We start from the raw sequence: 72089 nt of genomic DNA on the forward strand, positions 1-72089 counted from the left end.
ACTGCCACTATTATGATGCTTCACAATGACTACTGCAACTATTATTATGCTTCACAATGACTACTGCAACTATTATGATGCTTCACAATGACTACTGCCACTATTATTATGCTTCACAATGACTACTGCCACTATTATGATGCTTCACAATGACTACTGCAACTATTATGATGCTTCACAATGACTACTGCCACTATTATTATGCTTCACAATGACTACTGCCACTATTATGATGCTTCACAATGACTACTGCAACTATTATGATGCTTCACAATGACTACTGCAACTATTATTATGCTTCACAATGACTACTGCAACTATTATGATGCTTCACAATGACTACTGCCACTATTATGATGCTTCACAATGACTACTGCAACTATTATGATGCTTCACAATGACTACTGCCACTATTATGATGCTTCACAATGACTACTGCCACTATTATTATGCTTCACAATGACTACTGCCACTATTATGATGCTTCACAATGACTACTGCTGTTTCACTATTTACACAACAATTTTCTGGTCATAAAAAAACCCGTCTCACTCCCGTGGTATACGGCAGCACTAGTCACTGGGTACCTGGTATACCATCTGTTTCTCCAAAGTTACTTCACTTCTGGTAAATTTGATGTATTTTCTGGGCAGGCTACATGGTATACAAGTTTACTTAAAGTGGAGGTGACCAAGTGTCCAAACTGGAGACATCTGTCAACTCCAGTTGTTTACGTGACTCGGTGGCATAGTGGGTAGTGATGAGGTTAGGCCTATAATAATAATAATAATAATAATAATAATAATAATAATAATAATAATAATAATAATAATAATAATAATAATTATCATTATTACTATTATTATTATTATTATTATTATTATTATTATTATATCTTTATATTCTACAAGTACATGTTATACAGGCTTAGCTGACATCAATGACATACTACTATATTGAAAGCTGCTTGTTATGCAGAGCATTTCGGGCAAAGTAGGTCAACTGTGTCCCAGGATGCGACCCACACAAGTCGACTAACAACCCATTAACATGATCCCAGATCACTGCCACTCACTCTACACTAACTTCCTTTGTTTGTTTAATAGGGTACGAGTAACAGTGTCTTACAGTGACTAGTGGTACTACCTGGAGGCTGGTAACAGTATCTTACAGTGACTACTGGTACTACCTGGAGGCTCGTAACAGTGTCTTCCAGTGACTACTGGTACTACCTGGAGGCTGGTAACAGTGTCTTACAGTGACTACTGGTACTACCTAGAGGCTGGTAACAGTGTCTTACAGTGACTACTGGTACTACCTAGAGGCTGGTAACAGTGTCTTACAGTGACTACTGGTACTTCCTAGAGGCTGGTAACAGTGTCTTACAGTGACTACTGGTACTACCTGGAGGCTCGTAACAGTGTCTTACAGTGACTACTGGTACTACCTGGAGGCTGGTAACAGTGTCTTACAGTGACTACTGGTACTACCTAGAGGCTGGTAACAGTGTCTTACAGTGACTACTGGTACTACCTAGAGGCTGGTAACAGTGTCTTACAGTGACTACTGGTACTACCTAGAGGCTGGTAACAATGTCTTACAGTGACTACTGGTACTACATGGAGACTGGTAACAGTGTCTTACAGTGACTTCTGGTACTACCTTGAGGCTGGCAATAGTGTCTTACAGTGACTACTAGTACTACCTGGAGGCTGTTAACTGTCTTACAGTGATTACTGATACTACCTATAGGCTGGTAACTGTCTTACAGTGACTACTGGTACTACCTGGAGGCTGGTAACAGTGTCTTACAGTGACTACTGGTATTACCTGGAGGCTGGTAACAGTGTCTTACAGTGATTACTGATACTACCTATAGGCTGGTAACAGTGTCTTACAGTGACTACTGGTACTACCTAGAGGCTGGTAACAGTGTCTTACAGTGACTACTGGTACTACCTAGAGGCTGGTAACAGTGTCTTACAGTGACTACTGGTACTACCTAGAGGCTGGTAACAGTGTCTTACAGTGACTACTGGTACTACCTGGAGGCTGGTAACAGTGTCTTACAGAGACTACTGGTACTACCTAGAGACTGGTAACAGTGTCTTACAGTGACTACTGGTACTACCTGGAGGCTCGTAACAGTGTCTTCCAGTGACTACTGGTACTACCTGGAGGCTGGTAACAGTGTCTTACAGTGACTACTGGTACTACCTAGAGGCTGGTAACAGTGTCTTACAGTGACTACTGGTACTACCTAGAGGCTGGTAACAGTGTCTTACAGTGACTACTGGTTCTACCTGGAGGCTGGTAACAGTGTCTTACAGTGACTACTGGTACTACCTGGAGGCTCGTAACAGTGTCTTCCAGTAACTACTGGTACTACCTGGAGGCTGGTAACAGTGTCTTACAGTGACTACTGGTACTACCTAGAGGCTGGTAACAGTGTCTTACAGTGACTACTGGTACTACCTAGAGCAGTGGTTCCCAAACTGGGGGTAAATTACCCCCTGGGGGTAATTTAACCATTTTTGGGGGGTAATGGAGGGGTGACAGAAAAAAAGTTATGAATTCTGAAAATCAAGAAAACAATGCGGTACCCGGTATGAGGATTATTGTTAACTTTGTCTTAGTATATAAAGTTGTAAAGTAAACCTATTATAAGTAAGTAATAAAGTTAAACCAAATAACAATAAACATCAAAAACTAATATACAGTATTAGAAAAGAAGAAATATATAGCTAAGTGTGTGGAAACCCAAAAGTATTTTGACAAGTATGCTTCAGGACAAAAGTCACTCAGTAGCCCAGATCGACCTGTCCAGTATGCGTCACTCACTTCCTGAGGCTGCCTCTATTTCACACTGTCAGTTTATCTGTGAGCATCAGCCGAGGTAGACATAAGCTGGTATGTATGTGTACTGCCCTGTGCAGTATATAGTTAGTATTTACCCACTGTTACTGTGAATTTGTAGCTATTATTAATTTTATATATAATGTATGTGTGGTTCTTACGTTTTCAATGGTTTTGCTAGGATTAGCAGAGTATGAGAGGCTGTATACGTTCACGTTTAGCCATATATATCAATAATAACAACATTTTGTGAAAGGGGTAACATGCTTTATGTGGCATGTTAAATTGGGTAACAAGCTGAAAAAGTTTGGGAACCACTGACCTAGAGGCTGGTAACAGTGTCTTACAGTGACTACTGGTACTACCTGGAGGCTGGTAACAGTGTCTTACAGTGACTACTGGTACTACCTAGAGGCTGGTAACAGTGTCTTACAGTGACTACTGGTACTACCTAGAGGCTGGTAACAGTGTCTTACAGTGACTACTGGTACTACCCAGAGGCTGGTAACAGTGTCTTACAGTGACTACTGGTACTACATGGAGGCTGGTAACAGTGTCTTACAGTGACTTCTGGTACTACCTTGAGGCTGGCAATAGTGTCTTACAGTGACTACTGGTACTACCTGGAGGCTGTTAACTGTCTTACAGTGATTACTGATACTACCTATAGGCTGGCAACTGACTTACAGTGACTACTGGTACTACCTGGAGGCTGGTAACAGTGTCTTACAGTGACTACTGGTACTACCTGGAGGCTGGTAACAGTGTCTTACAGTGATTACCGATACTACCTATAGGCTGGTAACAGTGTCTTACAGTGACTACTGGTATTACCTGGAGGCTGGTAACAGTGTCTTACAGTGATTACTGATACTACCTATAGGCTGGTAACAGTGTCTTACAGTGACTACTGGTACTACCTGGAGGCTGGTAACAGTGTCTTACAGTGACTACTGATACTACCTAGAGGCTGTTAACAGTGTCTTGCAGTGACTACTGATACTAACTGGAGGCTGGTAACAGTGTCTTACAGTGACTACTGGTACTACCTAGAGGCTGGTAACAGTGTCTTACAGTGACTACTGATACTACCTAGAGGCTGGTAACAGTGTCTTACAGTGACTACTGGTACTACCTAGAGGCTGGTAACAGTGTCTTACAGCGATTACTGATACTACCTATAGGCTGGTAACAGTGTCTTACAGTGACTACTGGTACTACCTGGAGGCTGGTAACTGTCTTACAGTGACTACTGGTACTACCTGGAGGCTGGTAACAGTGTCTTACAGTGACTACTGGTACTACCTAGAGGCTGGTAACAGTGTCTTACAGTGACTACTGGTACTACCTAGAGGCTGGTAACAGTGTCTTACAGTGACTACTGGTACTACCTGGAGGCTGGTAACAGTGTCTTACAGTGACTACTGGTACTACCTGGAGGCTGGTAACAGTGTCTTACAGTGACTACTGATACTACCTAGAGGCTGGTAACAGTGTCTTACAGTGACTACTGGTACTACCTGGAGGCTGGTAACAGTGTCTTACAGTGACTACTGGTACTACCTGGAGGTTGGTAACAGTGTCTTACAGTGACTACTGATACTACCTAGAGGCTGGTAACAGTGTCTTACAGTGACTACTGATACCACTTTCCTCCTCATCTAGTACTCCTTTCTTCCTACTCCTCCTACTAGTCCTCGTCCTCCTCACCAAGTGCACCTCTCTTTGACTTCCTCATTTTTCTCTATCCTCATTTTGTCCTTCGTTTCTCCTTTTCCTGTTCCAAACTTAGACAGCACCTTCCCTCGTAGTCGTGCGGGACAGGGAGTGAAAGAGGGATACCCAGGATGAGTCCAGATAGCAGGAAGGAGACTGTGATCAACCCTTCCTTGCTGGTAGTGTGTGTGTGTGTGTGTGTGTGTGTGTGTGTGTGTGTGTGTGTGTGTGTGTGTGTGTGTGTGTGTGTGTGTGTGTGTGTGTGTGTGTGTGTACTTACCTATCTATGGTTGCAGAGGTCGATTCACTGTTCCTGGCCCCGCCTCTTCAGCTACAATCGGTTTTTGGCATCATGGACCAAAACTGTGTATGGAGTTTACCTCTGTCATTTCATCTCCTGCAGCTCATTCCATTTATTTACCACCCTGAAACTGAGAAAGTATATCCTAACATCCCTGTGACTCATGTTTCTTTAGTTTTCATCTATAACCTTCTGTTCTTATGCCTCTCATTTCAAACGTTTATCTCTATTTACTATGTCAAGGCTTCTGAGTATCTTGTACGTCATAATCATTTTTTTTATTATCACACTGGCCGATTCCCACCAAGGTAGGGTGGCCCGAAAAAGAAAAACTTTCATCATTCACTCCATCACTGTGTTGCCAGAGGGGTGCTTTACACTACAATTTATAAAACTGCAACATTAACACCCCTTCTTTAGTGCGCAGATACTATACTTCCCATCTCCAGGATTCAAGTCCGGCCTGCCGGTTTCCCTGAATCCCCTCATAAATGTTACTTTGCTCACACTCCAACAGCACGTCAAGTATTAAAAACCATTTGTCTCCATTCACTCCTATCAAATACGCTCAGGCATGCTTGCTGGAAGTCCAAGCCCCTCACACACAAAATCTCCTTTACCCCCTCCCTCCAACCTTTCCTAGGCCGACCCCTACAACGCCTTCCTTCCACTACAGATTTATACGCTCTCGAAGTCATTCTGTTTCGTTCCATTCTCTCTACATGTCCGAACCACCTCAACAACCCTTCCTCAGCCCTCTGGACAACAGTTTTGGCAATCCCGCACCTCCTCCTAACTTCCAAACTACGAATTTTCTGCATTATATTCACACCACACATTGCCCTCAGACATGATAGCTCCACTGCCTCCAGCCTTCTCCTTGTTGCAACATTCATCACCCATGCTTCACACCCATATAAGAGCGTTGGTAAAACTATACTCTTATACATTCCCCTCTTTGCCTCCAAGGAGAAAGTTCTTTGTCTCCACAGACTTCTAAGTGCACTGCTCACCCTTTTCCCCTCATCAATTCTATGATTCACCTCATCTTTCATAGACCCATCTGCTGACACGTCCACTCCCAAATATCATGTCTCCTGTAATCCTTCTGAAGTCATAAGGTTCAGTTCCTTTAGTCTCTCTTCATAATTCAATCTCTTCAGCTCTGGGAACAGTCTTATTATAGACCTTTGGGCTTTTTCTAGTTTCCATCTGTGCTTGATCAGGTGAGGGCTCCATGCTGGTGTTGCATACTCCATGATGGGTCTAACATATGTCGTACAGAGTTATAAAAGAGCCTTCACTAAGGTTTCTGAAGGCAATTCTTAGATTAGCTATCTTGTCATATGGAGTGATGTTCACTCCAAGACCTTTCTCCTGGAGCAATATCTGTAATTTCTCGCATCTGAAGCCGAATTCTGTCTTTGGTCGCCTCCCTCCATCCCCAAAATTCATAAACTTGCACCTGCTAGGGTTAAATTCCAGTAACCACTTGTTTGACCATTCTTGCAGTTTGTCCTGGTCAACCTGTAGTCTGTGTCTATCTTCTTCAGTTTGTATTCTTGTAATTAGTTTAACGTCATTAGCAAACAATGAGATATATGACTCAATCCCTTCTGGGATTGAGTCATACATCTCCCCAAGGGTCAGTTCTAGAACTGACCTTTGGGGAGCCCCATATTTTACATTTTACCATCCTGACACATCCGCCCTTACCACTACTCTTTGTTTTCTGTTCGTTAGGTATTCCTTCGTCCACAGGGGGAGCGAGGGGGTCGTGACCCCCTTTCCACAGTGTTTGCCGAAGAAAATTCCTATTTTAAGATATTCTACATAAGATAATAATATGCTCTTCCTAACGATATAACCAGTAGGATAAATTAAGAGTAAGCAAGAATAAGAAGGGAAGCTGAAAGACAAGTTTGTACACAGCGTCAAAGTCCGAAAAAGAACCAAAGTTACTCCACAGCCACATAAGAAAAAATGACTGTGAAGGAACAAGTGGAAGGAGGAAAGGGCGCTAACAGAGAATGATAAAGTCTGTGAAGTGCTTAGGAAAAGATTCAAAGAAATCTTAACAGAGGAAAGTGGAGAACTGCCAGAAGGTAATGTAGACAAAACAGACCAACGGGTACTGGAGAGTATCAGCACAGCAAAGTAGTGATGAGACTACTACAAGAGCTGAATGTAAGAAAAGCAGTTGGATCAGATAACTTATCTCCACGAGTGTTGGGAGTGGGTAATGCAATTATGTAACCCAATAGTAAAGGTATTCAACTTGTCGCTCCAGTCAGGACAGCTGCCAGAAAATTAGAAAGTGACAAATGTGGTTCATATATATATATATATATATATATATATATATATATATATATATATATATATATATATATATATATATATATATATATATATATATATATATATATATGTCGTGCCGAATATGTAAAACTGTCCAATTAGCAAGAACCCATTTAAAATTAAGTCCATTCTAAAATTTTCTCTTATACGTTTAAAGATATATTTTTTCATTAATGTTAATGTTAATATTTTTAATTTTGCTCCAAAAGAATCTTAGAAAACTTACCTAACCTTATTATAACAAGAACTATTTATTTTAGCCTAACCCAACTAAATGTATTTTAGATTTGTTTACAATAATTTAATACTAAACAAACACAATGAAATATATTTTTTTCGTTAGGTTCAGAATGATTTTTGCGAAATTATTGCATACACAAATTTTCACTTGTCCTATATAGCAAGATGAGCGTTGCTGTTTAAGCCAAGATCGCAAGTTCTGCCTATTCGGCACGACATATATATATATATATATATATATATATATATATATATATATATATATATATATATATATATATATATATATATATATATATCAGATCACTTTCTAGTTGTAGCTACACTGAGAGTAAAAGGTAGATGGGATACAAGGAGCATAGAAGCATCAGGGAAGAGAGAGGTGAAGGTTTATAAACTAAAAGAGGAGGCAGTTAGGGTAAGATATAAACAGTTATTGGAGAATAGATGGGCTAATGAGAGCATAGGCAATGGGGTCGAAGAGGTATGGGGTAGGTTTAAAAATGTAGTGTTAGAGTGTTCAGCAGAAGTTTGTGGTTACAGGAAAGTGGGTGCGGGAGGGAAGAGGAGCGATTGGTGGAATGATGATGTAAAGAGAGTAGTAAGGGAGAAAAAGTTAGCATATGAGAAGTTTTTACAAAGTAGAAGTGATGCAAGGAGGGAAGAGTATATGGAGAAAAAGAGAGAGGTTAAGAGAGTGGTGAAGCAATGTAAAAAGAGAGCAAATGAGAGAGTGGGTGAGATGTTATCAACAAATTTTGTTGAAAATAAGAAAAAGTTTTGGAGTGAGATTAACAAGTTAAGAAAGCCTAGAGAACAAATGGATTTGTCAGTTAAAAATAGGAGAGGAGAGTTATTAAATGGAGAGTTAGAGGTATTGGGAAGATGGAGGGAATATTTTGAGGAATTGTTAAATGTTGATGAAGATAGGGAAGCTGTGATTTCGTGTATAGGACAAGGAGGAATAACATCTTGTAGGAGTGAGGAAGAGCCAGTTGTGAGTGTGGGGGAAGTTCGTGAGGCAGTAGGTAAAATGAAAGGGGGTAAGGCAGCCGGGATTAATGGGATAAAGATAGAAATGTTAAAAGCAGGTGGGGATATAGTTTTGGAGTGGTTGGTGCAATTATTTAATAAATGTATGGAAGAGGGTAAGGTACCTAGGGATTGGCAGAGAGCATGCATAGTTCCTTTGTATAAAGGCAAAGGGGATAAAAGAGAGTGCAAAAATTATAGGGGGATAAGTCTGCTGAGTATACCTGGTAAAGTGTATGGTAGAGTTATTATTGAAAGAATTAAGAGTAAGACGGAGAATAGGATAGCAGATGAACAAGGAGGCTTTAGTAAAGGTAGGGGGTGTGTGGACCAGGTGTTTACAGTGAAACATATAAGTGAACAGTATTTAGATAAGGTTAAAGAGGTCTTTGTGGCATTTATGGATTTGGAAAAGGCGTATGACAGGGTGGATAGGGGGGCAATGTGGCAGATGTTGCAAGTGTATGGTGTAGGAGGTAGGTTACTGAAAGCAGTGAAGAGTTTTTACGAGGATAGTGAGGCTCAAGTTAGAGTATGTAGGAAAGAGGGAAATTATTTCCCAGTAAAAGTAGGCCTTAGACAAGGATGTGTGATGTCACCGTGGTTGTTTAATATATTTATAGATGGGGTTGTAAGAGAAGTAAATGCGAGGGTGTTGACAAGAGGCGTGGAGTTAAAAGATAAAGAATCACACACAAAGTGGGAGTTGTCACAGCTGCTCTTTGCTGATGACACTGTGCTCTTGGGAGATTCTGAAGAGAAGTTGCAGAGATTGGTGGATGAATTTGGTAGGGTGTGCAAAAGAAGAAAATTAAAGGTGAATACAGGAAAGAGTAAGGTTATGAGGATAACAAAAAGATTAGGTGATGAAAGATTGAATATCAGATTGGAGGGAGAGAGTATGGAGGAGGTGAATGTATTCAGATATTTGGGAGTGGACGTGTCAGCGGATGGGTCTATGAAAGATGAGGTGAATCATAGAATTGATGAGGGAAAAAGAGTGAGTGGTGCACTTAGGAGTCTGTGGAGACAAAGAACTTTGTCCTTGGAGGCAAAGAGGGGAATGTATGAGAGTGTAGTTTTACCAACGCTCTTATATGGGTGTGAAGCATGGGTGATGAATGTTGCAGCGAGGAGAAGGCTGGAGGCAGTGGAGATGTCATGTCTGAGGGCAATGTGTGGTGTGAATATAATGCAGAGAATTCGTAGTTTGGAAGTTAAGAGGAGGTGCGGGATTACCAAAACTGTTGTCCAGAGGGCTGAGGAAGGGTTGTTGAGGTGGTTCGGACATGTAGAGAGAATGGAGCGAAACAGAATGACTTCAAGAGTGTATCAGTCTGTAGTGGAAGGAAGGCGGGGTAGGGGTCGGCCTAGGAAAGGTTGGAGAGAGGGGGTAAAGGAGGTTTTGTGTGCGAGGGGCTTGGACTTCCAGCAGGTATGCGTGAGCGTGTTTGATAGGAGTGAATGGAGACAAATAGTTTTTAATACTTGACGTGCTGTTGGAGTGTGAGCAAAGTAACATTTATGAAGGGGTTCAGGGAAACCGGCAGGCCGGACTTGAGTCCTGGAGATGGGAAGTACAGTGCCTGCACTCTGAAGGAGGGGTGTTAATGTTGCAGTTTAAAAACTGTAGTGTAAAGCACCCTTCTGGCAAGACAGTGATGGAGTGAATGATGGTGAAAGTTTTTCTTTTTCGGGCCACCCTGCCTTGGTGGGAATCGGCCAGTGTGATAATAATATATATATATAGATATATATATATATATATATATATATATATATATATATATATATATATGCAAAACAATCACTCTGAAAGAATAGAGAAATTCCAAGCGCTGTTGAGTTTGAAGAAAATAACTCATTGCCTTTTCTAGATGTTTTAATTATTAAGGGTAATAATGAATTCAAATTTAAAATTTACAGAAAACCTACAAATAACTGTTCCTATGTCCACTATTATTCCTCGCATCAAGATAGAGTCAAACTGTCTGTTTTCTCATCAATGTTTTTGAGAGCTTTACGAATTTGTAGTCCTGAGTTCATAGATGAGGAAATATCCAAAATTTATGAAATAGGTAATGATTTAAAATACCCAAGAAATGTAATTGATAAATCTTTTAAAGTTGCTAGAAACACTTTTTATAATCCAAAAAGGGGCAACCAGCCTTATTCAACTAAAAATATGTTGGTTCTCCCTTACCATGAAAACTTGGTTGATATGCCTTCTCTTCTTAAGACTTTTAATATTAAAGTTGTATTCAAAAATCTTGATACAGTAAAAAAAACTTTTGATAAAGAATTCCCCCCAAAATGCTGATGGATGTGTCTATAAGATTCCTTGTAAAATTTGCGATAAAGTTTATTACGGTCAAACTGGTAAAAATCTCGAACTAAGATTAAAACAACATAAATATAGCATTAGAACTGGACAAGATTCCAATGCTCTATTTATTCATGTAAGAGATTTTAACCATCCAATTGATTTTCAAAAAGTTGAGAAAGTAGTATCAAGCAAGTCCATGGTCGACAGGAATATAATTGAATCTTGTTTCATAAAAAGCAGTTTTGACAATAATATGAATATTTCCTTTGGTTTATATAAATTAGATCCATTTATAATTAATAGAATTTGGGAAGAATTTAATAATACACTGGACAAATAATTTTTAAATTTTCTTGGGTAGAATAGCTTGGGGGTGAGTTGTGCAAGGGACCTATCCAAGTTGGCTCGCCGCGCGTCACGTGTTTAACCGTTGTGGGATCTGATAGTGAGGTGCTGGCCGGACCCCTTATATAGCTTCCTTGGATGCTTCACTTTCTTAGTTCCTTGATAATGTGAGTAGTCACGAAAGCGCTTGGAATTTCTCTATTCTTTCAGAGTGGTTGTTTTGCATATTTTGAAATCACCTGTTTACTGTGATCTTATTGCATATATATATATATATATATATATATATATATATATATATATATATATATATATATATATATATATATATATATATATATATATAAGAAAAAATAAAAAAGAGGTCCTGAATGACAGGCCAGTGTTTCTAATATGCATACTGTCAAAAGTTCTCGAGAAGATAAGGAAAGGGATATTAGGACACTTGGAGAAAAGATTTTTTACGGAATAACAGCATGGATTTAGGGATGGAAAATCCTGTCTTACGAATTTACTGGAATTCTACGACAGAGTCACAGTCATAAAACGAGAAAGACAAGGTTGGGCAGACTGCATTTTCTCGGACTGTAGTAAAGCATCTGATACAGTACCACACCAGATTAGTTCAGAAATTAGAATAAGCTGGCCTAAAAAGTACAGCACTCCAGTGTGTCAAGGATTACCTAAATGACAGAAAGCAAGAGAGTAATAATAAGGGATGGGGCATCCGAATGGGAGAGAATAACAAGTGGGGTTCCATAAAGATCAATGTTAGTATCAGCACTGTTCCTAATATACGTGAATGATCCACCAAAGGGAATGGAGTACTGTCACTGTTTGCTGACGATGTAAAAACTAATGAAAAGATGAACAAGAGAGGGCAGTGAAAAAATCCATAAAGACCTAAACAGACTGAAGATATGGTCAAACAAGTGTCTTCTCGAGTTCGACTCAAGTCAATGCAAGGTCATGGAGTTCTGGATAAGCTGAGAGAAGACCAGACACAGCATAGGGTGGGCGGAGAGAAGCTGCAAATATCAGGTAGTGCAAAGGACTTGGGGTGAATATAACACTTAGAATATGGCCAGAATGGCGCATAAACCAGGTAAAGGCAGCAGCATACACAAGATTAGTAAATCTCAGAATAGCATTCAGGAACTTGAATACAAAATCTTTCAGAACCTTGTAAACTACATATGTTATGCCAATCACTGAGTATGAGGCCTCAACATGGAGCCCACAGTTGGTCAAGGACGTCAAGAAGCTGGGAAAAGGCCAAAGGATTGCGACCAGGCTAGTACCACAACTGAGAGGAATGCACTATGAAAAGAGGTCGAAAAAAACTGAACTTGACGACCTTAGAGGAGAGGACTAGGAAGGAAATGACGACTACGTACTTGATCTTAAAAAGAACTGATAGGCTGATAGTGACAGTTTGAATTAGAAGAACCAGGATCAAGGGAAAACAGGTGGACGCTGAAGACGCAGATGAGCCACAGAGATGTAAGGAAGTATTTCTTTTTTTAACTTGAAAAGTGGAATGACTTGAATGAGGCAGTGGTGGATGTAAACTCAGTATACAGCTTCAAAAGCAGATGTAATAAGGGCCAAGATGCCAGAAGTCAGTGATGCCAATCAAGGTGGTCCAGGAAGCAGGACTAAGAGCTAAGTATCGACCCCCTTTCCCCAAAAAAACATAAAACTGGTGAGTACACACACACACTGTGGATGGATGGGTTGACGTTTACTGGACAGGGTAAAGACGTCATAAAAGTAGAGGTGGTTAAGTCGTAATGGGCACAAAAAGCCATGCCCGCAGAATTTGTGATACTCTATGATAGGCTGCCTCGGACAGCTTGCTCTTATTGTGGCAATATTTTGAAGATGGGTGGATAAGGAAGAAATCTGTAAGGAACAATTGAAGAAGCAAGAAAGGCCAGAGGAAGAACTGAGAGATAACAGCCAATCTAACAGAGAAAATCAAGATGAGGGAAGAAATCATGGAACAAGATTTCAGTGATCTGAGACAAGAACATGAGAATGTGGGAGAAAGAAAAAAAATATAATAAAAAATAGGAAATGATAATAGGAAGACAAAAGCAAGAAATAAAGTTATATTGGCGTAAGAGGTTACAACAGAAGAAACAGCTGAGAGGAATACAGAGTTAGAAGCAGGAGTTTGGGGAGAACAAAGTGAACTCACGGAGTGTCCTGGAGAACATGATACCCAGGGTATGTGACGAATCCCTTAAGAGAACTTGTCAATGAAACTGGACGAAACGAAAATTGAATGAGGATGAAGTTGTAAAGGAACTACTACACGTGAACGGGGCAGACATCGACAGTTTGGCGTCCAGCTTGCAACAAAAGAAGCAGAGTTGGTGATGGAGGCGAGATCGGCTATGAGACTCCCGATCAAATTCAACAACGTCTAAATAAAGATGAACCTTCTATTACAGGTCAGAAATAGAAAGAAATAACAGAGATGATGGAAAGCCTGGAAAAGAGGGAAGGGTGGGTCTGCAAATAGAAGGAAACCAGATCGATAAAGACACATCAGATGTCACGTTTCCACATCAAATACTCCTTGCCTGCCTCAAACACACGAGGACCCCTCCCCTCCGATCCCTCACCAACACACAAATATCCAATATTGCCGCACCATAACGCTCACTTCTCACACTCATTTCTTTCCTCCACAAAGTCCTCTTCACCCAGCCACCCTGTTATAAACCCGTCAAGCCACTGCCAAATACCCATGTTCGGCCCCCATCAAAAGCCTCAGATTCCTCATGAAATATCCGTTCCAGTTTCTCCGATGAAACAATACACTATATCTCTCAAACCTAAAGAATGGCACAAATCATTAATGATACAAAAATTAAAGTCTACAGTAGTACTCAAAGTCAGACGGTATCTCAAATAACAGTAGTGAGCTGGAAAAAAAAAAGATAATTCTGACATTTTTGTAATAGAGATAAAACTCACAATTATAAGAATATATGCGATTTTCCATTATAGTTTCCAAGTCATGAGGAATGAAAGTTAACAGGGGAGGTGGAGTGGCACTACTCATAAATAAAAAAAAATGGAGCTTTGAGGAATTATCACACCCGGAAACAAGACACGTCAGATACTATATACCGGTGACAGTAACGACTGGAAGGATTAAGGGTTATAGTGACTGTAATATTTAAAGCTCCACTGAACAACAGACGATCAAGGAAAGAAAGGTACAACAGAGCCACAATAAACATAACAAATAATAAGAAATTGGAAAAAATGCGAGTTCGCAAAGAAGGAAAGTTCTGGAGCTAAAGGGTATCAGCTATAAGGAGAAACTAAAGGAACTAAATCTGACAACATTAGAGGAGAGAAGATGATAATGATGTACAAAATGCTCAAGCTAAATTTATTGGATGGACAAGGACAGAAGCGAGAAACAAGTACATGAAGATACAGTTGGAAGTTAAAACCCACAAGAGTCACAAGCATGTTAGGAAGTATTTCTTCAGTCTCAGAGCGATCAGGAAGTAGAAAGATCTAGAGGTATGATAGGGCTCACGAAAACAGGAGAGAGTGACCCTAGCAGCACCCAGGACTGAAGACTTCACATATACAAAGATAAATACTATAGGCGATTATACGAACTCGAAGAGCAGGCAGGAATGACAAGGACTACAGTGGATCAAAAGGTACCTTGTGGAAAGGAGTGGAGTAGTGATTGTCCGAAAAGATGTGTTAAGAATGAGCCAAGTTATCAAACTGGGGAAGATAAAAAAAAAAAAAAAGGCAAATTGAGTAGATACTCGAGGAACAGAGACTACAAAACTCACTCAGGAAGAAAGTCTTAAATGTGAGCATAATGCTGAGCATTTCGCCAGAGGCACACTTCAACGAATGCTTTCAGGATTATCGATACTATGTCAGGCTCATCCTGCAGTATGCAGCACCAGCATGGAACCCACACCTGATAAAGCAAGCCAAAAACCTGTAGAAGTTTGCTGTAGGACTAGTCCCGGAGACTGAAAGAATCGAATCTGACAATATTACAGAATATAAGAAACGGACGAGATATGATAACGATATATAAAAATACTGAAAATGACTTGATAGGCTATATAGGGACAGACTATTCGATAGATGGAAGACAGGTATACGAAGGTTCAGTTGAAAGGTAAACACAACAGTCATATTAATGTCATAAACTATTTCTTCAGCCTCAGGGTGGTCAGAAAGTGGAATGACCTGCACGAAGAAGTAATAGAGGAAGGTGACATGCATAGTTTTAAAAACAAGCATGAAAGGGCACATGAGAGACAGTATATCCGCCAAAGTGGTAAATTAAGAGACAAGACCACAAACAGATGAGAACACTGACACACACACAGACACACAGACAGACACACAGACACACACAGACAGACACACACAGAAAGACAGACACACACACACACACACACACACACACACACACACACACACACACACACACTCGACCCCTGCAACCACAAATAGGTGAGTACAAACAAATAGGTGAGTACACACAGAAACAAGAGGCCACAATTGGAAGTTGAAGACACAAATGAGTCAGAGAGATATTAGGAAGTATTTCTTCAGTCATAGAGTTGTAAGGCAGTGGAATAGCCTAGAAAATGACGTAGTGGAGGCAGGAACCACACACAGTTTTAAGAGGAGGTTTGATAAAGCTCATGGAGCAGGGAGAGAGAGGGCCCAGTAGCAACAGGTGAAGAGGCGGGGCCAGGAGCTAAGACTCGACCCCTGCAACCACAAATAGGTGAGTACACACACCTTCCACTAAAAACAACATATCGTGGGCCACGTTGGTAAAGGTGGTTATCCGTCACGTAGTGGGACTGGTGTGACTTGCATAAGACGCCACATACTGAAGGTTCTTCACGTTCACGTTCACTGTGTCTTACTGGCAATTTAGCATTAAAGTTTTATTATTACAATTAGTAACAGCATTAGTAATAGTGATAGTAGTGGGTGGAAGTAATTAAAAATATTTTAAAATTATTTCTCTATTTTGATATTATATTTCTCCTATTATATTTTTTGTTAAAATGCATGTCATTTCTAGTAGTTTTTTTTTTGTCAATAACTGATTTTCTCTTAACAATGACAATTCAGCGACAACATCGTTCAGGTATTTATCTTGGATGAATTTTACTTAAGAGTACTGTGTGCATTATATATATATATATATATATATATATATATATATATATATATATATATATATATATATATATATGTCGTGCCGATTATGTAAAACTGGTCAATTAGCAAGAACTCATTTAAAATTAAGTTCTTTCTAAAATTTTCTCTTATACGTTTAAAGATATATTTTTTTCATTAATGTTGATGTAAAAATTTAGAATTTTGCACCAAAAGGAACTTAGAAAACTTACCTAACCTTATTATAACAAACGCAATTTATTTTAGCCTAACCCAACTAAATATATTTTAGATTTGTTTACAATAATTTAATACTAAACAAACACAGTGAAATATATTTTTTTCGTTAGGTTCAGAATGATTTTGGTGAAATTATTGCATACACAAATTTTCACTTGTCCTATATGGCAAGATGAGCGTTGCTATTTAAGCCAAGATCTCAAGTTCTGCCTATTCGGCACGACATATATATATATATATTATAAATATATATATTATATATATATATATATATATATATATATATATATATATATATATATATATATATATATATATATATATATATATAATATATATATATATATATATATATATATATATATATATATATATATATATATATATATATATTATATATATATTATATATATATATATTATATATATTATATATATATATATATATATATATATATATATATATATATATATATATATATTATATATATATATTATATATATATATATATTATATATATATATTTTTATTTTATTATCACACCGGCCGATTCCCACCAAGGCAGGGTGGCCCGAAAAAGAAAAACTTTCACCATCATTCACTCCATCACTGTCTTGCCAGAAGGGTGCTTTACACTACAGTTTTTAAACTGCAACATTAACACCCCTCCTTCAGAGTGCAGGCACTGTACTTCCCATCTCCAGGACTCAAGTCCGGCCTGCCGGTTTCCCTGACTCCCTTCATAAATGTTACTTTGCTCACACTCCAACAGCACGTCAAGTATTAAAAACCATTTGTCTCCATTCACTCCTATCAAACACGCTCAAGCATGCCTGCTGGAAGTCCAAGCCCCTCGCACACAAAACCTCCTTTACCCCCTCCCTCCAACCCTTCCTAGGCCGACCCCTACCCCGCCTTCCTTCCACTACAGACTGATACACTCTTGAAGTCATTCTGTTTCGCTCCATTCTCTCTACATGTCCGAACCACCTCAACAACCCTTCCTCAGCCCTCTGGACAACAGTTTTGGTAATCCCGCACCTCCTCCTAACTTCCAAACTACGAATTCTCTGCATTATATTCACACCACACATTGCCCTCAGACATGACATCTCCACTGCCTCCAGCCTTCTCCTCGCTGCAACATTCATCACCCACGCTTCACACCCATATAAGAGCGTTGGTAAAACTATACTCTCATACATTCCCCTCTTTGCCTCCAAGGACAAAGTTCTTTGTCTCCACAGACTCCTAAGTGTACCACTCACTCTTTTTCCCTCATCAATTCTATGATTCACCTCATCTTTCATAGACCCATCCGCTGACACGTCCACTCCCAAATATCTGAATACGTTCACCTCCTCCATACTCTCTCCCTCCAATCTGATATTCAATCTTTCATCACCTAATCTTTTTGTTATCCTCATAACCTTACTCTTTCCTGTATTCACCTTTAATTTTCTTCTTTTGCACACCCTACCAAATTCATCCACCAATCTCTGCAACTTCTCTTCAGAATCTCCCAAGAGCACAGTGTCATCAGCAAAGAGCAGCTGTGACAACTCCCACTTTGTGTGTGATTCTTTATCTTTTAACTCCACGCCTCTTGCCAAGACCCTCGCATTTACTTCTCTTACAACCCCATCTATAAATATATTAAACAACCACGGTGACATCACACATCCTTGTCTAAGGCCTACTTTTACTGGGAAAAAATTTCCCTCTTTCCTACATACTCTAACTTGAGCCTCACTATCCTCGTAAAAACTCTTCACTGCTTTCAGTAACCTACCTCCTACACCATACACTTGCAACATCTGCCACATTGCCCCCCTATCCACCCTGTCATACGCCTTTTCCAAATCCATAAATGCCACAAAGACCTCTTTAGCCTTATCTAAATACTGTTCACTTATATGTTTCACTGTAAACACCTGGTCCACACACCCCCTACCTTTCCTAAAGCCTCCTTGTTCATCTGCTATCCTATTCTCCGTCTTACTCTTAATTCTTTCAATTATAACTCTACCATACACTTTACCAGGTACACTCAACAGACTTATCCCCCTATAATTTTTGCACTCTCTTTTATCCCCTTTGCCTTTATACAAAGGAACTATGCATGCTCTCTGCCAATCCCTAGGTACCTTACCCTCTTCCATACATTTATTAAACAATTGCACCAACCACTCCAAAACTATATCCCCACCTGCTTTTAACATTTCTATCTTTATCCCATCAATCCCGGCTGCCTTACCCCCTTTCATTTTACCTACTGCCTCACGAACTTCCCCCACACTCACAACTGGCTCTTCCTCACTCCTACAAGATGTTATTCCTCCTTGCCCTATACACGAAATCACAGCTTCCCTATCTTCATATAATATATATATATAATATATACATATATAATATATATATATATATATATATATATATATTATATATATATTATATATATATATATTATATATATATATTATATATATATATATATATATTATATATATATTATATATATATATATATATATATATATATATATCATATATATATATTATATATATATATATATATATATATATATATATATATATATATATATATATATATATATATATATATATATATATATATATATATATATATATTATATATATATTATATATATATATATATATATATATATATATATATATATATATATATATATATATATATATATATAAAGATAACAAGAATATATCTTAATAAATAATTTAATCACTCTAAAAGAGAATTCAACTCCTATCATTTTCATAATATTTCAATCATATTCTGGAGGAGGAATGAAGGAAACATAAACAGTCGGTGACATAAAGAGAGGAGGTGTACACCTCACACATGACATGAACCTGACGTGGCAGTCAGGTGGATAACACCACACTCATGTTAAAAGTGACATATCAGGTATAAATGATTAGATTTACCAGCGATGTTTAAAATTCTATTATTAATTTTGAACGCATACAGTTTATAAAGTTCTGGACTTGTGGTCAAATTAGAACCAGTTCAAATTTTATTTTGTTCAATGTTAAATTTCAAGAAAGTTAATGGTCATCACCAACAGCATGACTCGATAGAAACCAGAGACTAAAGGACAGAGGATCGAGCCTCCACCACTTCAATGACCAATACTGGTTTAGAGTTTCATAAAATACAAACTGCTTCAGGGAAGTTCACATGAGACAGCAGCAACATGTGCCTCATACTAGTAAAACAAACTGCAGGACTTACTGAGCGTGACACACATCACTATACTCAGTACTCACTGTCTACTGTTTCCTGTCTGCTCAGGTATGACGTCGACTGTCCCCTGTCTGCTCAGGTATCAAAGTTGCTGTCTTCTGTTTGTTCAAGTACCAGGTCCATTGTCTCCTGTCTGCTCAAATATCAGGTTTACAAACACCTGTCAGTTCAAATATTAGATTTGGTGTCACCTGCGAACTCGAATACCGTTAACTCAGGTACCAGGTCTGGTGTCAGTTGTCAACTCAGGTACCAGGTCTAGTGTCAGCTGTCAACTCAGGTACCAGGTCTGGTGTCAATTGTCAACTCAGGTACCAGGTCTGGTGTCATTGTCAATTCAGGTACCAGGTCTGGTGTCGGCTGTCAACTCAGGTACCAGGTCTGCCGTCAGCTGTCAACTCAGGTACCAGGTCTGGCGTCAGCTGTCAACTCAGGTACCAAGTCTGGTATAAGATGTGAACTGAAGAACCAAGTCTGGTGTCAACTGTCACCTCTGGTGCAGGTAAGCTGGACCATTTCCCACTATCACGTCCATCAACACGAGTTGAAAGTTCTCAATTATGAGAATGCAATACACCAGTAATATGTTAAGTAAATGCTGCTTGGAGGCACGCTAAGTAAGTCTTCTGGATGTATCATGTAACTGTGTGAGGGGACCCGACCTGGAAGACCCTACTCACAGATACGAAGATATTGTAATTTTTTTTACGGATTTCAATTTACATTTTATTATTCATCTTTATCTAAGGTATACAGACTACCATCCCTTAGGATGCTTCCATTTTTTATTTAGCAAAATTTGAAACATCTGTTTGCAGATGACACAACTTTTGATATCTCCCATTCAAATCTGAATTCTCTCAATAACACGATTAATTAGCTCATAAAGATATCTACTTAGATGACTAATAAACGCACTTTTAATACTTGCAAGACCTTCTATATGGTGTCTGTACCTTGACAGCAACTTGAAATTCAACACTTACATCCATCTAGCATATAAACAAGGTCTCCAAAACAGTAGGCATCCTTTCTAAGATACGTCACTATGTACCTCAAACAGCACTACTTTTTACTTTTCTCTAGTCTATCCTTACCTAATCTATGGTATTTGTACCTGGGTATCTACTACAGCAAATCACCTAAAGCCAATAATAACTCAACAAGTGTTAGACAACACACTCCCCACTTCAAGGGTTTAAACTTACTTTAACATAAGTAACATTCACTCATACTACTGTGAATACTATATATATACAGGACAGTCAACTGAAATATAAACCCTGTTCTAACTCTTCCTTGATAGCTGCAACAGAACTCACAGATATAATACAAGACACAAACGTCTCTGACATTCCCCGTGGTCGACTCAACCTGAGTAAAAACTCAATGTGCATGAAAAGACCCAAAATTTGTAACTCTCTGCCTGAAGAAAATTCAAGAGGTCTCCTACCTGCCAATCACTTGAAAGCTATTGTTAAAAAGCACTTCCTTACATTAATGTATTTCAAGACAGCAATGTTAAACAAATTATGAAACGTGCTTGTTTTCATACAATCTCATCTCTCTTCTTGTTTCAGCTTTTTCTTTCAACTCCCACAATTGTATTGTAAGACAGGTTGTAATCCCTTCTTTCAGACCTAGCTGCTAAACTGGTATTTTCTTGGTACTTCTTATTTTCATGTCTGCAAAATAATTCTCACAGAACATTATATCATTATATTTTGTTTTGCAATTAAGTCAAAAGTTCCACTTCACCCTGTCGTTTTATTTTACGAATTAACTTGTCACTTGTATTTACTTTTAAGTTATTATTAACACCATGTATCAGACTTTAGAACAATTAATGAAACTATGTAATTTTTAAGTACAGTAGAGTCTAAGTTTTGCCCGAAGTGCTGTGCATTCTATGGTCCTTCAGATCAAAGTATGTTCTCTGCAGTAATACTGAAATATAGATTTATATTTGTATTTCAACAACGTTTTTGTAATAAATACTACATACATAATACCAAACTGTTTTACAAAAAAAAAATGCAAAAATGTCATAATCATAAACCAAACTGTTAATGTCGAAGTTTAGCGTTATTTTAAACCAATATTTTAGATAATTTTCTAGTACTTATAAGTTAATTTTAAGGCTGCCTGACATACTCTACATAACATGCTAATAACGTACTTTTTACAAATAAAACTATAATAATAATAATAATTATTATTATTATTATTATTTTTATTATTATTATCATCGTCATAAGTGAAGAAGGCCAACAGGTGGTGTAAGGAGTCTTCCCGTAGGATGCGTCGCACAACAGCTGAATAACACGCTGACACCTATTTTTGGCTAGGCGAACAGGGTCAGCAGGTGTTAGTGTACATTATATTAAAAAACTGTTGTATTACGACACTGAAAAATGGTTCACACACACACACACTTTTGTTCCAATAATAGTGTTGAATGCCGTGTACACTTTCACCTGGTGTGATCTATTAAATGCACCTGAATTAATGTTGTAAGCATACTTGAATTTGAAAATGAAGGAATACTCTTGATACTACACTCAGGACCCTCACTACTTACACCATTTACAAGATCTTCCTGCAACTTTTTATTATTATTAACAAATCTTGGATCCTCTATCTTCTCCGATTTCCCTTACATAGCATTTATCTACATGAAATGCCAATATCCATCACCACATGTGATGAATTTACCCAGATAATCTTTTTAGGATTTAGCCATTTTTATCATTCAGTATATATAATATTTTTGAACCATCTGCAAATATATTCAATTTTTTTTTTATTCCTTCTGATAAATCATTTATATGAATTAAAAACATTATTGGGGCAAGTTTATATCTTTGTGGCATTCCACTTATTTATTTATTTATTTATTTTATGTCTTTGCAAACAGTACATTGAGGTTTTGTATTTACAATGGTGGGTTGCAATGCAAAGAGAACCTCTATTATGCCTAGACATTATGGGCCAACTTAACATTATTGGCTTACAGACTACTTAACACTAAGGATTATATCATAGTTGTACAGTTGGATAGTAATTATTTCATAGTTGTACAGTAGAGTATTAATTATAAGTGAATCTAATTTGTATAAGACAAAAGATATATTCATATATTCAAACATTTTTTCACAATGATTCAATTGTATTCCTGTCAACAATGAATAAAAGGTTCAAAGTGATTGTTGAAGTTATGATGTGGGAGTACATAAGTGAGTAAGTGTGTACTGAGTATTTAGCATTTAGTCTAGGGTGATTAAGTGGCTTTTGAGAAGAGTTTTAAATTGATTTTCAGACCGGGTTACTTTAATATCTTCTGGTAATGAATTCCATATTTTGGGGCCCTTTATGTGCACAGAGTTTTTACAGTGTGATATGGACACGAGGTATATCAAAAAGAGATCTGTGTCTTGTGTTGTTGTCATGTGTCCTGTTTAGATTGGTAAGGAGAAATTTGAGTGGAGGGTTTATATTTGCGTGTATTGTTCTGTGTATGTAGTAGGCACATGAATAAGTATGGATGTTCTTAATGGTGAGGAGATTCAGACTTTTGAAAATTGGTGGATTATGCTGGCGGGAGTGGGAATTTGTTAACATTCTTACTGCTGCCTTTTGCTGGGTTATTAGGGGTTTTAGGTGATTGTATGTTGTTGATCCCCCATGCACAAATTCCATATGTAAGATAAGAGTATATGAGTGAATGGTACAGTGCCAGGAGAGCTGATTGTGGAACGTAGTACCTTATCTTTGATAGTATGCCTACAATCTTGGAGATTTTCATGGTGATTTGTTGTATGTGTGTCTGGAACTTAAGGCTACTGTCAAGGTGGATACCTAGGAATTTTCCCTCTGTGATTCTTGTGACTGATGATCCGTTTAGCGTTATGATAATTGGATCATTTGCAGCTTTGTTTCCAAACTGAATGAAATAGGTTTTATCAGTATTTAGGGTAAGTTTATTAGTCATCATCCAGGCAGATATTTTCGGCAATTCGGCATTGACTGTGTTTGCTAGTATGGCTGTGTTTGGGTGGGAAAAGACATGTGTAGTGTCATCTGCAAATAATATGGGTTTGAGTAGCTGTGATGCATTCGGTAGATCACTGATGTAGATGAGAAAAAGGAGTGGTCCAAGGACACTTTCTTGTGGGACTCCTACTGTCATTGGTTGGGTGGAAGAGTTTACATCATTTGCATACACATAATGAGTTCTGTTACTAAGGTATGGTATTAGGTAGTTGAGGGAGTGGCCTCTGATACCATAGTGCGTTAGTTTGGAGTACAGCAGTTCATGGTTGACTGTATTGAAAGCTTTACATAAATCAATGAACATGCCCAGCAGGACTTTCTTTTCGAGTGCGGTATATATTAGTTCTAGCATGTGTATGATAGCATCATTTGGGCTTTTATTATTCCTGAATCCAAACTGACAACGGTTTAATATGTTGTGTGAGACGAGGTAGGAATAAATCCGTCTGAGTTAATTTTTCAAAGATTTTAGAGAACAGTGGTAAGTTATATATTGGTCTATAGTTATTCAAGTCAGCTTGGTCACCTCCTTTGTGGATCGTAGTGACCCTCGCTATTTTGAGGATTGTTGGGAAGGTAGATGATTCAATGGATTTGTTCAAGAGTGTTGCAATAATTGGTGACAATACTTGAGAAGCTTTTATGTACATAAAAGCAGGCAAGTTGTTTATGTCTCCTGCCTTGTTTTTAAGGGTGTTTATGATGAGCGTAACTTCTATGGGGTTGGTTGGAGCTAGGAATAGCATATTTGGATAGGTACCTATGAGGCAGTCTGATGGACGGGTGTTTGAGCTTGGTATTTTGTTCGCTAGATTTTTTCCTATGGTGGAGAAGAAAACATTGAGTCTGTTTACCGTTTCAGTTGGTGTGAGTTGGGGTTCATCTGATTTTGTTAGTTTGATTGTTTTGTTTTTGGATAACTTTTTAGTTCCAAGAATTTCAGATAGAGTTTTCCAGGTTTTTCTCATATCACCTTTGATGTTATGTAATCTATTTTCATAATACAATTTTTTAGATCTTCTTATCAGGCTGATAAGTGCTGATGAGTAACGTTTAGACTGTTCTCTAGTTATTTGACCCATTCTATACTTTTTCATATTTGTGCTTTGTGTTAATGGATTTGAGGATGCTTGGTGTTAGCCAGGAATTATTCAGTCTCTTTAATGTGATCTGTTTAGTTTTTTGGGGGCAATGTTTGTTATAGAGGCTTTGGGCTTTTTTTTTAGAAAATTATTTATACATTCATTCATATCTGTATATGTTTCGAGCTCATTTTGCCAATCGATGTTATTCATAGCTGCTATAAAGTTGTTAACTGCTGTCTCTTTATGTAGTCTGAAGATTACTTTAGTAATGTCTTGTGGCAGTGTGCCCAGATTAGTTATGAGAAAGGTTGAGTAGTGGTCTGTAGTGTTGTCTGTGATTATGCCTGATTTTAAAGGGGATATGGTGTTTGTCCAGATGTGGTCTATTAAGGAGATGCTTGTCTCGGTGATTCTTGTAGGTTTAGATATTGGTGGTAGCAACAGGCAGTTACTCATTGTGTTTGTGAATTCGGTTACTTGTGGGTCCTGGTCGTGTAGTATGTTTATGTTGAAATCTCCTGTTAGTAGTAGGTGGTATTTACTCATGTGTGCATCAGTAATCATGTTTCCTAGTTTTTCACTAAAGTGGTAAATGTTTGACTGTGGTACTCTGTATCTTCCACGTAGACACTTTCCGTATTATAACTTCGTGCATGTGTGTGTGTGTGGGTTGAGTGTGTGGAAGCACCAACGCCTCCATCTGCCCCAACAATGTTGTCATCCGCCCCAACACAGTGAAGTCATCAGAATACGACTGCGTTCTTCCCTCCTACACATCGAGCACCTTATCCCAACTTAACCCCTCTCCCCAGCTACCAGGACACCTTCCCCTCCCCCATCCCGACACCCAACCCCTCTCCTCAACACTCCCCCTTAAGATCTGTTGGAAGGAAACCTTTGAAGCTGCAATTCCTGGAGTATACCTGGAGATGGTTTCAAGGATCAACGCCCCCGCGGCCCGGTCTGTGACCAGGCCTCGTGGTGGATCAGAGCCTGATCAACCAGGATGTTATTGTTGGCCGCACGCAAACCGACGTATGAACCACAGCCCGGCTGGTCAGGTACTGACCTTAGGTGCCTGTCCAGCGCCTTTTTGAGCTGATGAACCTTCAGTGAAATACCAGACATCATCATTACCTTAAAGAGATCTTCCAACTCAGCCTAACATATTTTACCACTGTGATCCGTCTTGTGATGGAATGTGACAGGGAAACATAGCTAATTTTTGTTCCCATTGTGTAACTCTCATATAGAAGACTAGCAGCACACTTCTGATGTATCCAATTTTGTTAGATAAAAATGATGCGACGCCATAACTACCGTAGTGTTGCCAGGCGATGACAGAAGTGTTGCCAGGTGATGACAGAAGTGTTGCCAGGTGATGACAGAAGTGTTGCCAGGTGATGACAGAAGTGTTGCCAGGTGATGGCATAAGTGCTGCCAGGTGATGGCAGAAGTGTTGCCAGGTGATGGCAGAAGTGCTGCCAGGTGATGGCAGAAGTGCTGCCAGGTGATGGCAGAAGTGTTGCCAGGTGATGACAGAAGTGTTGCCAGGTGATGACAGAAGTGTTGCCAGGTGATGACAGAAGTGTTGCCAGGTGATGGCAGAAGTGCTGCCAGGTGATGGCAGAAGTGCTGCCAGGTGATGGCAGAAGTGCTGCCAGGTGATGGCAGAAGTGCTGCCAGGTGATGACACAAGTATTGCCAGGTAATGGCAGAAGTGTTGTCAGGTAATGACAAGTGTTGCCAGGTGATGACAGAAGTGTTGCCAGGTGATGACAGAAGTACTGCCAGGTGATGGCAGAAGTGCTGCCAGGTGATGGCAGAAGTGCTGCCAGGTGATGGCAGAAGTGCTGCCAGGTGATGACACAAGTATTGCCAGGTAATGGCAGAAGTGTTGCCAGGTAATGACAAGTGTTGCCAGGTGATGGCAGAAGTGTTGCCAGGTAATGACAAGCGTTGCCAGGTGATGGCAGAAGTGTTGCCAGGTAATGACATAAGTGTTGCAGGTGAGGGCAAAAGTGTTGCCAGGTGATGGCAGGAGTGGGTGGGTTATCCCTTTCACCTTTCCTTCGTTAATTTTAATTCACGTATTTTTTTTTTCGTATTATCTCCTCCTCTTACATGTCTTCCTCCAATCCTCCTCCTCTTATATGTCTTCCTCCAATCCTCCTCCTAATCACCCACTTGTTCCCATGCCTACCCGTCTTCTTAATTTCCTGTTCTTGCTCCTCATCTTCTTCCTTCTCTCCTACTCCTGTTTCTCAGATTCACATTTTTTTAAGTTTCAAATCACTGCATATACAAAAATTACAATGGGACTACCTATCAAGTAAATACATGCAGCATCACAAACAACAGCATATTAAGGTTACATGTACTCACGTCTTGTTGACCTGAGTAATTTTGAAGACGCTGCTTAGATGAGCCATCACTTTAATTGGCTGGCTTGTTCGAACATTTGTTTTAAAGAGACTTCAAGTCTTCTCAACAAACTTAAAATATACGACCCCATCGTTGCAAATTCTATGTCAATTATCACATAAGATTTTCAGCCAATTTCCAAATTTACATTAGGTTAGAATGTAGTCTATTAATACAAATTAACCAGTTATAACATCCAACAACGGCAATAAATGAAATATAAAGGTGATAAAATTTTTTAAAGTATGTATAGAAAACAGGAACCCACTGAGTGCACTAGAAAATGCAGTTAGATAATCACTGTTTAAGGATCGTAAACAGACACTCGTTTGGCTGTTTAAGCAACAGCAAAACACAGGCAGTTATTAAGATGGATTGAAATATACAGGAAATTACCCAGACTCTATTTTCAAGAGCTAACATGAGGAGTTCTTCAAGGCAATTCCTTATCAGATGGGCTGTAGTGTCTAAATCGCAATGACTGCACTGAGCATCAAAAGCCTGATTTGCCGGGCCGTCAGCCAGCATACCTGGTGAGCCCAGGATGCAGGAGTCACGATTCCCAAACCCATCAAAAGGTAGTCATAAACAACAGATAAGCCTTTGCATTGTAATTTTCTAATACTACTTGTTCTACCATCAAACACAACACAAAAACATACACCAATGAAGAGTCACCTTATGACAAGGACCCATGTAAGGTGATTTTCTCTCTTGAATAAGCTAATAATAATGGAGACAATATTGCAATATTCCGTAAAGGATATCAGATAATATATAATGAACATGTAAAAGTAGAGGGGTAACCTATTTGAATAGTAATCAATTTAAATTTGAAAAGATGAAAAATCATTCTACATTTAAGTCACAGAAGTATTAATGATGTGGCAGTCTTAAAAGGAAATTGAGATAAAAAATTGCTACTCTCAGGAGACCTTAACTAGGACAAGTAGGTAGAGAGGTGCTCCTCTAGCAAAGCTAGGGCACACACTGTTGAAGAACTTCCTTGTCCACCATGATGACGCGCCAAAAATTATGAAGGAAAGAGATGAAGGAATTAGACTAGACTTAATATTTAATCAGAGTGAAGCTAACATTAACAAATTAGAATATAAAGTACCTGATACAATCAAAGGAACAGAAAAGAGAAGAAGAAATTCAGATCCACATCATAGTTAAGTAACCAATGTATGGAAATTAAAATTAAGAAAAAAGAAGGTACTGAAAACCTGAAAACATTCCAACAGAGCAGAGAATGAATGTCTTAAAATAAGGAGGGCAACAAAAACGAATTATTGACAACGGTTTTGAAGGGATTTTAGCTAGATATCATCACTGGTTACATGGATCATATTCACTTACGATAGTGAGAGAGCTCGCCTGCTACTTTTAGGACTGGCTTGCCATGGCTTCGATCCCCCACCGCTATCAAGAAATCAGACAGAACAATGAGCGGAACTTGAGGAGGCTGAGAAAAGCCTATGAAAACCCCAGTATTATTTCCAAGCAGTAGTCAGAATTGAAGCAGGGCAGCTATTAAAAAAGACAAGTCTTGATATATGCGCCTCAAATATTACAAAAGAGGTGAAAAAACCCATGAAAGGCTCTGAACACGTCAAAAGCAATGGAACCAAACAAATTACCATTTTGAATAAACTTCTGCAGAAATGCTATGTAAGCCACTAGAGAAAAGCTACACATCACTGGAGACAGAACTGATAGAAAGTCTAAAACTTGCAGCTACAGTACCGAATTATAATTTTGGAAACAGATGAGAGATGCAAGTCTATAGCCCACTATTATTGACATGCATATACGAAAAGGCGGAAAAAATAATTATTAGGTCAAAAATAAACTTGATCCAAAAATTCTGAAAAACTCCTGCGAAAGCAACCCATCATAATTCAGTATCTCCAAAGGATGTCCACGTCGAACCGAAACGTCGTCGTAAGCTCCTCTCTTCTATGTGCGGGTTATTTGTGTATTGTTCCAGTCACGGTATTGTCCCTTTTTTGTTATTTAACTAGAGAAGATTTATGCAACTACTGGCATACACAGGTGCTCTATGATCAAAGCTGTAGAAGCCACTCCAAGACCCTTGTATGAGTCCTTCAACTTTCAAAAACCTCTGCTTCGTGGCATCAAGTCTTCAAATAAAATTCGAGTGTGTAGGTGCACACCTGCCAAGTTTATGTATAATACAGTATTAAATTTTCATTCCCATTAAATAGATCTGAGTGTGCCTCTTCTAAACAGCTTCAATATTTAATGGTTAGTGAATCTTACAGACAGGTTAGTACCTTATTAAGTTTGGTTTATGTGAGGGCAAATCTGTCAATATAATTAGTTCATAAACTTGGAATCGTTGGAAATCTGTACTGTGGCTGGAGACTGCCACTTCTGATTGCTTTCATATTTTCATCCCTGGTATGTTTTCCAGGAAGCAGGTGCGCGGAGTTCTTTGCTAATATTAGTAGTGATACTGATTGCCATTCAGTAACTACAAAATGCCTCAGTCTTATCAGCTTCATAAAACATTAATACTGATGCCTTCCATAGGAATGATGACACTGAGTTTAGACTGTGTACGTACGTGTAATTCTGAAAATTTACCGAAACTGTTAAAAACTGGGATTCATTGGATTCAGGTCGATTACTGGAGAATGTCTTTTATGATAGCCTTTTATGATAGCCTTTTATGATAGCATGGGTGACCGTCAGTAAAAAAAAAAAGGTGGGAGGGGTGTTGGCTTTTACTTCGAGCTGTATAAATTTTAAATAGTTAATTTTATAAATTTTTTTTTAAATAAATTATTTTTATATTGAATTTGGGCTGTGTAGGTGTCAATTTGACAATGTTATAAAAAACATAACTGGACTTTCTTCTAAAACACAAAAGTAAAAAAATAATGAGAAATATTGAAAAATACATTTTTAGGGCGTTTTCAATTTTCACAAGTTTAGCAAGCCCTTAAATACGAGTTTGTCAGAGGCGATCAAACTGTTAGCTACAGAGGTCTTTCCCATTAACTTCAAAACTTTCATTTACACCTTCAGAATGTCTTATTCAATTAGCTTAAAATTTTCAACCCTGGTCAACTATCACTAGGTGAAGGTTCATGCAACAACTGACAAGTGCAGATGCCATTTACTCAAATTTATATAGATGTTACAAAATACGGTACGGGTGGGGATCGAACTCACGGCAAGTGAGTCGAAAAACTCCAGGCCAGCGCGTAAGCCACTGGCTCAGCTGCCCGAGGTAAAGTCTAATGACAGAACACTGAGGAAAGGTTTTGATGAAAGAACACAAAGGGAAAGTTTGATGACAGAGCACTGAGTTAAAGTCTGATGACAGAACACTGAGTTAAAGTCTGATGACAGAACACTGAGTTAAAGTTTGATGACAGAACACTGAGTTAAAGTCTGATGACAGAACACTGAGGTAAAGTTTGATGACAGAACACTCAGGTAAAGTCTGATGACCGAATAATAAGGTAAAGTCTGTAATAAAGTTAGTAGAATTACCGACAATATGTAAAGTAAAAGGACACAAGTGCAACTAATGTGACATTTTATTGTGGCAACGTTTCGCTCTCCAGGAGCTTTATCAAGCTCCTGGAGAGCGAAACGTTGCCACAATAAAATGTCACATTAGTTGCACTTGTGTCCTTTTACTTTACAAGGTAAAGTCTGATGACAGACTACTAAGGTAAAGTCTGATAACAGAATACTAAGGTAAAGTCTGATGACAGAACACTGAGGTGAAGGCTGATGACAGAATACTAAGGAAAAGTCTGATGACAGAATACTAAGGAAAATTCTGATGACAGAACACTAGGGTAAAATCTGATAACAAAACACTAAGGAAAATGGAAAAGTCTTATGACAGAACACTAAAGTAAAGTTTAATGACAGAATACTAAGAAGTCTGATGACAGAACACTGAGGTAAAATCTGATGACAGGACACTAATGTAAAGTCTGATAACAGAATACTAAGGTAAAGTCTAATGACAGAACACTAAGGTAAAGTCTGAACAGAGCATTAAGGTAAAGTCTGATGACAGAACACTAAGGTAAAGTCTGATGACAGAACACTAAGGTAAAGTAATGATAGAACACTGAGGTAAAGTCTGATAACAGAACTCTAAGGTAAAGTCTGATGACAGAACACTGAGGTAATGTCTTATGACAGAACACTGAGGTAATGTCTTATGACAGAACACTGAGGTAATGTCTTATGATAGAACACTGAGGTAATGTCTTATGACAGAACACTGAGGTAATGTCTTATGACAGAACACTGAGGTAATGTCTTATGACAGAACACTGAGGTAATGTCTTATGATAGAACACTGAGGTAATGTCTTATGACAGAACACTGAGGTAATGTCTTACGACAGAACACTGAGGTAATGTCTTACGACAGAACACTGAGGTAATGTCTTACGACAGAACACTGAGGTAAAGAACAAGAGAACTCAATATCTTGATCTCTCAAATGCCAAGAGCAAATTATTTTAAAGTAAGGAAAAAAATGACCTCCTAGCAATGTGTTCAAACTTGTCACATGTACACTAACACGTACACACATGTATACGTGTGTGTACGTACGTATACGCACGCACACCTAATCCCTGAATACACACACTTACAAACTCCTTGGTCACAGCAGTCGATGCATACAACCGAAAGAATCCAGGTTCGATTTTCTGGCAGGATGATAAGTACATGTTTGCTTATTTAACTATTGAGGGTTCCGTGGATCATCGCCCCCATCACCCGATACGTGAACAGGCCTCCATGCTGATATCCTGATCAGTCAGGCTGTTGATGCTCGCTGAACGTATTGAGTTGTAAGCATAACAGTCCAACTAAGCAAGAATTTTCCTCAGGATCCTCTCAAGTTCCCTCCTGAAGACAGTTATGAGATTTACCGGAACTTTCCCTTATCTTTTCAAGAAACATAAGGGAAAGTCCCCTTATGTTTGAATTCTTAAACTTACTGAGTTGTTTCTTGGTGCAGTTGTTGAAGCCTTGCATTAAAATGTGAGTATTCTCCACCATGTACCATGTTCTCCAGTATCATAAGGAGTAAATTCAGTGTGCAGATATACAAGCAGTCCCTTCAGTATCTTCCATGTGTAAATCATAAAACATACTTATTTCTAGCCTTCGCTCAAACATAGATGTTTAGCGTTCCCAATAAGTTAGGCCTTTGAATTCATATGGGCAGAGGAATTTCTGCACTTTCAACATATTTGTAAACCTGCCTGCCTTAAATGACGCAGTGATTGTACTGCAATATTCCAATGTTTGTTGTCATGCAATCATCTTTTTTGTAATTGTGATTGTTACGGTGTGAACCTGGAACCTATGTGATTACTACTATCTTACAGTGTTCTTCTGCTCCAATGAAATGTTTGTAGTTACAGGTATTTTATTGGAGCGAAGGAAAGAGAGAATGGGAGGGGACTGTTCCACTATTTGCACACTGACCTAACAACATACTGAAGTGAGACATATGGGAGATGTAGAATGAAAATTGTTATAAAAAAGGCGCCTTTGGCACAACAAGAAAACAATGAATCAACATTCGTGATACCAGACTTTTAATATCTTACCTCAAGATATCAGAAACACTGCCGGAACAAGTATAGAAGATTCAAGAGGAAAATAAACAATTTCCTCGACAAAGTGGTGGATGAATCAGGTTGCGATGGATATGTGGGCCAGCAGGCCACCAGCAGCAACAACCTGGTTGACCAGGCAACCACTAGACAAGCCTGCCTTAGTGCCAGGCTAAGTAGGAAAACTCTTGAAACCCATTAAACGTATATCAAAGGTATATAGTATCATCCAAAATGTGTCCTTCTGAGCATTGCAGTAATTTCTATGACCCACTGGAAGACTTGGATTACATCGAACTGGATATATGGATTTATGTGGCTCACATAAATTATGTAGTATCGTCTACGAAAGATGGTGTGTGTACTCACCTAGTTGAGGTTGCGGGGGTCGAGTCCGAGCTCCTGGCCCCGCCTCTTCACTGATCGCTACTAGGTCACTCTCCCTGAGCCGTGAGCTTTATCATACCTCTGCTTAAAGCTATGTATGGATCCTGCCTCCACTACATCGCTTCCCAAACTATTCCACTTACTGACTACTCTGTGGCTGAAGAAATACTTCCTAACATCCCTGTGATTCATCTGTGTCTTCAGCTTCCAACTGTGTCCCCTTGTTACTGTGTCCAATCTCTGGAACATCCTGTCTTTGTCCACCTTGTCAATTCCTCTCAGTATTTTGTATGTCGTTATCATGTCCCCCCTATCTCTCCTGTCCTCCAGTGTCGTCAGGTTGATTTCCCTTAACCTCTCCTCGTAGGACATACCTCTTAGCTCTGGGACTAGTCTTGTTGCAAACCTTTGCACTTTCTCTAGTTTCTTCACGTGCTTGGCTAGGTGAGGGTTCCAAACTGGTGCCGCATACTCCAATATGGGCCTAACATACACGGTGTACAGGGTCCTGAATGATTCCTTATTAAGATGTCGGAATGCTGTTCTGAGGTTTGCTAGGCGCCCATATGCTGCAGCAGTTATTTGGTTGATATGCGCTTCAGGAGATGTGCCTGGTGTTATACTCATCCCAAGATCTTTTTCCTTGAGTGAGGTTTGTAGTCTCTGACCCCCTAGACTGTACTCCGTCTGCGGCCTTCTTTGCCCTTCCCCAATCTTCATGACTTTGCACTTGGTGGGATTGAACTCCAGGAGCCAATTGCTGGACCAGGTCTGCAGCCTGTCCAGATCCCTTTGTAGTTCTGCCTGGTCTTCGATCGAGTGAATTCTTCTCATCAACTTCACGTCATCTGCAAACAGGGACACCTCAGAGTCTATTCCTTCCGTCATGTCACTTGTGTGTGTGTGTGTGTGTACTCACCTAGTTGTACTCACCTAGTTGAGGTTGCGGGGGTCGATTCCGAGCTCCTGGCCCCGCCCCTTCACTGATCGCTACTAGGTCACTCTCCCTGAACCGTGAGCTTTATCATACCTCTGCTTAAAGCTATGTATGGATCCTGCCTCCACTACATCGTGTGTGTGTGTGTGTGTGTGTGTGTGTAAAAAGAGAGAGAGACCAAGGTAAACGAGGGGTCTTGTTTGTTTCAACTCATCTGGCAGATGCAGGTGAAGCATTATTGTGTAGGAAGAGCAGGTTCTTACCTAAGGTCACCCTCACACACATACACACATTCAAACACACACACACAAACACACACGCGCGCGCGCCCATACACACACATCAAAGTGGTGTAGGAGGCGAAGCCAGGAGCTAAGTATCGACCCCCCACAAACACAAACTGGTGATATACCCTCAATATGGTATATCCAAAATTAGCAACTTGAAGAATACTTCAGAATTGTATATATGACACTCTCAGTGGCTTCTTGCTGCGGTACATCTGTACACCTGCTCGCTAATGCAAATATCTAATCAGCCAATCATGTGGCAGCACCTCAATGCGTAAGAGCATGCAGACATGGTCAAGAGGTTCACTTGTTGTTTACACTAACATCAGAATGGGAAAGAAATGTAATCTAAGTGACTGACCGTGCAATGAGTGTTGGTGCCAGACGAGGCTGTTTGAGTATCTCAGAAACTACTGTTCTCCTGGTGTAAAAAAAAAAATCCAGTGACAAGGAGTTCAGTGGGCGAATGGTCATTACAACAGTAGTATGCAGATAAATGAGTGGATCTACAACAGCACACCACTACACCGGGTTCCACTCTCCTGTCAGCTAAGAACAAGAAACTATGGCAACAGTGAGTACAGGCTCACGAAAACTACAGTTGAAGAATGGAGAAACGTCGCCTGGCCTGATGGATCGCGAGATCTGCTGCGGGAAATGTGATGGAATGGGAGATTCTCAACATGAATATGCAACCGACAAATCTTCAGCAACTGTATTATGCTATCATGTCAACATGGACCAGGATGTATTAATGTTGATAGAATTACCGACAATATGTTAGGTAAAAGGACACAAGTGCAACTAATGTGACATTTTATTGTGGAAACGTTTCGCTCTCCTGAAGCTTTATCAAGTTCCTGGAGAGTGAAACGTTGCCACAATAAAATGTCACATTAGTTGCACTTGTGTCTTTTTACCTAACATGGACCAGGATCTTTAAGGAATGCTTCTAGCACCTTCTTGAAGCCATGCCAGGAAGACTTCAGGTTGTTATGGGGGCAAAGGGAAGTCCTACCCAGTATTAGGTGTACCTAATAAAGTGGCCACTGAGCTTGTTAGGCCAGTCACTGAGTATGCGGTCCCAGAATGTAGCCCCACACTTGGCCAAGCATGTGAAGAAACTGGAAAAGATCTGAAGGCTTACATCCAGGCTAGTACCAGAACTGAGAGGAATGTACTATGTTAACAGGTTGAAGAAACTGATCCTGATGACCTTAGATAAGGCCAATAGGAGACATAAAATCTTAAGAAGTGATAGGGCAGATAAGGAGAGACTGATTGAATCGGGTCAAGAGGACACAGGTGGAAGCCGAAGACACAGACGAGCCATAAGAATGTATTTCTTTAGTCTCAGGCTAATTGAAAAGTGGAATGATTTGGATGTGGCAGTGGTGAAGGCAGATTCAATACATAGCTTCAAGAGTAGATATGATTAAGCCCAAGAGGCCAGAATTCAATGATGCCGATCAAAGTGGTCTAGGAAAGGGGAAGGGGGGGGGGGATCAGTCTCGAACCCTGGAAACATAACTCGGCGAGTATATACACATACACAGGAACCTGTTCCTCCTACATTTGTATGTAGATTTATTTTTTCCTTGGACCCGCTGACTAACCTTGCCCACCATCGCTTGCGAAACTCAAGAGAGAGAGACCTTTGACAAATACACACTAATAAGGAGGACTCGAAATGAGAAACACAAAGCCCGTAGTTTAACTTGAACTGTAAATACGCAAAAAAAGGAGTAATAAGAGAAACGTAAACTTACAGAACGAGGAGGAAGACAGAGATAAGCAAAATAACTATAAACTGATTTACAAGAATAAAGAGAGGTTGAGCTTCAGTTTGAGAACGACAATGTGTCGAATCACAAATCAAAACGAAAGCTGCTCCACAGCCACATAAGAAGGAAGACAACTGTAACAGACTAACCAGTGAAGATAACTTGCACAAAATAAAATTGCAAAATGTAAAGAAGTAACCATAAAATTTTGGGAAGTTTTTATAAAGAGTTAAAAGTGGTACCAGAAAGCAGGAAAGAAGGGACTGAACAAGCGAAACTGGACAGCATTCAAATAGTCAAAGGAGGATTAAGGGAGCTTCTGAAAGAATGGGACACACCCAAACTATGGGACCCGATAATGTGTATCTACATCACAGGTACTGAAAGAAAAAAAACAGAAAAAGTCCTTCTTTAAGAACCTACTGGAATTATGTGATAAAATTATAGAGTTCAACCAAGAAAAATATAGATGGAAAGTTTATATATTTGTGGATTGCAATAAATTATTTGACACAGTAACCAACGAGAGATTGATCCACAAACTAAGATAACAGGAAGGAACATAACAAAATTCTAAAATGGTTAAAAAAAATGCTTAACTAATAGAAGATAGTGAGTGAAGGTAGGGGTGAAGCATCAGGATACGAAAGTAATACGTATATAGGATCCCCTCCCCCATGGACTGATACTAATGTCATTACTATTCTTAATATGCATAAGTGACCTATCACAGTGAATAGATTCCTGCATACTGATGCTTACCAATGCTATGAAACCAATGAAAACAATAAAATCAGGAAAGGATGGAAACAGACTGTGTACAAGAAGACTTGTTCAGGCAACGAGAGTGGTCGAAGAAAACTAGATCATATAAAACGGAGAGGAAGTCCATACAAGGTGAAGGAGTTAAGAATAAACATCGCCACACAGAAAACATTGCCAAAGGTAGACTTAAAAAAAATGGCATCATATGCAAGGTTAATGAATCTTAGAACTTTAAGAGACTCTAACAAAGAATAATTTAAAATACTGCAAACGTAGTATATCAGGCCTATTATAGATTATACAGAACCAGCATAGAGCCCATACCAATAAAGCAGGGTCAGATGCTCAAGAAAATCCAAAGGCTTACAACTAGACGAGATTTTCAACTGCGAGAAGACGAACACGTTAAATGACCATAGACATGTTAAAATTCACAGGGAAACATGGTAACAGTGAATAATATTCTGAAAGGATTCTATGAAGTGGTTAAGCACAGTTTGAAATGCGAGACACAGAGGCAAAAAGGCAAAGGTGGAAGCTAAAACAAAGATGAATTATACGACATTACGAAATACTTTTTTCAATTTCAGTGGAATGAATTATATGAGGGAGTGATGAAGGCAAATTTTCTACACAGTCTCAAGAGTAGATACAATAAAGCCTAACTTACTAAAAACAATTAATGTAGGAAAATGAATGTTTAAAGGTGAACCAGATGCTGAGATCTGACCAAGACAAACACAACTAGGCGACTACAACACAGTGGGTATACATATACATCATTAACACAAACCCTCATACTCCATAAACCCATACGGACACAAACACAATTGTCTACACGAAGACACCTACAGTAGCGCATTAGCACCTACAAAGCAAGTTATAAACGAAAGGATTAAATGCATGGTATACAACTGCTGATAATATTGCAAACGATAGCTGCAAAATGAAGAATATTGGAATTGAAACCAGATGTAATAACCATGACTGAAAGCTCACATGGCTTATTTAAAAGAAAATATTTCTTTATGGGTATCACACATAGTGAGAAAAATGGGTAAAAAGTAGTAAAGCTTAGTGAAGTTGTGATTATATGACCAGTCTCTACAGTGGAGACATCAAAGACGATGTAATAGGGACTATAAAAACTGGAAGATCTTAAGAGTGACTGCCATCTACACTCCTCCAACTAGCACAAGATAGTCAAGACAGGAGTATGAGGAGAGTATCAGAACTGTGACAGAGGCTCAGAAGAGGTACAATGAATGAAAAAAGATATATATATATATATATATATATATATATATATATATATATATATATATATATATATATATATATATATATATATATATATATATGTATATATAATATATATATATATAATATATATATATATATAATATATATATATATAATATATATATATATATGGTGTGAATATAATGCAGAGAATTCGTAGTTTGGAAGTTAGGAGGAGGTGCGGGATTACCAAAACTGTTGTCCAGAGGGCTGAGGAAGGGTTGTTGAGGTGGTTCGGACATGTAGAGAGAATGGAGCGAAACAGAATGACTTCAAGAGTGTATCAGTCTGTAGTGGAAGGAAGGCGGGGTAGGGGTCGGCCTAGGAAGGGTTGGAGGGAGGGGGTAAAGGAGGTTTTGTGTGCGAGGGGCTTGGACTTCCAGCAGGCATGCTTGAGCGTGTTTGATAGGAGTGAATGGAGACAAATGGTTTTTAATACTTGACGTGCTGTTGGAGTGTGAGCAAAGTAACATTTATGAAGGGATTCAGGGAAACCGGCAGGCCGGACTTGAGTCCTGGAGATGGGAAGTACAGTGCCTGCACTCTGAAGGAGGGGTGTTAATGTTGCAGTTTAAAAACTGTAGTGTAAAGCACCCTTCTGGCAAGACAGTGATGGAGTGAATGATGGTGAAAGTTTTTCTTTTTCGGGCCACCCTGCCTTGGTGGGAATCGGCCGGTGTGATAATAAAAAAAAATAAAAAAAAAAAAAAAAAATATATATATAAATATATATATAAAATATATATATATATATATATATATATATATATATATATATATATATATCTAGGCCACAGAACAACACACACACATGAACACCTCCACATCATCACACTAATACCTATTCCAACATCCTTCCCTCCTTTCTCTCTCATGACGATGATGCAACTTCCTTAACCCAGGAACTGTACTTGTGCTTGACAATGCATCAATGCAACTTCATTTAACCAAAGAACTGCTTGTGCGTCACAATGCCTCAATTATATAAGAAGTCTATCTTTTGTAAAAGTAAAAGTGCCACTTAAGGCACTTCACAGTATATGGATATTATGGTGAAATGTTGCAAAGAGGAGCTATAGTCATCGTTGTTGTTACTGTGTAGTATACGTCAATTTTCTTAAGCTATTTCAAGCGTCAATTTATTATTGCTTTTCATACACTTAAAAATAATATTTTATTTTAAATTAGGCTCCACCTACCTCGAGTATGTTCCGAGGGACAATACCCTCGCGGCTCGGTCCCAGACCAGGCCTCGGGGAGAATCAGGCCTGTTGGTGCTACCCGCACGAAGTTCAACGTAATCACCACAGCCCACTGGATCAAGAACTGGCTAGAAAAACTTGTCCAGTTCCTTTTTGAAGGCAGCCAGGGATAGGGATCTGTTGGTAACTGTCTTTATATATGAAGGGAGGGCGTTGAAAAAACTTGGTCCCTTCATACTCATTGAGTTGGTCCGTAGTGTACTCACTGCACTCTGCTCTCCACTGAGGTATGTTGCACCGTCTGCAAAGTCTCTTATTTTCACGGGGAGCCATTTGTGTGTACAGATTTGGGACCAAGCCTACTTGAATTTTCCATGTGCAAACTATAATATGCCCCTCTCGCCTATACTCCAAGGGAAAGAACTCGAGGAACTTCAAACATTCCCAGTAATTTTGGTGAATGACTGAATCTAAGCGAGTAGTAAATGTGCTCTGCACATTCTCCAGGTTTGCTATTTCCCTGCCTTGGACGAAGCTGTTCGAGTACAGCGATACTCCCGCCTGGAGAAAACAAGTGACTTCAAGAGTTTCAACACAGTCTTGTTTTGAAGGCTCTAGTTATCCAGCCTATCATTATCCTTGCAAGTGTGATAAAAACACTGTAATATCTTCTGATATAATCAGTCCCAGGTTTCTTACATTAGTCTTACGCTCTCTTGAGCGATTCGAGTTTTCACTATGGCAGCTTCTGATTTCATTCTTTTCACTATTACACTTATGATTATATTAGCTAGAAAATTAAATATCCATCTGCCCACTTTTCCAGTTGTTCTTTTTCCATGCATTTTGTGCACTATTACACTATGAACGTATCCAAGACCGTGTCATAATTGTCCACTAGTTGCGAGTGATAGGCGACAAATCTAAAAATTCTGCGAATCCATGCAGTTTGCAATCTTGCTTCTAATAACACTTTCAAAGAGTTTTATAATGGAGACGTCAGTGTTGTCAGTGTCTAGTCCTTTGCTATTGCTGTGCTGCCACCTTTGTGGAATGGGGCTATATCCCTTATTTTTAACGGCTCTGGGTTGACCCTGTATCTACGCTCCCTCTCCATAGAGAGATATGATAGTGGCTTTTTTTGCGGTTGTTGATAAACATGGAGTTCCATGAGTATTTGCCTGAGGCTGAGTGAATGGGCATGTTGGCAATGGCTTTTTGAAAGTCAAGTGAGGGTAATGTACTGTCAAAAATTTTGGAGACGTTGACAGTGATTTGAGACCCGTTCATGAAAAATTAATTTGGACTGTCAACCTTTCGTCTGACTAATATCTCAATGAATACAGTCATATTGGGATTTCAGTATTTCACTCATTGCTATCGTCAGTGTAAGCTTCGTCTTGTTTGAGGAAGGGCCTGATACTAGACGTGGTTTTTGCTCTGCGTTTTGCGTATGAGAAGTCTTCTGCATTTTTTCCATTGCTTTTAGCTCCTGACTTTTCTGTATGACTCGTTCATTTTAAGTATTTTCTGTTTCTCTGGTCAGCATTCTCTTGCGTACTTCAGACATTCTAGCACCCTAGAGAAGTTCTGTGAGTCTTCATCTTCAGCTACAGAGGGAGCATTGCTCTCTTTCTAGCTTATATCTTCTCTTCTTTTTCCTTAGTGGTATTTACTTTGAGCATACCTCTAGTGCCACAGAATTTATTCTCTCTAAACACTAGTTCGCAGTCGAGAGCTCTCCTGGTTACTAAGACATGTGAAACGTATCGGAATAAAGATACCTAACTGTTGCACATGTGTCTTACCATTAAGGAAACTCCTTCAAAATACTAGCAACTGTTGTCTTGGCCATAGGAAGGTGTTTTTAACGTTAAGGTAACCGCTTCACGTCATAGAAAGGTGTGTTTAACATCAAGGTAACTGCTTCACACCACAGAAAGGTGTGCTTAACATGAAGGTAACTGCTTCACATCACAGGAATGTGTATTTAACATCAAGGTAACTGCTTCGCACCACAGAAAGGTATTTAACATCAAGGTAATTGCTTCACACCACAGAAAGGTGTAGTTAACATCAAGATAACTGCTTCAAAATAGTGTCAAGTGCTGTATTGCCATGTATGTAGATGCATGTGCAACACTGACAAGTTTAAACTATTGGACAACTTTTCCCTTTAAAGGGACTTATTAATATTATGGTCAAGAGCTTCAGTAATTGGCTTATTGGTTATAAATTCTATCTACTCCACAAGGGTGAATAAGGCTGTATGCACATTATATTCCACCAGTTATTATGGTCAAGAGCTTCACCGGTTGGTTTACTAGGTATTAAGTCTACTACACAAGGATTAATAAGGTTCTATGCACACCGTATACCACCAGTTAGGAGCACTTAATCCTCAAAATAGGGACTGAGTAAACTCCCAGTAGATTCACCGTACCGGGTAAACATAGACACATCAGTGTACATACCCTCAATATATATCCTTTTACACCTTAATTTGTCAGATTCAGCTGCTATATAAATTCTAACAACTTAAGTTCGTCGTGATATATATAAAAAAATACCAGTAGAAGACTGTATTTACAAGTAGTGATGTTGGCACAGTAACATGAATTAAGTGTACCACAGCAAATACAGATTTAACATTAATTGTAATATTTGTCAAGTGTGCTTCTTCATATTTCAAGTGGTGGTTGCTTGCTACAGTGGCACTACTAGTCTTGGTGCTTGCTACAGTAGCACTACTAGTCTTCTTGCTGGCTACAGTGGCACTACTAGACTTGTTGCTTGCTACAGTAGCACTACTAGTCTTGGTGCTTGCTACAGTAGCACTACTAGTATTGTTGCTTGCTACAGTGGCACTACTAGACTTGTTGCTTGCTACAGTAGCACTACTAGTCTTGGTGCTTGCTACAGTAGCACTACTAGTATTGTTGCTTGCTACAGTGGCACTACTAGTCTTGTTGCTTGATCCAGTAGCACTACTAGTCTCGGTGCTTGCTACAGTGGCACTACTAGTCTCGGTGCTTGCTACAGTGGCACTACTAGACTTGTTGCTTGCTACAGTGGCACTACTAAACTTGTTGCTTGCTACAGTGGCACTACTAGTCTCGGTGCTTGCTACAGTGGCACTACTAGACTTGTTGCTTGCTACAGTGGCACTACTAAACTTGTTGTTTGCTACAGTGGCACTACTAAACTTGTTGTTTGCTACAGTGGCACTACTAGTCTCGGTGCTTGCTACAGTGGCACTACTAGTCTTGGTGCTTGCTACAGAGGCACTACTAAACTTGTTGCTTGCTACAGTGGCACTACTAGACTTGTTGCTTGCTACAGTGACACTACTAGACTTGTTGCTTGCTACAGTGGCACTACTAATCTCGGTGCTTGCTACAGTGGCACTACTAGTCTCGGTGCTTGCTACAGTGGCACTACTCGACTTGTTTGCTACAGTGGCACTACTAGTCTCGGTGCTTGCTACAGTGGCACTACTAGCCTCGGTGCTTGCTACAGTGGCACTACTCGACTTGTTTGCTACAGTGGCACTACTAGTCTCGGTGCTTGCTACAGTGGCACTACTAGTCTCGGTGCTTGTCTACAGTGGCACTACTAGTCTCGGTGCTTGCTACAGTGGCACTACTAGTCTCGGTGCTTGCTACAGTGGCACTACTAGTCTTGGTGCTTGCTAGTGGCACTACTATTCTCGGTGCTTGCTACAGTGGTACTACTAGTCTTGGTGCTTATTACAGTGGCACTACTAGTCTCGGTGCTTGCTACAGTGGCACCACTAGTCTCGGTGCTTCCTACAGTGGCACTATTAGTCGATGATTGCTGCAGTGGCACTACTAGTCTCGGTGCTTGCTACAGTGGCACTACTAGTCTCGGTGCTTGCTACAGTGGCACTACTAGTCTCGGTGCTTGCTACAGTGGCACTACTAGTCTCGGTGCTTGCTACAGTGTTATTACTAGTCTCGGTGCTTGTTACAGTGGCACTACTAGTCTCGGTGCCTGCTACAGTGGCACTACTAGTCTCGGTGCTTGCTACAGTGTTATTACGAGTCTCGGTGCTCGCTACAGCGGCACTACTAGTCTCGGTGCTTGCTACAGTGGCACTACTAGTCTCGGTGCTTCCTACAGTGGCACTATTAGTCGATGATTGCTGCAGTGGCACTACTAGTCTCGGTGCTTGCTACAGTGGCACTACTAGTCTCGGTGCTTGCTACAGTGGCACTACTAGTCTCGGTGCTTGCTACAGTGGCACTACTAGTCTCGGTGCTTGCTACAGTGTTATTACTAGTCTCGGTGCTTGCTAAAGTGGCACTACTAGTCTCGGTGCCTACTACAGTGGCACTACTAGTCTCGGTGCTTGCTACAGTGTTATTACTAGTCTCGGTGCTCGCTACAGCGGCACTACTAGTCTCGGTGCTTGCTACAGTGGCACTACTAGTCTCGGTGCTAGATACAGTAGCACTACTAGTCTCGGTGCTTGCTACAGTAGCACTACTAGTCTCGGTGCTTGCTACAGTAGCATTACTAGTCTCGGTGCTTGCTACAGTAGCACTACTAGTTTCGGTGCTTGCTACAGTGGCACTACTAGTCTCGGTGCTCGCTACAGTAGCACTACTAGTCTCAGTGCTTGCTACAGTAGCACTACTAATCTCTGTGCTCGCTACAGTAGCACTACTAGTCTCGGTGCTTGCTACAGTGGCAGTACTAGCCTCGGTGTTTGCTACAGTGGCACTACTAGTCTCTGTGCTCGCTACAATAGCACTACTAGTCTCTGTGCTTGCTACAGTGGCACTACTAGTCTCGATGCTTGCTACAGTGGCACTACTAGTCTCTGTGCTCGCTACAGTAAAACTACCAGTCTCGGTGCTTGCTACAATGGCACTACTAGTCTCTGTGCTCGCTACAGTAGCACTACTAGTCTCGGTGCTTGCTACAGTAGCACTACTAGTTTCGGTGCTTGGTACAGTGGCACTACTAGTCTCGGTGCTTGCTACAGTGGCACTACTAGTCTCTGTGCTCGCTTCAGTAGCACTACTAGTCTCGGTGCTTTATACAGTAGCACTACTAGTCTCGGTGCTTGCTACAGTAGCACTACTAGTCTCGGTGCTTGCTACAGTGGCACTACTAGTCTCTGTGCTCGCGACAGTAGCACTACTAATCTCGGTGCTTGCTACAGTAGCACTACTAGTCTCGGTGCTTGCTACAGTGGCACTACTAGTCTCTGTGCTCGCTTCAGTAGCACTACTAGTCTCGGTGCTTGCTACAGTGGCACTACTAGTCTCGGTGCTTGCTACAGTAGCACTACTAGTCTCGGTGCTTGCTACAGTAGCACTACTAGTCTCGGTGCTTGCTACAGTGGCACTACTAGTCTCGGTGCTTGCTACAGTAGCACTACTAGTCTCGGTGCTTGCTACAGTGGCACTACTAGTCTCTGTGCTCGCTACAGCAGCACTACTAGTCTCAGTGCTTGCTACAGTGGCACTACTAGTCTCGGTGCTTGCTACAGTGGCACTACTAGTCTCGATGCTCGCTACAGTGGCACTACTAGTCTCTGTGCTCGCTACAGTAGCACTACTAGTCTCGGTGCTTGCTACAGTAGCACTACTAGTTTCGGTGCTTGCTACAGTGGCACTACTAGTCTCTGTGCTCGCTACAGTAGCACTACTAGTCTCGGTGCTTGCTACAGTGGCACTACTAGTCTCGGTGCTTGCTACAGTGGCACTACTAGTCTCTGTGCTCGCTTCAGTAGCACTACTAGTCTCGGTGCTTGCTACAATGGCACTACTAGTCTCGGTGCTTGCTACAGTAGCACTACTAGTCTCGGTGCTTGATACAGTAGCACTACTAGTCTCGGTGCTTGCTACAGTAGCACTACTAGTCTCGGTGCTTGCTACAGTGGCACTACTAGTCTCTGTGCTCGCGACAGTAGCACTACTAGTCTCGGTGCTTGCTACAGTAGCACTACTAGTCTCGGTGCTTGCTACAGTGGCACTACTAGTCTCTGTGCTCGCTACAGTAGCACTACTAGTCTCGGTGCTTGCTACAGTGGCACTACTAGTCTCGGTGCTTGCTACAGTAGCACTACTAGTCTCGGTGCTTGCTACAGTAGCACTACAAGTCTCGGTGCTTGCTACAGTAGCACTACTAGTCTCTGTGCTCGCTACAGCAGCACTACTAGTCTCAGTGCTTGCTACAGTGGCACTACTAGTCTCGGTGCTTGCTACAGTGGCACTACTAGTCTCGATGCTCGCTACAGTGGCACTACTAGTCTCTGTGCTCGCTACAGTAACACTACTAGTCTCGGTGCTTGCTACAGTTTCACTACTAGTCTCGGTGCTTGCTACAGTGGCACTACTATTCTCGGTGCTTGCTACAGTGGCACTACTAGTCGCGGTGCTTGCTACAGTGGCACTACTAGTCTCGGTGCTTGCTACAGTGTTATTACTAGTCTCGGTGGTCGCTACAGCGGCACTACTAGTCTCGGTGCTTGCTACAGTGGCACTACTAGTCTCGGTGCTTGCTACAGTAGCACTACTAGTTTCTGTGCTCGCTACAGTAGCACTACTAGTCTCGGTGCTTGCTACAGTAGCACTACTAGTCTCTGTGCTCGCTACAGTAGCACTACTAGTCTCAGTGCTTGCTACAGTAGCACTACTAATCTCTGTGCTCGCTACAGTAACACTACTAGTCTCGGTGCTTGCTACAGTGGCACTACTAGCTTCGGTGCTTGCTACAGTGGCACTACTAGTCTCTGTGCTCGCTACAGTAGCACTACCAGTCTCTGTGCTTGCTACAGTGGCACTACTAGTCTCGATGCTTGCTACAGTGGCACTACTAGTCTCTGTGCTCGCTACAGTAGCACTACTAGTCTCTGTGTTTGCTACAGTGGCACTACTAGTCTCGACGCTTGCTACAGTGGCACTACTAGTCTCTGTGCTCGCTACAGTAGCACTACTAGTCTCTGTGCTTGCTACAGTGGCATTACTAGTCTCGATGCTTGCTACAGTGGCACTACTAGTCTCTGTGCTCGCTACCGTAGCACTACTAGTCTCTGTGCTTGCTACAGTGGCACTACTAGTCTCGATGCTTGCTACAGTGGCACTACTAGTCTTGGTGCTTGCTACAGTCGCACTACTAGTCTCGGTGCTTGCTACAGTGGCACTACTAGTCTCGGTGCTTGCTACAGTGGCACTACTAGTCTCGGTGCTTGCTACAGTAGCACTACTAGTCTCGGTGCTTGCTACAGTAGCACTACTAGTCTCTGTGCTCGCTACAGTAGCACTACTAGTCTCGGTGCTTGCTACAGTAGCACTACTAGTCTCGGTGCTTGCTACAGTAGCACTACTAGTCTCGGTGCTTGCTACAGTAGCACTACTAGTCTCGGTGCTCGCTAGAGTAGCACTACTAGTCTCGGTGCTCGCTACAGTAGCACTACTAGTCTCGGTGCTTGCTATAGTAGCACTAGTAGTCTCGGTGCTCGCTACAGTAGCACTACTAGTCTCGGTGCTTGCTACAGTAGCACTACTAGTCTCGGTGCTTGCTACAGTAGCACTACTAGTCTCTGTGCTCGCTACAGTAGCACTACTAGTCTCGGTGCTTGCTACAGTGGCACTACTAGTCTCGGTGCTTGTTACAGTGGCACTACTAGTCTCGGTGCTTGCTACAGTGGCACTACTAGTCTCGGTGCTTGCTACAGTGGCACTACTGGTCTCGGTGCTTGCTACAGTGGCACTACTAGTCTCTGTGTTTGCTACAGTGGCACTACTAGTCTCGGTGCTTGCTACAGTAGCACTACTAGTCTCTGTGTTTGCTACAGTGGCACTACTAGTCTCGGTGCTTGTTACAGTGGCACTACTAGTCTCGGTGCTTGCTACAGTGGCACTACTAGTCTCGGTGCTTGCTACAGTGGCACTACTGGTCTCGGTGCTTGCTACAGTAGCACTACTAGTCTCGATGCTAGCTATAGTGGCACTACTAGTCTCGGTGCTTGCTACAGTGGCACTACTGGTCTCGGTGCTTGCTACAGTGGCACTACTAGTCTCGGTGTTTGCTACAGTGGCACTACTAGTCTCGGTGCTTGCTACAGTGGCACTTCTAGTCTCGGTGTTTGCTACAGTGGCACTACTAGTCTCGGTGCTTGCTACAGTGGCACTTCTAGTCTCGGTGTTTGCTACAGTGGCACTACTAGTCTCGGTGCTTGCTACAGTGGCACTACTAGTCTCGGTGTTTGCTACAGTGGCACTACTATTCTTGGTGCTTGCTACAGTGGCACTACTATTCTTGGTGCTTGCTACAGTGGCACTTCTTATGTACTGATGAGAACTCATGTATATTTTGCAGCCAGAAAACCGCTGTACTTATTTTCTTCTTCATCATCACTATATGACTCAAAATAATCATTATACCATGTATTCTTCTCTATAATATTGATCAGTATTTGTGTAACACTTCAAGTATTATTATCACGGGGAAAGCGCTAAACCCCTGATGATTACATACTGCCTAGAGGATGGGAGGTAATAAAGTTTGATCAGGGAAAGTGGAGAACAGCTCCGGTTCCATGGATCAAGAAATTTCTTCCAGTATCAAAGCACCACTTTAGGAGAGGGGGGAGATGTTCACCAGAAGCTCTCTGTCACCCCTACCACTACCTCTCTACCCAAAACCACCCCCTCCCTACCCCCCACCACCCCCTCCCTAACCCCCACCACCCCCTCCCTACCCCCACCACCCCCTCCCTACCCCCCACCACCCCCTCCCTACCCCCCACCACCCCCTACCTACCACCCACCACCCCCTCCCTACCCCCACCACCCCCTCCCTACCCCCACCACCCCCTCCCTACCCCCCACCACCCCTCCCTGCCCCCACAATTCCCTCCCTACCCCCACAACCCCCCTCCCTACCCTCCCCAGATACAATGACCAAAACCACAAAACTTTAATTAGCAGTGGGTTATACGTAATCATTTATTCGAAGCATTTTAATAAGAATATTGATGGTATTATTAACCTAACCAATTATTCGCATGTGAAATAACTAACAAACGCGAGTGTATTTCTCTGTAGTGTAAGGTACATGTTAAAACAATAAACACTAGTGTTAAGCCAACACAGGTGGTGGAAAGTATACGTAACAACAATTAACTAGTACTAGTGTTAAACTAACACAGGTAGTGGAAAGTACAAGTGACAACTGGTAGAGAGAGCAACCATCCAGGGAGGTATTACGATAATGTCATGTGAATATGATATTGCAGCCTATTAAACGTTTAGCACTCTGGCACGATTACTAGTCTTTGTCTCATGAACATGCAAGACAACGGGTCAAGTTTACAAACTTCTACTTATTAAGCATACACTCAGGGTTACTTTTCTGAATGAAGAATAAAAGCCAGAATTCAATGGCTTGAACAACGACGTTTTGGTCACTCGTACCAGTATCAAGTTACGAATGTTTGTTAACGGTTCTCATTCTAATATTTCCTTTCCAATCTGAAAGGCCCGTCTTATACAGACCTACGAAGATTATTCTTATTATTCATGGGGTGCGCTAAACCCAGCGGGGCATATATCACAAGGAAAGAGAAGATAGTTCTAATTCTTGGGATCAAGAGTCCTTCACGGGCATCAAGGCACCTACCTCCCTTCAAGTGTCGGATCTACTAACAAATATATAACACCAACAGTGCAACTTTTTTGAAGTGCGTACCTCCTCACTTATTAAATGCACAATCAACTTTCGAACCACTACGATGTATGTAAAAAATATCTTGTGCTGACCTTTAATGCGTCATAAAAAACGGATGTAGTATTAATGCGTCATAAAAAACGGATGTAGTACCTAGTAATCTGCTATATGCGTTAAGGTCATTTCTATGAAGGAGTTTACAGTTTTATAAAACAACTGTCAGGGCCAACACCACTAACCTGATCTGATTAGATTTAGATTTTGCCGCCGAAGCAGCTATTTTATTGTGCACCCCATAGTCATCCTGTGGACGGTAGCAGCTAGTTTATTGTGCACCCCATAGTCATCCTGTGGACGGTAGCAGCTAGTTTATTGTGCACCCCATAGTCATCCTGTGGACGGTAGCAGCTAGTTTATTGTGCACCCCATAGTCATCCTGTGGACGGTAGCAGCTAGTTTATTGTGCACCCCATAGTCATCCTGTGGACGGTAGCAGCTAGTTTATTGTGCACCTCACAGTCATCCTGTGGACGGTAGCGGCTAGTTTACTGTGCACCCCATAGTCATCCTGTGGACGGTAGCGGCTAGTTTACTGTGCACCCCATAGTCATCCTGTGGACGGTAGCGGCTAGTTTACTGTGCACCCCATAGTCATCCTGTGGACGGTAGCGGCTAGTTTACTGTGCACCCCATAGTCATCCTGTGGACGGTAGCAGCTAGTTTATTGTGCACCCCATAGTCATCCTGTGGACGGTAGCAGCTAGTTTATTGTGCACCCCATAGTCATCCTGTGGACGGTAGCAGCTAGTTTATTGTGCACCTCACAGTCATCCTGTGGACGGTAGCGGCTAGTTTACTGTGCACCCCATAGTCATCCTGTGGACGGTAGCGGCTAGTTTATTGTGCACCTCACAGTCATCCTGTGGACGGTAGCGGCTAGTTTACTGTGCACCCCATAGTCATCCTGTGGACGGTAGCAGCTAGTTTATTGTGCACCTCACAGTCATCCTGTGGATGGTAGCGGCTAGTTTACTGTGCACCCCATAGTCATCCTGTGGACGGTAGCACAAGAACATATAGATATACAAAAGACCTAGGAACTGAGGCTGTCATCTGCTGAGGACGCGGTTAACCTCCAAGAAGATATAAACAAAGTTTTCCAGTGGGCAACGGTAAACAATATGATGTTCAATGAGGACAAATTCCAACTACTCCGTTATGGAAAACTGGAGGAGATAATAACTAGAACAGAGTATACTACTGACTCCGGCCATACAATAGAGCGGAAAAATAATGTAAGGGACCTGGGAGTAGTAATGTCTGAGGATCTCACTTTCAAGGATCACAACAGTGCCACGATCGCACGTGCAAAGAAAATGATAGGATGGATAATGAGAACTTTCAAAACGAGAGATGCCAAGCCCATGATGATCCTTTTCAAATCACTTGTTTTCTCTAGGCTGGAATACTGCTGTACATTAACATCTCCATACAAAGCAGGTGAAATCGCAGATCTAGAGAGTGTACAGAGATCCTTTACTGCACGTATAAGTTCTGTCAAGCACCTTAACTACTGGGAACGCTTGGAAGCACTTGACTTGTACTCGTTGAAACGCAGGAGGGAGAGATATATCATAATCTACACTTGGAAAATCTTGGAAGGAATGGTCCCAAATCTGCACACAGAAATCACTCCCTACGAAAGTAAAAGACTGGGTAGGCGATGCAAAATGCCCCCAATAAAAAGTAGGGGCGCCATTGGTACACTAAGGGAAAACACCATAAGTGTCCGGGGCCCAAAATTGTTCAACAGCCTCCCATCAAGCATTAGGGGAATTGCCAATAAACCCCTGGCTGCCTTCAAGAGAGAGCTGGACAGATACCTAAAGTCAGTGCCGGATCAGCCGGGCTGTGGCTCGTACGTCGGACTGCGTGCGGCCAGCAGTAACAGCCTAGTTGATCAGGCCCTGATCCATCGGGAGGCCTGGTCATGGACCGGGCCGCGGGGGCGTTGATCCCCGGAATAACCTCCAGGTAACCTCCAGGCCTCAAAATTGGTAACAGGAATTCCTCGCTTAACTTAGCAATAATTTATCAATAAACGAAAGAACGCCATAACAATGATTTTTGCTGCCATTTTCACATCCTGCAGTGTTCCCGGGAGAAAGTTGACATTATTTTATTATGAACAGCTCAGCCTTGTGTGTGTCAGTGACAGGAGTGGTAGTGGATAGGTGATCCTCCGTCCCTTGATCACGAGATTGGCAAGCCACCTACCTGTCAACAGCAACCTGTTTATGCATGAGAGAAACACGAGTTTACTAAACTAGGCCAAGAGCAGCCCCGCGGCACCACTCTGCATGCGTTCATGGCACTCCAAGGAGAACCAGGAGAGGTGACTACCTTAATATGTACTGATGCTGTGTGGGCCCGCCCTCACTCCTCCGCTCACCCACCTGACTACATTACCTCCTCTTGTATAACATATAAACATTATTTTCTAAAATCCGATGCATTGCACCTACTAAATCCCAGGAAAGAAACATGTTGTTGGTGATCAAAGCTGAAGTGAGGGAACAAGATTGCTACGGAATGATTTGTTTTGTTATATCAGCTGTTGAGTGATCAGCTGTGCGTAACTGGGTCGACCTGACTCCACCTGACAGGGACCCACTGACCTACCGATCATTCCCCACCTGAAAAGAAGACTAGTGGGATGGACGCAGTGATGCTGTAGGAAAGGCAAGTAATTCAAGGAGCTGGAGCTACCTTTCATTTTCATTGTTAAAACCTATAGAGGGCTTCACTAAAAATATAATAATAATAATAATAATAATAATAATAATAATAATAATAATAATAATAATAATAATAATAATAATAATCACTCAGCAAGGTTACTTGCTCTCTGTTGAACGTCAACAAGACAACTTGGAAGAAGCACACGATCTTTAATATCTCATAAATTGTGGGTCATCCGTTGAAAAATGCTTAAGAAAGAATTCAAACAAATATAACATTAACATTAGGCCACACTTCATTCCTTCAGTGTGGAAGAAGCAATGAGGTTTGTTTCCCCGCAGCCAAGAGAACTTATTATTTTACGGCTGCAGATGTGAATCTTTAAGTTTACTTCAAGAGAAACAAAAGATAAAATCTCCACTGCTCAATTCATTGACATGAAATCAAATTCTCATCACCATCTGAATGAATAAAGAATCACAAACAAAACAATGTTAAGCAAACATAAGAGAAAAAGAAAATGAGGTTGAAGAAAGAGGTCAGCATAACAATACACTTTTTAACACGTTTCAGTTCGTCTTGTAATGTACGATCTATGTCACTTGGTATTTCAATTTATTTTAACTTGGGTTAAATTATTTTAAATTCGCGTAATTTAAATGCCAATAAGCAAATTACATTCAATGTGAAGTACTGTTAGTGCAGAAGAATAAACATACAATATAATACTATGTGGTATAAACCTTGGTAATAAATACCAAGTTGGTTTAGAAAGACACGTAAGCAAACACTATAACATATTTATTAGAAAACGTTTCGGTCCTGGGACCTTGATCACTTCTAACATACAGAGGTAGGAAGACATTATATATAGGCGGAGAGTGAGGTGTGACGCACGTGACCTGAGGAATGTCATAAGAACATAAGAATGGAGGAACACTGTAGAAGGCCTACTGGCCCATGCGAGGCATGTCCTTATCAAAAACAACCTCTGCCTATGATGAGGACGGGTAGACGATGAAATCAAGTGACTCCTGTGTTGTTGGGTTGGTGCTGCTTAAGTATCATGTATGCCAATGTTTTTGAAATTTTGTAGTTTCCAGTGTTGCGTTCTATAGTGTCGGTGACGGCGATTAGTGAGGCTTCTAGGCACCGTCGGCGTCTGAGGTCTGGTTCGGTGAGAACGAGTTGTGCCTCATTCCAGTTCATCAAATGCCCCGTGGAGTCTCTGTGGAGGACACATGCGTACCTTACATCGTCTCTGTTAGAGGCATTTCGATGCTCATTCAGGCGGACTGCAAGATCTCTTCCTGTCTCGCCTACATATTTCTTGGGACAGAACCCACAGGGGATAGCGTAGACGCCTGCTGCAGAAGTTAGAGGTGTGGGGCTGCGTTTCGTAGTGAGGTCTTTGATAGATTATGTGTTTATGGTGGAAACGTTGATGTTACTCATAGCAAGTGCCCTGCGAGTATTCGTGGCAACATCGCCACATGGGAGTACTATGAACTGTTTAGGGGGCTGTTCCATGGGCGGTTTGTTGAGGATAGCTTGTGCCTTGAGTCTGCAATCTCGGATGAAGAAAGATGGGAACTGAAGACGTGTAAAGGCTTGTGTTATGTAAGTGCATTCTTCTTCTAGAAAACAAGGGCTGGAGATGCGAAGAGCTCTCAAGAAGAAGCCAATGAGGACTCCTCTCTTAGTGCGGGTGTCTTGGTGTGAATAAAAGTGTATAAGATCGTCCTTGTTGGTAGGTTTTCTATACACTTTGAAGAGAAGTTTGTCACTGTCGGGAGATCTGCACAGTAGAACGTCAAGGAAAGGAAGTTTGCCATCATTTTCGAGTTCAAGTGTAAACTTTATTGATGGTTCAACTGCATTGATCTTGTTGAGAAGGGCCTGGATATTGAGACGTCTCGGATAGAAAACCAATATATCATCAACGTATCTTAGCCAGGTAACGGTGTTGGGAATGAGGGTGCTGAATTTCTCTGTCTCCAGGTTTTCCATGAAGAGGTTGGCAAGCACAGCACTGACCGGGCTGCCCATTGCCATCCCAAAGCATTGTTTGTAACAGTTGTCCTGATACTTGAAGAAGTTGAAATTAACACAAAGTTCCACTAGATTGATGAAATCTAGAAGAGGTAAAGGGAGGTCGTGGTTTTCAGTGAGCCTCTGTCTCAGAATGTTGATTGCAGCGTCAGTAGGAACGTTGGTAAAGAGGGCTGTGACATCGAAGGAAGCCATGCTTTTGTTTTTGACATTCAGGTTGGAAATTCGGGAGAGAAGGTCACCTGAGTGTTTGAGGTGGGCTTGACTGATGGTGCCCAGAAGCGCTGAAAGGTATTTGGCAAGGTGGCCGGCTAGTCTGTGTGGTGCACTCCCTATGCCCGAAGTGATAGGCCGTAGTGGGATGCCAGGTTTGTGTGTCTTAGGAAGGCCATACAGGCGTGCTGGTTTCGGTTGACCTGGTAAAAGTTTAAGTAGCTTCTTGCCTTGTTCTGATTTTCGTAAGATGCTACGAGCCTTTTTAAGGAAAGTCTGGGTACTTTGAAGTAGCACTGATTCCGATACAGGCTGGTATGTGTTGGCATCGTTGAGAAGATTTAAGACTTTATTGTTGTAGTCGACAGTGTTGAGTAACACCACACCACCTCCTTTGTCAGCGGTTGTAATGACGATATCATCGTTGTTGGCCAAGTTCCTGAGTGCTTGGATGTATCTTCTGGGAATGACCGGTCTTGAGACAGAGGCTCACTGAAAACCACGACCTCCCTTTACCTCTTCTAGATTTCATCAATCTAGTGGAACTTTGTGTTAATTTCAACTTCTTCAAGTATCAGGACAACTGTTACAAACAATGCTTTGGGATGGCAATGGGCAGCCCGCTCAGTGCTGTGCTTGCCAACCTCTTCATGGAAAACCTGGAGACAGAGAAATTCAGCACCCTCATTCCCAACACCGTTACCTGGCTAAGATACGTTGATGATATATTGGTTTTCTATCCGAGACGTCTCAATATCCAGGCCCTTCTCAACAAGATCAATGCAGTTGAACCATCAATAAAGTTTACACTTGAACTCGAAAATGATGGCAAACTTCCTTTCCTCGACGTTCTACTGTGCAGATCTCCCGACAGTGACAAACTTCTCTTCAAAGTGTATAGAAAACCTACCAACAAGGACGATCTTGTACACTTTTATTCACACCAAGACACCCGCACTAAGAGAGGAGTCCTCATTGGCTTCTTCTTGAGAGCTCTTCGCATCTCCAGCCCTTGTTTTCTAGAAGAATGCACTTACATAACACAAGCCTTTACACGTCTTCAGTTCCCATCTTTCTTCATCCGAGATTGCAGACTCAAGGCACAAGCTATCCTCAACAAACCGCCCATGGAACAGCCCCCTAAACAGTTCATAGTACTCCCATGTGGCGATGTTGCCACGAATACTCGCAGGGCACTTGCTATGAGTAACATCAACGTTTCCACCATAAACACATTATCTATCAAAGACCTCACTACGAAACGCAGCCCCACACCTCTAACTTCTACAGCAGGCGTCTACGCTATCCCCTGTGGGTTCTGTCCCAAGAAATATGTAGGCGAGACAGGAAGAGATCTTGCAGTCCGCCTGAATGAGCATCGAAATGCCTCTAACAGAGACGATGTAAGGTACGCATGTGTCCTCCACAGAGACTCCACGGGGCATTTGATGAACTGGAATGAGGCACAACTCGTTCTCACCGAACCAGACCTCAGACGTCGACGGTGCCTAGAAGCCTCACTAATCGCCGTCACCGACACTATAGAACGCAACACTGGAAACTACAAAATTTCAAAAACATTGGCATACATGATACTTAAGCAGCACCAACCCAACAACACAGGAGTCACTTGATTTCATCGTCTACCCGTCCTCATCATAGGCAGAGGTTGTTTTTGATAAGGACATGCCTCGCATGGGCCAGTAGGCCTTCTACAGTGTTCCTCCATTCTTATGTTCTTATGACATTCCTCAGGTCACGTGCGTCACACCTCACTCTCCGCCTATATATAATGTCTTCCTACCTCTGTATGTTAGAAGTGATCAAGGTCCCAGGACCGAAACGTTTTCTAATAAATATGTTATAGTGTTTGCTTACGTGTCTTTCTAAACCATAATACTATGTACCCAAGTGAACTAAGTCGTTGAAAATATAACACGAAACATCCGGCGCAAAGACGTTGTGCACAGCACCAACAACAGAAGACGAAGAAAAAGAAGGAAGAAGAACCTTGCGTAGCTTTAAAAATAGGCTAGACAAATACATTAGACCTGCCTAGCTTCGGCCAGTAACACACTGTAGTAGTACTCCTGTCCTCTTAAGTGGGTGTGACAAACGTGCCTAGCATGGGTCAGTACGCCTGCTGCACTGCTCCTTCTTTTATATGTTCTAAGAAGAAAAAAGAGCAAACAACAACAACAACAGCAGCAGCAACAGCAGCGGCAACCGCTGCAGCAGCGGCTGCAGCAGCAGCAGCACCCTCTCACCGCCTCGTTGGGTTACCGACCACAACACCGCCACCACCACTTCCTCTCTCCTCCACTTCAAGCAGACCAAATATACATGTAACTCCTTACCCCGTACCTCCCTCCCCTTCAATTCTACACTTCAACTCAGTATAAGAGAGCAGCATTGCGCTAGATATTTCTCCCAAGACAATTAACCAAGCCAATTATCCGACAGTTGACCAAATCATGACCAAGACGTTAGACCAAAATGTTTGACCAAGATATCTGGCTAAGACGTTTGACTAAGATATTTGACCAAGGCATTTGACCATGACGTTTGACCAAGACATTTGAACCGTGACGTTTGACCAAGACTGTTGACCATTACGTCTGTCCAAGACATTTGACCATGATGTCTGACCATGACATTTGACCATGACGTCTGACCAAGACATTTGACCAAAATGTTTGACCAAGACATTTGATCAAGACGTTTGACCAAGATGTTTCAATGTGTAAACAACATTTAACACCGAACTATCACGTATGACACGCAAGTTTCCTTGTTTCACGACGACACTCCTGTGTTTTGTCGTCGCCAGAGGCCACTAAGTGTGATTTCCTTTTTTTTTTTTTTTAATACTTCAACATTAAATTTCTCAATTCTCTACAGTGAAGTTAGAGAACTTGGATTTTTGTCAGAAATGAATGTTAAAAGTGACTGAATTTTCTGTCAGTCACCAATTTCATTTTATCGGTAAAAAAAGAAAATTATGATGTACGAACTCTTTCCTAACCTGCCTGTAGTCTTTGAATAAGAAACGTGTGCAACACTTAAGTTTCTTTACTGTCGAAACGTTTAGTCTGTGTGGCAGGCTTTTTCAACCGACAGTCAGCTACGCTGCAGAAACGTTTCAGCAATAAAGATACCCAAGAGTTGCACATGTGTCTTATTCATCAACTTATCAGTACTGTCCCAGGTAGCAGGTTAGTAGACAGCAACCACCCAGGGAGGTACTACCGTCCTGCCAAGTGAGTGTGCAACGGAGACCTGTAATTTTTTTACATATTGGTAGGATTACGGGTGGTTTTTTTTCTGTCTCATAAACACGCGGGATACCAGGTATATCTTGATACTTCTACGTGCACTTAGGTCACAATTACATATGCATGTACAAGCATAAATATACACACCCCTCTGGGTTTTCTTCGATTTTCTTAATAGTTCTTGTTCTTGTTTACTTCCTCATATCTCCATGGGGAAGTAAGCCATGTCTGTCGTAAGAGGCGACTAAAATGCCGGGAGCAAGGAGCTAGTAACCCCTTCTCCTTTAAAAATTACTAAATTTAAAAAGAGAAAATTTCGTTTTTCCTTTTAGGTCACCCTACCTCGGTGGGATATGGCCGGTTCTTTAAAAAAAAATCAGTATTGTATACCACTGATAGTAAGACACGTCTGCAACAGTTAGGTATTTTTATTCCGAAACTTCGACTGACGAAGCCTACTGTGTAGGCAAAACGTTTCGGAATAAAGATACCTAACTGTTGCATATGTGTCTTAAATAATTTATCAACTTGTCGGTACTGTATACTGTTATCATATTCGCACTGTATGCCATTAATGTACGAAAAGTGTAGTCTATCTATGATTGATTTTGGGGGTCATTCCCCCTGCGGTCCGGTCTCAGATCAGACCTCCTGGAGTAGGTGGTGTGTCCCCTCAGGAAACACAAAAGTGTCTCCTAACATGAGTATTAGTTTGATTATGTTACTCTCTAAGTCAGGGAGTTCCTCAATCTGCGGCCCGAGGGGCGCATGTGGCCCTTCTAGGAAATGGAATCATGAATTCCCTTTTATGTAGATTCCACATTGCACAGTGTCAACATTTACAAAATATTATTGGTAATATTCATAAAAATTACAAAATGCAGCCCTCCTTTAAACAAGGCTTTTCAAACCGGCCCTTTGATACTAAAAGGTTGGGGACTTCTGCTCTAGATAGTTCAAAGTCCGCCGACCTGCCTTACCTAGGCTTAATATGAACAAATAAATTACAGTGAAGATGAAGAGCGAATTTCTCTGCAGATATGTGTAGAGAGAAGACCACTGGTGTTCCCGTGGAGTAAATGTATATAATCATAAAGTCTGCTCCATTACTGAAGTTGAGATTGCAAACATTATCTCCAAAAAGAACAACACTTTGGGTAAGTTCAGGAAAAAGGTTTCAGTTTTGGATCTTGATTTTAATAATAATAATAATAATAATAATAATAATAATAATAATAATAATTTCCAATCTTAGAAAAAAAAGATTAGTCTCAATATAGTTAAACTTATGTGTAACAATTAATCAGAAGGGGATAAGGATTCAACAGAAGGCATGTGAAAAATATTCAATAACAACGTTAGTTATTATCAGTTATTGTTCATGTGTGTGAAGCTTCTCCAACACGAGCTACGACAAAATGGTATGTCTTAAAAGATATGTCCAGATATTGACAAAATGTAATGCTGTTTACAATCGCGAGCACTCTTAAAAATAAGCACATCATCAGCATATACCCTAGATTGCTATGTGGTGATACCGGTCTCAGATATCAACAAAAATGTACATTGATGATCAACTGATGAACATAGTCTACATAAGAAGTGGGTTACCCTGTCACTAAGACCTTAATCCTTAATTATCAGACAAGCAAGACAACTAGGTTTGACACTTCAGTGAACTTATAGAAAACAGAGCAGAGTTATCATCACGATGCAGTATCAACTGTACCACTTCTAGTACAAGATGATAGTGCACCGTGGTATTTTAACTTAATCTACGTTAACACTATTAGTGTGGAGGTGATGATACATGGTATAAGGTAATAACAATGTGATAATCTCAGCATTATATTATTAGTATACATACTGAGGAAAACTAAACCCAAATACTTGGATCAAAGCACCCTTTTGAAGGGAGAGTTATTTATAGATTACCTATTCTACATTTGATAAGTGATATATATATATATATATATATATATATATATATATATATATATATATATATATATATATATATATATATATATATATATATATATATATATATATATATATATATATATATATATATATATAACCACTGTGAAAGAATAGAGAAATTCCAAGCGCTTTCGTGACTACTCACATTATCAAAGAAGAATCATTGTTCCTTGATAATGTGAGTAGTCACGAAAGCGCTTGGAATTTCTCTATTCTTTCACAGTGGTTGTTTTGCATATTCTGAAATCACCTGTTTACTGTGATCTTATTGTTGTGATCTTATATATTTAACAAGTCGGCCGTCTCCCACTGAGGCAGGGTTACCCAAAAAGAAAGAAAATCCCAGAAAATACTTTCATCATTCAACACTTTCAATGGTTGTGAAGCAGATAGACCGGCTGAAGCAAAATAAGTCACCGGGTCCTGATGAGGTTTTTTCAAGGGTTCTTAAGGAATGCAAAATGGAACTCTGTGAACCATTAACTAATATTTTTAATTTATCTCTTCAAACAGGTGTAGTGTCTGATATGTGGAAGATGGCTAATGTAATTCCTATTTTTAAAACAGGGGACAAGTCGTTACCGTCAAATTACCACCCAATAAGCCTGACCTCAATTGTAGGCAAATTACTAGAGACAATTATAGCTGAGATTATAAGAAGCCATCTCGATAAGCATAGCTTGAGTAATGATACTCAGCATGGATTCACAAGAGGCCGGTCTTGTCTAACTAATTTATTAACTTTCTTCAGTAAAGCTTTTGAGGCTGTTGACCACGATAAAGAATTTGATATTATTTACTTAGATTTTAGTAAGGCTTTTGATAGAGTTCCGCACCAAAGACTATTAAAGAAAGTGGCAGCTCATGGCATTGGGGGAAGGGTGCTCTCGTGGATCGAATCATGGCTCACAGACAGGAAGCAGAGAGTGTCCATAAATGGGGTTAAATCCGAGTGGGGATCAGTAACAAGTGGCGTTCCACAGGGATCAATCAGGCTTGGGCCCGTTGTTGTTTATAATATATATCAATGATCTTGATGAAGGAATTACTAGTGATATGAGCAAATTCGCCGATGACACAAAGATAGGTAGAATAATTGATTCAAACGTAGATGTTAGGGAACTTCAGAAGGATTTAGACAAACTCTATTCTTGGTCAGAAAAGTGGCAGATGCAGTTCAATGTTGATAAATGCAAGGTTCTGAAGCTCGGGAGTGTCCATAACCCTAGTACTTATAAGTTAAATAATTTAGAACTTAGCCATACAGATTGCGAAAAGGACTTAGGGGTTATGGTAAGCAGCAACCTTAAACCAAGACAGCAATGCCTAAGCGTACGTAATAAGGCAAATAGATTACTGGGATTTATATCAAGAAGTGTAAGCAACAGACGTCCAGAGGTCATACTGCAGCTTTATACATCATTAGTAAGGCCTCACCTAGAATATGCAGCTAAGTTCTGGTCTCCATATTACAGAATGGACATAAATTCGTTAGAAAACATTCAGCGTAGGATGACTAAATTAATACATGGCATTAGAAATCTTCCTTATGAAGAAAGATTGAAGACTCTTAAATTACATTCACTTGTTAGACGAAGAATGAGGGGAGACATGATCGAAGTGTATAAGTGGAAGATAGGTATTAATAAAGGGGATATTAATAAGGTCTTGAGGATATCTCTCCAAGAGAGAACCCGCAGTAATAAGAACATAAGAACATAAGAAAGGAGGAACACTGCAGCAGGCCTGTTGGCCCATACTAGGCAGGTCCTTTACAATTCATCCCACTAACAAACATTTGACCTACCCAATTTTCAATGCTACCCAAGAAATAAGCTCTGATGTGCAAGTCCCACTCAAATCCAACCCATCCCACTCATGTATTTATCCAACCTAAATTTGAAACTACCCAAAGTCCTAGCCTCAATAACCCAACTAGGTAGACTGTTCCACTCATCTACTACCCTATTTCCAAACCAATACTTTCCTATGTCCTTTCTAAATCTAAACTTATCTAATTTAAATCCATTACTGCGGGTTCTCTCTTGGAGAGATATTCTCAAGACCTTGTGAATATCCCCTTTATTAATACCTATCTTCCACTTATACACTTCGATCAGGTCTCCCCTCATTCTTCGTCTAACAAGTGAATGTAACTTAAGAGTCTTCAATCTTTCTTCATAAGGAAGATTTCTAATGCTATGTATTAATTTAGTCATCCTACACTGAATGTTTTCTAACGAATTTATATCCATTCTGTAATATGGAGACCAGAATTGAACTGCATAATCTAGGTGAGGCCTTACTAATGATGTATAAAGCTTCAGTATGACCTCTGGACTTCTGTTGCTTACACTTCTTGATATAAATCCCAGTAATCTATTTGCCTTATTACGTACGCTTAGGCATTGCTGTCTTGGTTTAAGGTTGCTGCTTACCATAACCCCCAAGTCCTTTTCGCAATCTGTATGGTTAAGTTCTACATTATTTAACTTATAAGTGCTAGGGTTATGGACACTCCCGAGCTTCAGAACCTTGCATTTATCTACATTGAACTGCATCTGCCACTTTTCTGACCAAGAGTAGAGTTTGTCTAAATCCTCCTGAAGTTCCCTAACATCTACGTTTGAATCAATTATCCTACCTATCTTCGTGTCATCGGCGAATTTGCTCATATCACTAGTAATTCCTTCATCAAGATCATTGATATATATTATAAACAACAACGGGCCCAAGACTGATCCCTGTGGAACGCCACTTGTTACTGATCCCCACTCGGATTTAACCCCATTTATGGACACTCTTTGCTTCCTGTCTGTGAGCCATGATTCGATCCACGAGAGCACCCTTCCCCCAATGCCATGAGCTGCTACTTTCTTCAACAGTCTTTGGTGCGGAACTCTATCAAATGCCTTACTAAAATCTAAGTAAATAATATCAAATTCTTTATCGTGGTCAACAGCCTCAAAAGCTTTACTGAAGAAAGTTAATAAATTAGTTAGACAAGACCGGCCTCTTGTGAATCCATGCTGAGTATCATTAATCAAGCTATGCTTATCGAGATGGCTTCTTATAATCTCAGCTATAATTGACTCTAGTAATTTGCCTACAATTGAGGTCAGGCTTATTGGGCGGTAATTTGACGGTAACGACTTGTCCCCTGTTTTAAAAATAGGAATTACATTAGCCATCTTCCACATATCAGACACTGCACCTGTTTGAAGAGATAAATTAAAAATATTAGTTAATGGTTCACAGACTTCCATTTTGCATTCCTTTAGAACCCTTGAAAAAACCTCATCAGGACCCGGTGACTTATTTTGCTTCAGTCTGTCTATCTGCTTCACAACCATTTCACTAGTGACTGTGATGTTACATAATTTATCTTCTTCTGATCCACTATAAAAATTAATTACCGGAATATTATTAGTGTCTTCCTGTGTAAAAACCGAGAGAAAATAATTATTTAAAATCGAGCACATTTCATTCTCTTTGTCAGTAAGATGCCCATAGTTATTTTTAAGGGGACCTATCTTATCTCTGACTTTTGTTCTATAGACCTGGAAAAAACTTTTTGGGTTAGTTTTAGAATCCCTAGCAACTTTAATTTCATAGTCCCTTTTAGCTTTTCTTATCCCCTTTTTAATGTCCCTCTTAATGTCAATATACTGATTCATAAGATGACCCTCGCCTCTTTTGATACGCCTATAAATTCCTTTCTTATGCGCTAGTAGATATTTCAGCCTATTATTCATCCATTTTGGGTCATTTCTATTTGATCTAATTTCCTTATAAGGGATAAACGTTCTTTGAGCAGCATGTATTGTGTTCAGAAAACTGTCATATTGATAGCTCTCTTCGTTACCCCAGTCAACAGATGATAAGTGTTCTCTAAGCCCATCGTAATCTGCTAAGCGAAAATCTGGGACTGTTACTGAGTTATCCCTACTATCATACTTCCATTCAATTCTACATGTAATTGATTTGTGGTCGCTGGCACCCAGTTCCTCTGAAACTTCTAAATTATTAACAAGGGATTCATTGTTTGCCAGAACTAAGTCAAGCAGGTTATTACCCCTTGTAGGTTCTGTCACAAACTGCTTCAAAAAACAATCCTGAACTACTTCTAAGAAATCGTATGATTCTAAATTCCCAGTTAAGAAATTCCAATCAATATGACTAAAGTTAAAGTCTCCTAGAATTACTACATTATCGTGCCTTGTGGCCCTAACAATTTCCTCCCATAGTAGTCTCCCCTGGTCCCTATCTAAATTTGGGGGACGGTATATCACACCTAAAATTAATTTTTCATGCCCCTCTGAAAATTCTATCCAAACAGACTCTGTATGTGTTACTTCAGACTTAATACCTGTTTTTATGCAACAGTTCAAGCGATCTCGGACATACAATGCCACCCCACCCCCCTTTCCGATACTTCTATCTACTTGGAACAATTTAAAACCCTGAATGTGACATTCTGCAGGCATGTCCCGACTTTTTGAATTAAACCACGTCTCAGTAATGGCAAATACATCTATGTTACCTGCACTAGCAACTAGTCTCAACTCGTCCATCTTATTCCTAGCACTGCGACTATTTGTGTAATAAATATTTAATGACCCTCCTATCTCTTTACCCTTCTTGCTCCTTTCTGTTATTCCACTAAACCTATTACTGTCATTGTCAATTAGTGCCACTGGCTTTCCAATATCCTCCTCATTTTGCCTATTACGAGTTCTCCTAGTACTCATGTTACTACCCTGCGACTTCACAGTTTTCCCGCCAAAACCCATACCACTAACTATTCCTAGTTTAAAGACCTAACAGCTCCCTCCACTGCGTTGGCCAGTGCTCCCACCCCACACCTAGACAAGTGAACCCCATCCCTGGCATACATGTCATTTCTGCCATAGAAGAGGTCCCAGTTGTCAATGAATGTTACCGCATTTTCCTTACAGTATTTGTCCAGCCAGCAATTGACACCAATTGCTCTGGACAACCATTCATTTCCAACTCCTCTCCTTGGCAAAATGCCACATATGACAGGTTTGCCACCCTTCTTCCTAATTATCTCTATTGCTGACCTATACCTGCTAATCAGGTCCTCACTCCTACGTCTGCCAACATCGTTGCCTCCAGCACTGAGACAGATAATAGGATTGCTCCCATTACCTCTCATGATGTCATCCAGACGGCTAACAATATCCTTCATCCCAGCCCCAGGAAAACATACTCTCTGCCTCCTACTCCTATCCTTCAAACAGAATGCCCTATCCATGTACCTAATCTGGCTATCCCCAACAACAACAATGTTTTTACCTTCCTTGGCGTCGTACGTAGTGATGCTCCGAGTAGTCGACTCACATTCGCCAGGTAGCATTACACCAATTGTAGAATTCATGACGTTCTCGATGGTCTTCGTTGGGGTTTCTAGGGATGTCTCACTCACGTCTGCCAATGCTTCCTTGGTGCTCGTTGTGGCATTCCCAGTAGAACACTCACATTCGTCAGGTAGCACCGAGAATGAGTTGGAAATTTCCACGGCAGTCTTCTGGTTTCTCGTTGTTTCTGCCTCTCCAACCGTTTTCTTAATCTTCAGCTTGGTTCCATGTTGCCCGGCCACTGCCCAAGCTCCCCTCTTAACCTGGGGACTCACAACAGGTGGATTACTACGAATCCTCTTGTTATCCTCCGTTAATCGCCGTATCTCCAGTTTAGCAACTCTGAGCTCTTCTCTCAGCTGCTGGTAAAGCTGCTCAAGAGAGGGCATCCTGGTTCAGATTCACAGAGAGCACACAAACAGGTCTTCACAGAGCTAAGTACACGTCACCACTGGGCTAAGTACACGTCACCACTGGATTTAAATTAGATAAGTTTAGATTTAGAAAGGACATAGGAAAGTATTGGTTTGGAAATAGGGTAGTTGATGAGTGGAACAGTCTACCTAGTTGGGTTATTGAGGCTAGGACTTTGAGTAGTTTCAAATTTAGGTTGGATAAATACATGAGTGAGAGGGGTTGGATTTAAGTGGGACTTGCACATCAGAGCTTATTTCTTGGGTAGCATTGAAAACTGGGTTGGGCAAATGTTTTGTTAGTGGGATGAATTGTAAAGGACCTGCCTAGTATGGGCCAACAGGCCTGCTGCAGTGTTCCTCCTTTCTTATGTTCTTATGTTCTTTCACCTCACTCACACATAATCGCTGTTTTTGCAGAGGTGCTCAGAATACAACAGTTTAGAAGCATATACGTATAAAGATACACAACATATCCCTCCAAACTGCCAATATCCCAAACCCCTCCTTTAGAGTGCAGGCATTGTACTTCCCATTTCCAGGACTCAAGTCCGGCTATATAAAAATAACCGGTTTCCCCGAATCCCTTGACTAAATATTACCCTGGTCACACTCCAACAGCTCGTCAGGTCCCAAATACCATTCGTCTCCATTCACTCCTAACACGCTCACGCACGCTTGCTGGAAGTCCAAGCCCCTCGCCCACAAAACCTCCTTTACCCCCTCCCTCCAACCTTTTCGAGGACGACCCCTACCCCTCCTTCCTTTCCCTACAGATTTATGCACTCTCCATGTCATTCTACTTTGATCCATTCTCTCTAAATGACCAAACCACCTCAACAACCCTTCTCCAGCCCTCTGATTAATACTTTTATTAATTCCACACCTCCTAATTTCCACACTCCGAATTTTCCGGTCACAGACCGGGCCGCGGGGGCGTTGACCCCCGAAACTCTCTCCAGGTAAACAGTGCCCTTAGACAGGACATCTCCACTGTTTCCAACCGCCTCCTCGCTGCAGCATTTACAACCCAAGCTTCACACACATATAAGAGTATTGGTACTACTATACTTTCATACATTCCCTTCTTTGCTCAAGTACTTTCACAACTTCTCAGTGCGTCATCAGGAGCTATGCAATGTTGCAAAAGAGCGCAACTAAAGTAGGGAGAGAATTCTCAGAGTAGCGTAGTGCGGATGTGTCACCATCCACCAAGGGTAACCGTGGACAGTTTTGGTCCCTCAAAAAATCACAAAGATTATATATATATATATATATATATATATATATATATATATATATATATATATATATATATATATATATATATATATATATATATATATATATATATATATATATAAAATCTTTGTGATCTTTTTGAGGGACGTGTAATGGAAAAGAGTACATAAATTGCACATACATTTAGCTACACCCTACCAATGAGAAGTATTTTGTTTCAATAAATTTACAACTTCTACTACAAGCCCTATGATTACTATTACTGCTAATACTACTAATTAAGGAGTGTAGGGTTTTAGCATTCCCAGAGAATGTGGTAATAATGATAATGTGAGTTAAACAGTGGAACTGACACAAAAGCTTAACTAACAAATGCAAACAGCTACCTGGGTAATATTTATATATCTGGAACTACGGGAGCAATACTGTACAAGGTATAAGAGGTACGGAATTAACAAAGATGGTAAAGAATCAACAAGGGTAAAAGAACCAACGGGGGAGGTAAAGAAGCAGCGGAGGTAAAGAAGCAGCAACGGAAAAGAGGCGAAATGAGGAAGACAGAAATTAGAAGAGAAGCAGAAAATAAGGATTACTACTAGATCTGAGCTGAGAGACTGTCCACCCCACACAATGCTAGGTCTGAGCTGAGAGACTGTCCACCCCACACAATGCTAGGTCTGAGCTGAGAGACTGTCCACCCCACACAATGCTAGGTCTGAGCTGAGAGACTGCCCACCCCACACCATGCTAGGACTGAGCTGAGAGACTGCCCACCCCACACAAGGCTAGGACTGAGCGGAGAGACTACCCACCCCACACACTGCTAGGTCTGAGCTGAGAGACTGCCCACCCCGCACACTGCTAGGACTGAGCTGAGAGACTGCCCACCCCACACACTGCTAGGTCTGAGCTGAGAGACTGCCCACCCCACACACTGCTAGGTCTGAGCTGAGAGATTGCCCACCCCACACACTGCTAGGTCTGAGCTGAGAGACTGCCCACCCCACACACTGCTAGGTCTGAGCTGAGAGACTGCCCACCTCACACACTAACATTCTCACCATCACCTCTTCAATAACTGTGCGTGTAAATAATATAAGTATAAAGCGTTTACTGGGACTAAGTTTCACTCATGGTGAAGCTCTATCCTGAGCGAAACGTAGTCCCAATAAAGGCTTCTTCTATATACTGGGTTAATACCTGATTATATTAAGCCTGTTTCACTAGTTTAACTATTTACACCCACTGAGCTAAGTTCATTTTTCCCGCAGTGCTTCTTGACTTTCACGCTGTTATGTATGGTAACGTGAGTCTTATTCACTGTAAACAACAATAAACTATGCGGCAAAAACAATACACCAGGAAAACTGAAGAGAAGGAGGCAAACAAATACCTGAAGTACACAAGGGAATAAACGACAGAGACGCAACAAATGCGAAGAAAAATTTAAGAGGGGGTTAATCACGTAATCAACTAACGAATAACGAATCAGGAGAGAGAAAACAAAAGAGGTGAAAAAAGTAGGCTCACAGTAATCAAGTTAAATAATCAACTGAAGAGAAGAAAGACTTGAAGAGGGAGGTAAAGGTGAGATGGAGAGAGGAGATTCCAGTCTCTTGTCATGCTGAGGTAAAAACTGTTTTTACTTTCCAAATGCATTGTATTAATAGTACGGGGACCCCACTGTCTGGTGGCGTGTGTTGCATGCTGTCTGTATCTCTCTCCCCCTCACCCCCCCCTCTCTTTCTGTCTCTCTCTCCCAGAAAACTACGGAAAAATTTTTCAAACCTTTGACACACTCATCCAATATGACATACTTAAACACAAAAAAATATTTGAAGTACAAATACAAAACAAAATAATGGCATTTAAACTTCCAGGCGAGAGGCGCAACAAAAATGTTTTTCGCAGTTAACTGGTCGCTAGAATAGAGTGCTGTAAAGCAGCACTGTCATGTAACCAACTGTAGAAGCACTTGGTAATAATGGGAAACAAGTAGATAATTTACAGGTCCTGGCTGTGGATAATGGAACTCTGACGCTAGTTCAGCCTACAGGGTATGTACACCAAGAAGTGCATGTCTTTCGAGTATAAAAATTGAGTTAAACAAGTATTTTAGGAATTAAAAGTATTCTTGACTGTTGGTGAAAAGGCTACATGCATACTAAATGACCTTGATGTAGTCGAGAGGTTTAAAACCTAGTTAACCAAACAACCAGGTTCATGAACTAGCTCATGATCAGTTGACCATGAATCACCCAGAACACAGTACTAGTGGAAGCATAAGCATTAATAGTAGTAGTGATATGTCAGGGAAACTGCCTGCCCACGTTTTACTGCCGCCATGTAGCAGGAGTGGAGGGTGGGGAGAGAGCCTTCTGATGTACAGTACCATTTTAATCTCATCTACCCACACAAAATTGGAGTAAGAATGTAATTACTCAGTAAATAATTGCCATCTGTGCCAAGTTTTTCTTGTTAATCTTTACCATGTAGTGCATGTACACTCGCATGCGCACGAGCATGCACTCGTGTAGAACGTATGTGCACGCACATACACACGTGCACTCGTACTCACTCTTACCCACACTTTAATTTAATACTAACTTGGCCTATAATTTTTCAGTGATTCTCATCAGTAACTAGGAATGGCTTCTTTGAAAAGGCTGTCATGAAGAGCCGGATGTGTGCCGTCTCGCGACTACCTGAGGGAGGCTCCAACCTCAAACACACTCCGTGCGCTGAATGACCCACGAGGGTTTACCGCTTCTTGTAAATATAATAATAGCAGTAATGACCCTAGACACGAACTTGCTGGTCAATGCACGACACTGATCCTTGACCCGACCTCACCTTCCTCCTAACTTCAGCACCTGTGTCACGATCACTTTGCCTTACAATGGCCCTCTCACTACCTTTGACCTCGGACACCACTCTCACTCTCACAACAACTACAAAATCATATTTTCTTGTTAAGCGCTTTTTTAGTTTATTTACAGCCCTTAAATGTATCGCTTATCTTAATACATCCGAAATATATTATACAATGGTACAAATGAACACGCGTGAAAAAAATAAAATAGGTGAAGTCCTCTTCAGCAGACTGATGAGGGCCTCATCTGTAGGCCGAAATACACTACTCTTCTAATTTCATACTTAAATTTTTGTCAGGTGCGGTCGTTCACGTCAATGATCAATGTTTACCGCACTCTGGTATGTACCGCACTCTGGTGTCTGCAGCACTCGGGTGTTTACCGCACTCTGATATTTACTACACTGGTGTTTACTGCACTCTGGTGTTTGAAGCACTGTGGTGTTTACTGCACTCTGGTGTTTGAAGTACTCTGGTGTTTACCGCACTCTGATGTTTACTGCACTCTGGTGATTGCAGCACTATGATGTTTGCAACACTCTGGTGTTTACCGCACTCTGATGTTTGTAGCAGTCTGGTGTTTACCGCACTCTGGTATTTACAGCAGTCTGGTGTTTACCGCACTCTGGTGTTTACTGCACTCTGGCGTTTACCGAACTTTGGTGTTTACGGCACTCTGGTGTTTATTGCTCTGGTGTTTACTGCACTCTGGTGTTTACCGCAGTCTAGTGTTTGCCGCACTTTGGTGTTTACTGCACTGATGTTTACTGCACTCTGGTGTTTACCGCAGTCTGGCGCTTACCGCATTTTGGTGTTAACCGCACTCTGGTGTTTACAGCAGTCTAGTGTTTACCGCACTTTGGTGTTTACCGCATTCTGGTGCTTACCGCATTCTGGCGTTTACTGTACTCTCGTGTTTACCGCACTTTGGTGTTTGCAACACTCTGGTGTTTACCGCACTCTGGTGTTTACCGCATTCTGGTGTTTACTGCACTGGTGTTTGCATCTTCATAATATTTTGAAACAATGTTGTATACCACTGTATTTAGTTACTAAACTACACTAACTTAGTACCTTCAAGATGTTGTATAACAATGTATTTACTAAAATACATTGACTTAGTACCTGCAAGATGTTGTATATCACTGTATTTACTTACTAATCTACACTGACTTAGTAACTGTAAGATATGACAAAAATCACTATTAAAACTGACCCTAAGTGGTCAACCTACTTAACCTTTCTTACCTATCCACAACATTTCTCGCCACTTTCCCACCTCACTCCTCTCCTTCCTAGTCTTCCCATCCCATGTTGAAGAGTTGTTATATTACACGCTGTGTTATATAATATAATGTATAATTTTGCAGAAAAATTACTAAATTACATTGAGTTTATTACGTACAAGTAAATTATAAATAGCTAAAGCTAAACCGGGAGCAATAATGTGCTTCTTAAAATTTATATTAGATGTGTAAATCAACTGGAATGTTTTATGTGGAAAAAGGCAATATGAAACTCAAGAACAGCAACTCTCCTGTCATGGGTTCGAGCCCCACCCGTCCTGCGATTTGTTTGCAATCGTGTTAGTACGATTTCGTGATTCATGATAAGGGATGTGACGTGATTTGACCAGCCAAGAGGTACAAGCATGACCTACAAGCTCTCTACTATTACTATTACTACTGCCATCACATTTTTACCCCCTTCCTCTTCTTGATTGTGTTTATGTCTTCTCTAGGGAGTCTTGTTCAGTTGTGACTTCATAACAGTTCAGGATTAACCAAAACGTACTCTAAACTTTCATCTCTAAAAACGGCTTCTCTGCGATACACACATTCGTACATACATCAAAATGGCCAAGCAGGATACAGGAGCTTCCGCCTTCAACGTCATTAAATACCCATTACAGTTTTCAAATAGCTGTTGTCAAGCTCATTAAAATTACTCTCGCCTGACCTATGACCTCTGAGAGGCTATCAGTTTATATTACCTCCTCATGACCTTCACTTCCTAGATCATTCATTAAAATACATACATACACACATACACACACACACACACACACACACACACACACACACACACACACACACACACACACACACACACACACACCAACACACACACCCACACACACCACAGAGTAGTCAGTAAGTGGAATAGTTTGGGAAGCGATGTAGTGGAGGCAAGATCCATACATAGCTTTAAGCAGAGGTATGATAAAGCTCACGGCTCAGGGAGAGTGACCTAGTAGCGATCAGTGAAGAGGCGGGGCCAGGAGCTCGGACTCGACCCCCGCAACCTCAACTAGGTGAGTACAACTAGGTGAGTACACACATACACACACACACACATACACACACATACACACACATACACACATACACACATGCACATACACATACATACACATACACATACACACATATACACACATACA

The sequence above is a fragment of the Cherax quadricarinatus genome, chromosome 19 (genome assembly GCF_038502225.1).
Source record: "Cherax quadricarinatus isolate ZL_2023a chromosome 19, ASM3850222v1, whole genome shotgun sequence".
In the NCBI taxonomy this organism is placed as follows: Eukaryota; Metazoa; Arthropoda; class Malacostraca; order Decapoda; family Parastacidae; genus Cherax; species Cherax quadricarinatus.